At 35.8% G+C, this 72089-nt stretch overlaps 3 protein-coding genes across 3 annotated transcripts; 1 reads left to right on the forward strand and 2 right to left on the reverse strand.

Annotated features, from left to right (window-relative positions):
• Positions 1-18368: 18368 nt before the first annotated feature.
• On the forward strand, positions 18369-20762 carry LOC145634201 (uncharacterized). Its single transcript, XM_081685629.1, has 2 exons — positions 18369-20408; positions 20496-20762. The coding sequence occupies exons 1-2, from the start codon at positions 18369-18371 to the stop codon at positions 20760-20762; spliced, it is 2307 nt and encodes a 768-aa protein (XP_081541755.1).
• Positions 20763-25236: 4474 nt separating this feature from the next.
• LOC145557118 (serine hydroxymethyltransferase 7-like) lies at positions 25237-30132 on the reverse strand. The gene is made up of 4 exons (XM_081618497.1): positions 28660-30132; positions 27471-27873; positions 26059-26160; positions 25237-25962 (listed from the first exon to the last, which is right to left on the reverse strand). Exons 1-4 carry the CDS (start codon positions 29809-29811, stop codon positions 25739-25741), a joined length of 1881 nt encoding a protein of 626 aa, XP_081474623.1. The 5' UTR covers positions 29812-30132; the 3' UTR covers positions 25237-25738.
• Positions 30133-56499: 26367 nt separating this feature from the next.
• LOC145634241 (uncharacterized) lies at positions 56500-66714 on the reverse strand. Its single transcript, XM_081685665.1, has 3 exons — positions 66349-66714; positions 56814-56957; positions 56500-56691 (listed from the first exon to the last, which is right to left on the reverse strand). Exons 1-3 carry the CDS (start codon positions 66712-66714, stop codon positions 56500-56502), a joined length of 702 nt encoding a protein of 233 aa, XP_081541791.1.
• Positions 66715-72089: the final 5375 nt, after the last annotated feature.

Raw genomic sequence — 72089 nt, forward strand, 5'->3', positions numbered from 1 at the left:
ACACTACCAACCACCTCCACCCTTCACCTATGGCATACCCACTTCCTCGGTCGACTACAACGTCGACCCCAATGCCCCTTATGACTTTTCGGCTTTTAGGAGCCAATTAGACCGCATCGAGACGGGGCAAGGGAGAGTTGAGGGTATGATGCAAAACCTAGATTCTAGGTTAAGCACCTTAGATGGGCGGGTTGGTTACATAGAGAGGAACCTCGGGAGGGGCCTTTATCCCATGTATGATGATTATGCCCGTCGAGGGGCTATTCCTCCCGATTCACTTACTCCCGATTGGTTCCAATACCCCCAAGGAGGGTATTCTCACCCCGGTGCGTATGGTACTTATGTGGACTACTCTTCGGTCCACGAATATGGGGGTGATGCTCCTTTTGGGTGTATGGGTGGGAATATGGACCCTAACTACTTTGCAGGTGGTTCGGGTTATGGTGGTGCTGGACCAAGCCAAGGTGGTGCCGGTTCGAGTCATGGAGGAGGACATGAGAGGATGGATGATGATGAGGACTAGCTATGTTGGGCTAGTTTCCGAGCCAATGAGGACATTGTCTGATTCTGGCTTGGGGGAGATTTTTGTTTGGTATTTTTCTTTTCCTCTTTTCTTTTATTTTTGGTGTGTTTTATTAGTTTAGATTTCTTGCTTTCTAGGTTAGTTTTTATTGCTTTCTTATATATGAAAAATACAAAAAAAATTGAAAAATAAAAAATCCAAAAATACGTTCCAATGAATTATGAATCATACTTCCCTGTGCCCCATACTTAAGAAAAAATATTGTTTTGATTCTTGGTTATTGATAATGAGCATTGTGGATTTGTTGGTCATGATTTGAAGTTTAATTGCTTGGATTCCTAAACATGAGTCAATCTTGCCCAACTACTTGTGAATATAGTGCTTGACTAGTTGATTTGGTTAGGAAATGTGTGATAGTTCCATAATTCCTGGTATGTCATTGAATTTGAGTATTGATTTGCAACTATGAGTAGTGTTTCATGACATATTATTATGCACATGAGGAGGACGAAGGCGTTCATTCTTTTAAGTAGCCTTCAGAGTATTAGATACATTTGTTCCCTTCTTGTTACCCATGTTGTTGCTTGTGCCCTTTTATTGATTATTTAGCCACATTACAAGCCTATATGAGCCCCATTGGTTACTAGTCCCAAGCTTGGCTTGGGGGAGCTATTAGTTGGTGAGGTTAGGGAGTTGTGGTGTGCACATTATTTGCACAATGTGGGAATAAAAGAAGAGTGTTTGTTCTTTGATTTTTGATTGGAAAATATTGATATGTTGTGTTTCAAAGTTGAAATTTCCAATATGAGTTAAAAAGGAAAAAAAGAGCAAAAGAAAAATCTTAATGCTCAAATGTTCTATTTGAAGGTTGTTCAAGGAAAAAAAGAAAAGAAAAAAAAAACTCAAGTTTGAAAAGAAAAAAAATGAGTTCAAAGTTTGTATTTCACTCAAGTTCTATAATATCATATTTTTATGAGTGATTATTGTAAGTGTTGGGTTTGTTTATGATGATTAGAGTTGTATTTGGTGGTTTTTGTTGGAGTTGGTTATGTTGATGGAGATGTATGATCATCATTATTTTGATCATGGGTTTATTAGGATATGGCTCCCTTAATGCATAGCTTTTCTCTCACATAATCCCAAATTTATCCTACCTTTACCCTAGCCTTACATTACAAGCTTAAAAGACCTTCCGACCTTGTGCATAGAAGTTATGTAAATGTGAAAGTGTTGTTTATCAATGCAAGTTATGACTTGGCATATTTCGAGTCGACTAGTAGGATGGGCGTTCAATGTTTTTATACACACGAGAGTGTGAGTTGGGAGGGCATTGTTCACATTAAAGGGGTTGGGTTGGAGAGCGATCGAGTACATCCTTTACTCGCCACATAAATGAGAGTTGAGTGTGTGAGCACTAGTCTTGAATTCTATATGCTCTTGTGGTTTGCTCTACTTGACAATTGTTGGGGAGGAAGGGTGATTAGATGAATAAGATTGATTGATGTTGAAGCATGTTCATTAGATTTGCCTTGAATCGTTGGTTTTTGATTTAATGATTGGGGTGAAGTATGTTTTATATGTTCATTGATGAGCTCTTTGCTTAGGGACAAGCAAAGGTTTGGCTTGGGGGAGTTTGATATGTCCATTTTATATAGTGTTTTGCCCCCGTCCCTTGGTCGTTATTAGTAGTGTTTTTGGCTCTTTCGGGCCACTTTTATTACTAATTTGTGTGTTCTAGTGTTTTCGTAGTTTTAGTTGTATTTTACAGGAAATTGTACTCTTGGAGCATTTTCCCGGGCTTTATGAATCAACTACGAAAGTTAGAAGGACACGGCCACTTTTGGAGCCCAGGATCGTGAGAGCCGGTGATTAAGGGCTCAATAATTGGGATCCCGAGGCATTTGGACAAAGTATTCGAGACCCGAGAGGAAATCCGGATTGGGCCGAGAAATCTAGCCCAATCGAAGTCCAAGCCTCAAGGAGAAGCACTCGCCCGATCGGGCTACCTCTAGCACGATCGGGCGGGCAGGTCTATTAGGCTGATCGTGCTGAGGCGCGCCCGATCGTGAGAGCACCTAGCACAATCGGGCGAGGCTGCTGGGTAGGAACGCGAAGAAAAAGGCGCGCCCGATCGGGCGGCCCTTCGCCCGATCGGGCGCGTGTTTCTGGAAGGCCTGATTAAGTTTAGTTTTAATTCTTGTTTTAGGAAACGTTTAAATACGTTTTTGTACGGATTTATTAGATTACCTTCTTTCTTGGACTTTCTCTCTCTACTTAGTATTTTTCTCTCTCTTAAATTCTCTCTCAACTTTTGTTCTTAATTCTTCTTTTAATTCCAGATTTATTTTTGGTAACAATTTCTTCTCTTTTAATTTCAGCTATTTTATTTGTTTTCTTGATTATGCTTTTATTTAATTGCTTGACTAGTTTAGTCATGATGATTTGTGAGTAGTTTAATTTCTAGGGTTTATGGGGATCTAATAAATTATATGAAGGGGTAATTTTGTGTTTGTTAATTATCAATGCTTGGTTGATTTCCTATTGATTGTTTAAATGTCATGCAATTTGGTTTGGCCAGATTTAATTGTATGAGTTTATCAATATTAATTCGAGATTCGACAGATGAGAATTGATGTTTAGGCTTAGTTTCAATAGGCGGATTAATTTATAAATGGTTAAGTCGAGATTCGACAGATGAGATTTAATACCGGTAAATTAACTCTGTGATTATAATACGTAGCGAAAGCCCTTTATAATCTGATTAACCAATGCTTGATGATTGCTTGCTATGATTTGCCCTAGAATATTGTTTATTTCCTTCGACCTTATTCTCCTTAGTTTAGATTTTATTCATAATAATATTGGTTACTTAGATAATTTAGATTATATTAATTAATTAGGAGTAAAAAGACATGTTTCCCTGTGGAGTTAGACCCTACTTCCCTATCTACCTTAGTTAGAGGATTTAGGTAATTATTTTTTATTAGGGAATACGACTTTACCCTGTCATACCTCTTTCTAATAACAAAATACACACGTTAGTAACTTCAAGGAAAATATAAAACAAACATTTAAATTAAATAATTGAAAGAGAGATTTGGGACCAAACCCTCAGAAATTAAAACCTTTCACGTCTAGGGCGAAGGCAACTTCGAATATGGCTAGGTGTATCTAAGTCTTGCAAATGCGGAATTTTGTATTTGAGAAAAAGCTAGTTTAGAAAAGAGAGAGAGAGTAATCAAGAAAATCTTGATGAGAGTTGGTCCATGAAAACGGAGTTTTTAGAAAGCTATTTATAAAGAAAAATCAACCAAAAAGATAAAAAATCAAAACAGAGTTCTGACGCGTAAAACGAAATTAGCGTCAGACGCTGACATTAGCGCCAGGCGCTAACGCTAGCGCCAGGCGCCAAGCGTAGCGTCAGGTGCTAATGCTGGCGTTTGGCGCTGACTAAGATATTAAAGCGTTTTCTAGAATCAGATAGAAATTGACCGTACGGGAGGATAAAATCGTATTTTCCTCAAAAACATTCTTTTGTTCTGATTAAAACTCTAAAAAGTCAACAAAAGTCAATTTATCAATGCTAATTGAATTAGGAATGAAAAGAACCTTCTAGAAGAACCTAGAAGACTAATACCATTCCTATTGCATTAGGAATGATAAATCTATATTAGGCCCTCCTCTAGGTCATTGGGCCGCATATGAGGCTCAAACCGGGCCTAGTTCAGTAAATTGACCATAACTTCCTCAATATTCATCGGAATTGAGCTTATAATATATCGTCAGAAAGCTTTTTTCAAACCTTATCCAACTACACTATTATTGGACCCATATCATGGGCCAAAAAAACTGGATTAGATGTTTTCTTAAAATAGGTTTTCAAAAACAGAAAGAAGAGAAAAGAAATTAAAACTATCCGCAACACTAAACTTTCCACACTTTCACTTCATTCGATTATGATTCGACGTGAAAGGTACTCATCACTGGGTTTGGTTTTGGGGAGACAAATGGGTGTCTACACCTGCGGAGTTAGTTATGGGTTCCGTACCCATTTTTTCGCACCCGCGGGATATTCTTGGAGAGGGCGCGGCCGATCAGATTTTCTTCTTTGTCTATAAATACTCTTGTAATTCCTTTTGAAAGCTAACTTTTAGATAATATTTCATTTGCTTAGTTTTTAGAGAGAGAAATTCTTGGATTTTGATTTGTATTACAACATTGCTTCAATCAAGTTTGGATTTCTTCTTCATATCAATGAAAGTTTGTGAGATTTCTTTCCTTTGAATTTACTTTTATTGCAATGTCTTTAAATGCTTGAATGTTTGATTTGAATTTTGATTCAGGTTTGAGAATTTGTTGATTGATTGATTTTCCTTTTGATTAAGCTTGAAATGAGTATGATTGTGATTGAATTTGTTTTGTCTTTCAATTTCACCATGATTAGTGAGTAGATTAGTTGCTAGGGAGAAGGGGAAGCATGCTTGATTGATGATTTTTTCTAGTTGATGATCATTGATTGATTGAATTGTTGCAATTAAATTGGTTGACATAGTTGTGCATGTGATTAATTAGAATAGGAGTGATAAACCTATAAGATTAATCTAGATTGCATTGCAAATTTCAATGACATGAACCCTTGACTTGAGAATTGCTTTAATAGATTGAATTTGATTGTGATTTTCCTTGTTAGCCATTCATAGTGAACCATAGCTTGGATTATAAGAGATAGCTTTTGGATTCCTTTGATTGCAACTATTGTCTGTCCCTTGTAATGTTTGAATCAATTGAGCGATCTATCAATTAGCATAATCATTGAGCTTGCATGTGGAACCTATATCCCTAGTGTTTAGCTTATTGAATTTCTAGATTTGTCTATCTTCTTGATACCTTAGCTACCAACCACAACCATTTATATTCTTCGAATTAGCTTGACGTAGACTATAGCATCGTACCTACTCATTCCTTTGGGTTCAACCCTTGACTTACCACATACTTGTATTAGGTTGGTCGAGTGTTTACAAATTAGGTTTGGCTCTAGGGAGAGGTAGATAACGACCTACATTTTCCTCTTGTCAGTTTTTTTTTTTTAACACCCCTAGCTCTAAGGGCTCTGATTATTCTCTAAAAAATCAAAACCAAAAGAGTATTTTAATCAACCCTCTTATTTATCCATATTTCTTTCTTTCTATGTCCTCACCTTTTCTTTCTCTCTCCTCTCACCTATTGTTCAGTATATACATCATTAACTTCACGCCATAAATTTCAAAGAAATTAAGCTCAACTTTTAATCAATCATGGCATCTTTGTACTGTGCTTATATCACCATCATCTTCACACCATTAAAACACAAGGAAAGTAAGCTTGAATTCAGGTTGATAATTGCGTCTTCGAGCTCCAATCGGTGACGATTATGTTCGACGTCAACCAAGGGAGGATATAGAAATTTTTTATAGACCGGGCCAAAGTTATAAAGCATTTCAATTAACAAAGCCAAGGGATATGAGTTTAAGAAGCCCACACGAAAAAAAAAAGTGCAAACAAGGAGAATTGAACCGTTGACCTTCCAAATCTATGCAACAAGTAATTAACCAACTATGATACTAGTATATATGTACAAGATTTTATATTTATATAACATCAAAATCTGGGCATTGGGGGGGGGGGGGGCGAGTAGGCCCTCCCCTGGATCCGCCAATGTCGTCAACAACATCGCCGTTAACATCACTGTTATTAATTTTGCAACATCAATAAAAAATAAATCAAGCTCAAAATTCATACCAATTATGTCAGTTTTGAGCTCCACTCAACGACAATTATGGTCACGTGTACCGGTGTAATTAAAAGATCAGTAGGTTTTGTGTGTGGCTGGCCACACGGTGTGGCCAGCTAACATAAAAGTAACCCCTAATCAAGTAACCTCTATTGATGACCTAGTAACTAGTAACCCCTGACCAAGTAACCCCTCTGACCTACTTAGTAACTCTTGACCAAGTAACCCCTCCGACCTACCTAATAACCTCGAACCTAGTAACCCCTCTGACCTACCTAGTAACCCCTCCGACCTAGTAACCCCTGACCAAGTAACCCCTCCGACCTAGTAACCCCTCCGACCTACCTAGTAACCCCTGACCAAGTAACCCCTCCGACCTACCTAGTAACCTCTGACAAGTAACCCCTCTGACCTACCTAGTAACCCCTAACCAAGTAACCCCTCAAACCTAGTAACCCTTCCGACCTAGTAACCCCTGACCTAACCACCAATTCCACCACTAAAGCAGCACCAAATCACCAATTCCAACCACCACAACAATCAACCATCTCCCCTCTCACGCACTTCCAAAATCTATGAATTTGAATGGGTGCAAAATGACCCCAAAAATAAGTTGAAAAAGATAAAAACAAAATAAAAAGTCCTACCATATATATTTCCTTGATTTCTATCAAGTAGCTAGGAAATTGTGTTGAAAAAAAAGTAGCTAGAAATGACGACATTGATGGAATGACGGTTGACGAGGGAGTACGAGTAGTCCAAGTAGTCCAGCGAATCTCCGCCCCCATTCCTTCACTCTTAACTTCTTCTTCCTCCTCTCAACTCCATTGTTAAACCACAACTCCTCCTGCTCTTTTCCCCTACGCAACCAAACAACCAGCAACAACAATTTCGACTTCTAATCCACTGGCAATTAGTGTTTCAGCGACCAATAATAATGATTTCGGCCATTAATTGCAACAATTTGATAAGGAGCATATTCGATTTTCGCCTAATTGGAAAACCATATTTGTGGTGTAGAAGAAAAGAGGAGAGAGAAAATCCAATTGCTATCTCGGGAAGAAGGAAAGTGGTGTACTATATTTTTTTTTTTTTTTAAAAAATTAAAAATTAATTTGTGGCTGGCCACACGGTGTGGCCAGCCACATATGAAAGTTTGTGTTAAAAGATTTTGATGATCGAAAATGAGTTTAATGAGCTTGTATTATGTGATGATATAGTATGGTTTCCTCATCAACAACCGAAAAAAAAAAAAAAAAAAAAAAGGTGATGATAGTATGGAGCAATTTTTTGAGATTCTAATATAAGTTTGTTCATTTTCATTTATGCATTTTTTATTGCATGTGTTTTTGCTCATTTTAATTTAGTTTGCTTATTTTAGGGCCTGTTCTCATTGACTGAACTCAGCTGAACTGAACTGAGCTGAGCTGAACTGAATTGAACTGAAATGAATATTTTATAAGAGAAGGAAATTAGGAGCTGAACTGAACTGAACTGAATTGAACTGAACTTAATTTCAACGTAAGAGAACAGACCCTTAATATATGATTGCTCGTTTTAATATTTGTTTGCTCATTTGTAAAGGATATGATCAGTAGAACCACATGTATTAAATTGAGCTTGTCAACTATCTAGTTCAAAAATAGGCAAAAAAAATGTGCATAATATAAACTAGTATAAGGTCGATCTTTTATTTATGGTCCAACAATTGTTTACATCTTTAGATATAGTAAGTAAGTTTAAGGTTTCATATTAGTTTAAAAGTTTTAATATTGTTGTTCATTTGAGAAATGAACAAAGAATATAAAGATATATTGTTTGCTCCTTTAATAACTGAACAAAGAATGATTTCTCATTTATCAAATGAGCAAATATTATTTACCTATTTACCAAATGAACAAAAATTATAAAGTTGCTCATTTGATAAATGAGAAAAATAACAAAAAAAAAAAACGTGTATATATATATCTTTGTATATATATATCTTTATATATATATATATATATATATATATATATATATATATATATATATATATATATATATATATATATATATATATATATATTTTGCTCATTTGATGAATGAAGAAAGAATTGTTGCTCATTTGATGACTGAGCAAATAATTATTTGCTCATTTGATAAATGAACAAAAAATTATTACTCAATATGAGCCAAAAAAAATGTAAAATACAATTTTGTCATTACTATGTGAGCAATTTCAAACAGTTTGATCATGAGGTGTCCAATGGTTGAGATTTTTTCTCGTAAAGAGATTTGTTCTCGTAAATAATAGGGTTCTCACATATAGACCTATTCTCAGTGGATCCCTCCCATATATATATATATATATATATATATATATATATATATATATATATATATATATATATATATATATATATATATATATATATATATATACTCCCTCCGTACCCGATAGAACGATCCTTTTGGACTGATTTTGCGGGTATTAAGAAAGTGAAAGAGGTAGTAGTAAAAATACATTGAAAAGTGAAATTCACATAGGGTTTGCAAAAAAGTAAAGAGATAAATAAATAATAGTATATGAAAAAGCAAAATTTACATAGGGAATCTAACTTTGCATAAATATTATTGTAAATCGAACAGTATATTAATGCAAACTAGCCTTCTGTCCCGTGTAATGCACGGATTGTTTATAGGTATATAATATAATATTTAATTTTATAATATGTTTTTTATTGAAAAATGAATAGTTTATAAAAGATAAAAAGGGGTGAAAATTGAATGTAATTGTTATTGATATTAAGTTGGGGGAAAGTGAACCAAACATTCATTTATGTATTGAATTAAAGCTAGTGTATTTTTTTTTTAATACGAGAAAGGTTAAATGAGATGAGACGTGACATTGGTGAAAAATATAATTTACATGTGGCATGATGAGGATGATGGTTTGTGTTTTTAAATACTAAGTATAGATAGATGGGATGATCATTTAGAGACCATATCATATAAGTGATATAACTAATATATAAAGCTAAACTTTTAGCCAGACTACGAGAAAGTGACACTTGGCGTTTTAATATTTCTCCACGTGTCACGCCACATAGACTAATAATAGTATGAAACATAGGGTAAATATGTCGTATAGATTTAGATAGATTTTTAAGATAAAAAGTAAATTTAGAGTTTTATTTTCAATATAATTTGGATAGATTTTAGGATAAAATTATTGGTTTAGAGTTTTATTTTCGGTAAAATATCAATATTTTATATGTACAAATTTAATTATAGTCATATTAAAACAATTAAATTATAACCTTCATAATTATTATCTTAATAATTTATTATTTTTATATCATACTATTCGTGTTAAAGAGTACTTCAAATGAAAATAAATCCATTTATGATATACTTTAGTATTTATAAACCACAACCTTATGTTCGGTAGTACTAAAGTATTATTATTTTACAAGTATGATTATCAAATGTCAAGTGATTATTAATCCATGAGTAGAAAATTCGAATAACATAAAAAAATTTCATTCTCATATATATATTGTATATTTCTATAATATATATCCTACGTCAAAATATCCCAAATCAAAAGGGATATACACCTCTTAAATTTCAATGTTTGTATTAATGATGTGTTAAATTTTGGTATAATGTTAAAAAAAAATTATTTTAAAATTCAATTAACAAACCGGGAATTGACACTAAAATTAAAAATTCAAATAGACAATTTTCTTAAAAAAAATATTCCTAAAAGTCTAGGAGCCGAAGATTTACTTTCAAATCGAGGGCTTTGAATAAAGTTTACGAGTACTCAAATTATTAAACGTCATTGAACCGTACAATTAAATTACTCATCCGATTATGAACATTTAAAACAAATAATATTTCAAACGTGGATAGATTTAGACATTAGTGATAATGCCTTTGAGAAAATATTTTTTTTCTTACTAGTTTTGTGCCCCATGCGATGCTCGGGGTGTTTATTATTGAATTTTAAGATAAATTTTTAATCTATTTTTCAAATTTTAAAATATATTATTGATACAACATTAGTTGGGAATTGATGTGCTTTTATAACGATTTCCTATCTTAGCTAGTAGGCATGTAATGACTAATAATAATGTTGGTGAAAATGTTCGATTTAATACAATAAAAAATTAGCAAAGAATAAATTAAATAAAATAAATGTTCAAAGCCCATTGGGTTGACCCGAACCCAAAACTTTGAGCAATGGTTGAACATTTCTTGACTCGTAACATGAAGTGACCCAATCCAAGAAGACTCATAACCCGACCCTAATTGCCAGGTCTACATAGTGATAAAATTCTATTAGATTGTGAAGTATATTATATTAACTGATTAGTATATATTATAAATGGATATTTTACGCTTTGAACTACTTCCTTCTCTCCAAGAATTATTATCGTATAAAAAATAAATTATATGATAAATTTTGAGAATTATAATCTAATAATTTTTTTTGAATAAAATTATAATTCAATTTGTACATCTGAAATATTGGTAATTAAACGAAGATAAAACTCTAACAATTTAATCCTAAAATTCTATCCAAATAGAATTCTTAACTAATTTTTTTATCTTAATAAGTCTATTTAATTCTATCCAATGTGACGCGACACTTGGAGAAAAGTTGGAATGCCAACTATCGCTGCCTCGTGGCATGGCTACAAGTTTAGCTTTATATATTAGTTACTAATTTTGTGCCCCGTGCGATGCCCGGGTTTTTAATTTAATTTTTAATCTATATATCAAATTTTAAAATATATCATTGATACAAAATTAGTTAGGAATTAATGTGCTTTTGTGACGATTTGCTATCTAGTAGGCATGTAATGACTAATAATAATGTTGGTGGAAATGTTCGATTTAATACATTAAAAAAACAAAAAATTAGCAAAAAATAAATTAAATAAAATAAATGTTCAAAGCCCGCCGCATTGACCCAAACCCAAAACTTTGGGCAAGGGTTGAACATTTCTTGACTCGTAACCTGAAGTGACCCAATCCGATATGACTCATGACCCGACCCAAGTTTACATAGTAATAAAATTCTATTAGATTGTGAAGTATATTATTTTAACCGATTGTACATATTATAAATGTATGTTTTACGCTTTGAACTACTTACTTTGCTCCAAATAATATTATAATATAAAAAATAAATTTATTGTTATAAAATAAGGTGAAAATATAAGAGATATAGAGAGAATTAATCTGTGTGTTCTACTAGTATTTCATATAGTGGAGGTATAGATATATATAGATACAATACAATTGATAGGATTTGCTTGGAGAATAATAAACCCTAAAATCTAGAAAGTTCTGGAATGATACAAGGGTATAATGGACATCCACACATATATATTTCATAACACTCCCCCTTGGATGTCCATTATCTAAGAATGTGCCTCGTTAAAACCTTATTAGGAAAAACCCTGTGGGATAAAAACCTAATGAAGGAAAAAGAGTACAACATTTTTCGTAATACGCTTGGGATGCGGCCTCGTTAAAAACCTTACCAGGAAAACCCAATGTGGGACAAAACCATGGTTAAGGGAAAAAGAGTGCAGCGCGTATTTGCTCCCCCTGATGAATGCATAACGTATTAACATAAAATCTTCCAGTGCAATGAATCTCATGCGATATGGTTGAGTAACTTCTTCCATGTAGCAGAACACCATTTCTTGATGATTAATCCTTTCAAATTGAACTTGAATCTTCAAATCTTCAAATCTTCACATGGACTTATTGAGGCGTCTTCATTTCTTCATACTTGTGGAAATAATACAAGTATTTACCACTATTTCATTCGATAGTTTGTTTCGAATTATCATAACAATTAGATGTATGCCTTCATTTGGAGGTCATATATACTACAAAAATGATAATAATTGATCACATTATCCAAACATAATTGCATGGCAACACTTGATATCATCATATATATATTTCATTTTCCAGTATCATATGAATTAAGAAATTAAGCTAATTACATATTTTGCTCATGGCTCTTCTGGACCATAAGAATCTTATTCTCACTCAATGGTATCTCAACTCTATTCTTTAATTAGAAATTTCATGTTTTATATGAGAATTCGTCAATGAATACATAGACTTGTTGAATCTCACATACTCAAACTTCTGGTTGAGATATCGATGATGTAGTCATATTGACATTTCATGAGTTTTGATAATAATTTCAATATTCAATATATAAAATATGTAGGTTGTGTATTTAAATACGTCGTACATAAGTTTTTCAGGAACTCTTCTTACATGAACCATAACAAGCTATTATTAAAACGACGTCATCAATAATTTCATCACTAGTGTAAGCCCATTAGAATATAAATATTTCTTTGTAAGCTCCCATCAATGTTGTATGTACGTCTTACTGTACATTGGACATGCATTCATACATAACCACAATTATTATATTGAAACTAGCTAGTGCATAAATATGAGATATAGGAATCATGATAAGATATTGAACAAAATATACAATGAGTAATGCATCTAACAACTTCCTAAACATGCAATAAGCGATCCATTAACCTATGACTCATGCATGCACATAGGTATAAGACTCAAATTAATGCAAGACACTATACAGTGTGGATTTAAAAATCCATATTTTATTGGACTTCTGGTCCATGATAAACTTTTGATGATTATCATTATGTAAACATCATAATGGACATATGTTTTAGATCCCTTATCCAATAGTCCATTCTATCATGCATATGCATATTATTCATCGGTTCCATTGTGTACCGGTATCATAAAATTAATTTAATGTACATTTCGCATGCTACTTTATAATGATATCTGAATACATTTCTCAGTGTTGGTACCATCACAATATTTTCTTACATAATAGGCCATCTATTATAATAATTCAAATATCTATACCACATATCAAGGTATTTCTCACACTATGGTTTTAATATACTATTATTATACTTTAAAAGTATTAACTGCACTATCTTGCCATATATCGCATATTTATATTGGAACCGAACATACAAACTACACTTCAGGTGCAGTGATTTAAAGAAAATTGGCAAGATCTATCTTAATGTATGCACATAATATCATTATCACTATAATCAAAATATATCTCTATATTCCTTTAGATGGGTCATAACGGTATACAAATCAAATCATAGATGTGCAGCATATGTTGATACAAAAGTTGGCATGTAACTTTATAAATTATCATTAGAGGGATCAACTATTTATAGTATTATAACTTTGCCAACTTACTTCAATTCTTCCCCCTAAGTTGGTAAAATATCTCAAATGTTGGGGCAATTCTTCACCAACTTAGAATATAATTTCATGTGCATCAAATTTTATCTCGTAGGATAATCATATATATTCAACAAAGTTCTATCTCTTCTGGAGAATAATGAAATTTTGTTCTCTTCTAGAGATTAATATTAATAGGGGTAATAAATTGTGCAGTTGCTATTTTCTTATTTTATTCCTTATGTGCTGACATACAATAGCCCCAATCAAGAGAATTGTTATACAAATATAAATTTTCTTGTAATTTCACTAGGTGGTGATCTTCGGGATCACTAGAAACATTGATAATATGATACTAGTTACTTAAAATTTACACATATAACTTGTACGTGGTGAGCTTCTGGTCACCTAATATTTGTCAAAATATAAATTATTCTAGTGAACTTCTGGTCACCATTCATTCAGAAAAACCAATATATTATCTCTTGAACTTTTCTTTAACACAAACTATTAAAAATCACAATCTAAATATAGCTCAATCTCAATATTATGTCTTGCCATTCAATTTATTTCATATATTTAACATGAGAGAGTGTTAGCACATTATTTTTTTTCATATCAAATGAAACTTCAGGTTTTCATAACGGGAATTTATTAAACCCCGGATGACTTTATTATTAATTATCACATCCAATCACTTTTCCTTTAGTATTTAAATTATGGTCAGTTTTATAATATTGGTGATCACCTTATTAGAGATACTTTATGCATGGCCATGGATATGATGTGATATAAGTACACCAATGTGTTTCTTTCTACAATTGGCAAGACAATTAACGAATACTCATACTCCACTGGAGCATTGATTGTAATCTTAATACATGCTAACCTTGTTGGACAACATTTTATACTCTTTTGGAGTACTTTATATAATCATATCACATTTTAATGTATTAGAAATGATCTCTTCAGGAGATACATAAAATGTGTCACTTTCTCAAATTTGTCATTGTCAATTAGTGCTTATTTCCTCTTCTAAGGATTCTTATTGTTGTAATATTTTGCATTACCACACTTCAGGTGTGCTAGTTCAATAGTAACTGATCTTGTTCATCTAGGACATCAACTTAATATGACATTTATAGCTATTATATAGGTAATGACATTTATTCATATCCATCTTCAGGATGGTATCATGCTAAATATTTGATTATCATGTAGCCACCTCTATTAAATAAATTTATTGATGTTTAGACTAGTGTATGTACCAAACTGACCATTAACATATTTAATTATTCATGTGCAAGGATTACATAAAAATAGTAGAATAAACACTATCTCCTCCTAATGCATATGGGGTATAAAAATAGTCAAACAATCTTTAAATCTTACTCCTTTTAAGTCGTAAATTACTTTGCAATGCATGTATCAAACAAAGCAAAGTTATTCTTTTCCTCTTGCCCAATTATAAGAATCGTTATATTGAAAATTCTCAAAAGTATGTCATTCACAATTACTTAAACTTATAAATTTATTCTCATGCATGTGTTACAATTCTTATGAATTTATTCATGAATATTATATAATCAATAAAACACCATGCAAATGTGTTTGTTGTTATTCAATTATGTACTTTCTCATTTAGTTGTGGGAATGAGCTTTAATCAAAACATACCTTACATACAATTGGATTTAATTGCATATCAATCACCATGACAATATGTTTCCTTATTTAAGAGAAGTTAATACATCTAATCGAAATGTGAAAAATCGTATGCAATTATATAGTACTGGCTTGCAAGCGTCTAGTATTATACTACTGTCTTCCATATATAATTGGAAACCATATATATATATATATATATATATATATATATATATATATATATATATATATATATATATATATATATATATATATATATATATAATTGTCATAACAAACTATAATTCGTAAATTTCTTTCACATCTCAATTGAGCATGTGCTTGGTTTTGCTAAAAAGTCTTTACATGTGCCTAATTTGTTTTGTGTTTACAAATTGAAATTATTTAAAGTTGATTGGAAAAATGAATTTATTTTTTTGAATTCAAATTTAGGTTATTAATGTTAATTGAGAGCTTATCTCACTAAGAAAAGTGAGTCGTCTTTTGGTCTTCGTGTACTGTTGCATGCAAGGTCCCTCATTGGTTCACTTGCAAAGTCTACGCTGCTAGAAACCTAGGTAGTGTTGCATGCAAAGTGGAAAACCTTTCCAAATCCTTCTCTATTCAGAAAATCTTTGGTATTCTCCATCAATTTAGGTATGCTGCACCAATCCGTGGTGAGTATTTTCATTAAATTTCTTTTTGAGCCCCGGTTTGTTTCAGATTTGGTTTCGTGCTAGTTCTTCATTTATTACACCTGTCTAGCATGCATTGCTAGTCCCAAGTGGAAGGACTCCAAGTTTGGCTATAAATTCTTCTATAACGGTTGGTGTTACAAGCATCTTTCTCTTTCTCTCAGTCTCTTCTCCCTCGTTTATTTCTCTGAGTGTAAGTTCTTGTGTGTTAATAGCACTACTGTTATTCTCTGCCATGGAGAATAATAATCCTCAAAATAATGATAATGGAGGTGTGTTTCGTATGGGGGACCTTGTTCCCGCCCCTGAACACAACCCACCTCATGATTGGATCAATTATCATAGATGTGTGATTGGCATGTTTGTGGGCCATAACCCACCATCTATGGAGTATGTTCAGCACGTGGTTGACTCAAGGTGGGTAAGACGAAGTGTTATAATGGTTTTCAAAGTTGGCATTTATTTCCTGTTTGAGTGCAGGGAAGTTCTGGATATTCAGGGAATTATCCGACAGGATACGGCCATTTTCGATGGTCAAATTATGATCTTCCGGCGCTACCAACCTCTGGATATTCCACCTCAAATCGAGTTCTCTACAGCGCGGCTATGGGTAAGGGTTTATGGTCTCCTCTTTCCCTTTCTTACTTCTCATTGGGCTCGTCGTATTTTTGAGCGCATAGGTTATATTGACACTCTGGATCAAGTTAGTGATAGAGTTCCCCGCTTCTCGGAGCTCAGAGCTCGAATGGTTGTTGATCTGTCGCAGCCGCTGATTCCGGGATGTTTTATCCCGGTAAGTGATGAGAAGGTAATCTGGGTCTATTTCCGTTATGAGGGTGTGTTTAAATTTTGTAAGCAATGTGGAATGGTTGGCCATTCCACAAGGCGTTGTAACTTAACTTTTCAGGCAGCAAGACGCCGTCTCCTGCAGCAGATGTCGGCAAGGGAGCAAGAGGGGTTTAGGGTGTTATATGGGCCTACAGACCAGCCGTATTATACCAACCGGATAAGGGGACTTCCGGATAGGTATATCTTCCGAAACACCGTAGCGAATTTGCGGTTATTGGAAGAGCCAGAAGATCTGTATGCTGAGCTGCGCCACCAACGTGACAATGATATTACAAGTTCGCAATTTGACCAGTCATCTCCGTCGAATGATACGGAGGTATTCTACTCAGGGGCCGAGAGTGATGATGACTCGGACAACCACGGAGAGGTGGACTTTGCTCCGAATATTTCTCTCTCTCCGGGAAGGCGCTATGGGTTTCCTGCGGATCCATATGCGCAATTTTATACTTCTAATGATGGCTCAGGTTTTCAGGGGAATCGACAGGAAGCAGATCAAGCTGCTCCAATGGCCTTTTCAATTTCTCCGAGGATCAGCGAGGGTCAGCCGAGTAGGTGGCGGCCTCAGGCTGGTTTCTCTCAGACGAGTAGGGATTTGCTTGCGATAATGGAAGGGAATCTACCCCCTCCAGTTCAGCCCAGATTTATGAACTCCACTTTTGAAGTGGGAGAGTCATCGAACGCGGTTAATAGGCCCAGTCCAGCAACGGGAAGCCTGTTCCAAACGCTGGGAATTGCGGAATGGGCTTCTACGCCATTTCAGCAACTGAGCTCAACCTCTCAATCGGGTCTTTTACAGGATATCACCAATCAAGGCTTCCGTGCCCCCCTTGCGGCGGAAGTTCCACCGCCATCTCAGTGGCTGATTCCCTCTATGCCACCGCCAAGGGTAACTTGTATATCCCCGGACCCTTTTTCTGCTTTTCCTAATGGTCGGAATTTGCTTGAAGCAGGAAGGCGCTTAGTGCACTCCTTAACTCGAGGCAGGGTGGGTTCGCATGTTCATCCGAAGGAGATGCCGGATTTCTCGTTATTTTTTGAGGATGAACATCCCGATGCTCCGGCTGCCGAGTTCGATCCTCCGAACTCTCCGGCTTCTCAGGTTAACTCTTTAGTTGATGTTTCCCTGCTTGATCCTAATGCTGACTTGCAGCTTTGGCCGAGGAAGAGGGCACGTGAGGCAATTCACTATGATACCAGGTCTGTTGAAGATGGTTCTGTCAGGGAGAGCTCCTTTGCCCCGGATTAGGTTCAATGTAAGAAAAGGCAAACTTTCGAAAGGTGGTCCGACAAAGGGGGGTTTAGTTTGTGGCAAAGGGATAAATATGGGGGCTTTGTGTTCAAATCAAAGGCAATTTCAGACATCGACATGGCACGCCAATGGGGTGTGCAAATTCGCTCTCCGCGTTTACTTGATGTAGTTGGGAAGAAGAGAATGGCGGCTACTTCGTCCTCTTCTGAATCGGGGTTGCCGAAAAGAAGCAAGAGTGAAGAAGTTACCTCTTCCCTAAGAGATGACACGGTGGACATGGAAATTGAGGATCAGCAAGCTATGTTAGACTCGGGTGATGGAAAGAGTGGTGAGGTGGCTGCGCCGTTTCAGCCCCCGAGTGATAAATGAAAGCTCTCGCTTGGAATTGTAGGGGACTTAATGATCCACAATCCCCTACACATCCTTATTTAGTGTGGCTAGTCTCTACTAAGTATCCTACTTTCTTGTTCTTGATGGAAACAAAAATGTGTTTTAATGATGTAAAAGGTTTAGTTGATCCTCCGTTTTCCCCAAGTTTTTCTTATGGGGTTGACGCGGAAGGTTCTAGGGGTGGTCTTGCTTTGTTTAGTTGGTTTCTAGGTGATGTTTCTTGTGTTGTGTCTACTTCGAATTATATTTTTTGTAATGTTGTTGAAGCTAATGGAAGAAGTAGGAACCTTTTGTTTTTGTACGGTGAGCCTATTTTAGAAGATCGACCAAGAGTATGGGATGAGCTTCTTACCTTACTATCCCTTACTCCTAATTGCATGCTTATCGGTGATTTTAATCAAGTGGACTCACTACAAGATAAGCTAGGGGGGTCCTTATTTATTAGAGGCCTAAGTGATTTTATGGATTGGAGATTGGAAAGTGGTTTAATGGAGGTCCCATTTTCAGGTCCACGCTATACATGGTCGAACAAAAGACTTACAGGGGGCCTTATTTTGGAAAGGCTAGACAGAGCAATGTGCACAGAGCAATGGTTTTCTGAGTATCCGGACGGTCGGGTTTTCCACGAGCCTATTGTTGTCTCTGACCATGCCGCAATTCTTTATGATTCCAATCCTTGTACTATAAGGTCGAATCGACCGTATCAAATTGAGAGGTGGTGCTTGAGATTTAAGGCGATCCATAATATTACCACAAATATTTGGGCGGAAGGTTTGGCGGGTTCAAGCATGTTTATCTTGGCTTCTCATATCAAGGAATTCCGAAAGCAAACCCAGAAATGGTGCCTTGATAATAAGGCAAAATGGGGGGTGAATTTGAGGGCTGTTTCGAAGGAATTGAACCAACAGGGAGTTTCCATTACTTCAATTGAGGAGGGAGAGGAATATATTATGGGAATTAATAATATTATTCCCAAGTGTGCTCTCGATTTTAGCTACTGGCAGCAGCGTCTCAAAGAGAGGTGGGTGCGGGAAGGAGATATGGCTACTCCAATGTTATACAATAGGGTGAAGCAAAGGCAAAAACGGAGGGAAATTATAACTTTACGAAATGACGATGATGTTTGGGTTAGTGGTCATGATAATGTTGTTGATCTCATTCAAGGCTCTCTTAAAAAAGTTTTTGTCCCGGATCCCGACGAAAATGTGAATATCAATCATGAGATTGACCTCTTGTTCCGAGAAATGGATTTTCCTCAAATTGATTGCGAGCAATCGGCTGCCTTGATTAAACCTTTTTCCAGTCAAGAGATTAGAAAGGCCATGTTCTCTATTCATCACCTTAAGTCTCCGGGGCCAGACGGAGTTATAGCTGAGTTCTTCCATGTTCATTGGGATGTGGTGGGGGTGACGGTGGTGGACGCGGTTCAACATTTTTTCAGGACAGGTTTTCTGCTAAAGGAGTTCAACTCTTCTATCCTGGTGATGCTTCCTAAAATAGACAATCCAGAAATGGCAGCTCATTTTCGCCCGATCAGTTTATGCAATACAGTTTATAAATGTATTGCAAAGTGTCTTGTTAACCGGATGAAGAGGTCTCTTCCCCCCCTAATCACGGAGTTTCAACATGCTTTTATTCCGGGTAGATACATGGAGGATAATATCTTGCTTAGCCATGAGTTGTCACATTTTATTAACACTTCGCAGGTTAGAAGCTCGATGGCGGCCTTAAAGATTGATATGTCTAAGGCTTATGACAGGGTAAAATGGAATTTTATTCTCCGTATCCTATCGGCTTATGGGTTCCCTGATCAATGGGTGCAATGGATTGCTCAGTGTATTTCAACGGTGTCTTATTCTGCCCTGGTTAATGGAAAGATGACTGAGTCTTTCAAACCGAGCTGTGGGTTGAGGCAAGGGGATCCTTTATCACCATATTTGTTTCTGTTCTGTATGGACGTCCTCTCTCGGATGTTACTACTGGCTGAGGACATTAATCTCATCAAAGGAATCAGGGTCACTAGGAGGTCTCCTGCTATCTCCCACTTATTTTTTGCGGACGATGCTATGATTTTCTTCTAAGCTAATTCGCATTCTTGCCAGGCTATTGTGAGTATTTTGACTAGGTTTGAGATGGTCTCGGGGCAACAACTAAATCTTAATAAATCTTTTATTAAGTTTAGTCCTCGGACTTCTGTGCATGATAGACAGGTTTTCAAGGGAATCCTGCGTATGGAGGAACGGGATAATCTTGGCCATCACCTTGGGGTGCCAATTGATTTGCCAAAGAAAAAGGGGGAGGCTTTCCGATACTTGGTGGACAAGGTGTATGCAAAAGTGGCTAAGTGGAGCTTAGTTTGTCTCTCTTAATCGGCAAAGATTATCCTTATTAATTCGGTTCTCATTGGTATTTCCTCACATGTCATGAAGTGTTTTAAATTGCCTCTCTCGATTGCTAATTCTATAGACTCAATAATTGCAAGATTCTTTTGGGCCTCAAATGGTGAAAAAGGAATGCACTGGGTCAATAGGGAGACTATTCACCTCCCAAAGGGGATGGGAGGCCTGGGCATTAGGGCTATGGTCCATCTAAATGATGCCCTGCTCTTCAAGCAAGTTCAAAGGATGCACTGTAATCCTCAGCTTTTGCTTTCAAGGGTTTACTTAGGGGTTAGAGAAGGTTTTTCAGGGGGATCTAAGCCAAGTGTTTTTCTAAAGGCGTCTCCTTCTTGGGGTAGACGCGGTCTTCACAAGTCCTCTTCCAAATTCCAAGATGGGTTTGCTTTGAAAGTTGGCTCTGGGGAAACTGTCAAACTGGCCAGTATGAACTGGGTCAATGGGAAAGTCTCGATCCTCAGTTCTAACCATTCTATTCGGGGCGTCGGATCGGAGAAAGTACGGGAGATTTTACTTCATAACCCCACTAGATGGAATGTGCCTCTTGTGCGGGAGAAATTTGAAAGGAGCAGTGCGGAGGAAATCCTAGAACTTGAGCTTCCTGGTTCTAGGAAAGATGACTTTACCTACTGGGCCTTTCACAAATCAGGGATCTACACTACGAAAACAGGTTATGCTTTCCTACATGGTAGGAACCTCCCTTCAATACGGCATGATATAGACCCCCTGATGTTTCGAGTTTTATGGAGGCTCCATATTCCCCCGAAGTGGAGCTTGTTCATGTGGAAACTAGTCCTAAATGGTCTGGCTGTTAAGGCCAATCTTCACTGTCGAGGGATATCCACTGATACGGGCTGTGTGTTTTGTGGAGAAGAAGATGAGGATATCCAACATCTCTTTAGAGATTGCTCTACTGCTAAAATGGCCTGGGATAACTGTTCCCTAGGTAATCAACTTGAATTTGCTGAATCTACTCCGCTGCGACAATGGATTCAGAGATATATCCTGCTCTTTTATAGCGAGGATGGGGTTCGTAGTAGTCGAATTACTACCCTGATAATGACTCTGTGGACTATCTGGATCACAAGAAATGACAGAGTCTTTAGAGGGGAGGTTACTGACTATGCTGCTCTACAAAGGCATGCAGACTCGTCGGCTAGGCACCTGAAGATTTTCCAGAACAGACCCTTATCCAATGAGGGTGACAATCATCCCTCAAGAGGAGGTGGGGGGGCTCCCCCTCCTGGTTTTCTCCATACTTCCTTAGGACAGAGACTGCCTGCCATCGGTAATTCTCTAGGAGATTTGCAAGGAGTGAGGGTCTTCTTTGATGGCTCCTGGCAGAAGAGGACCAAGAATGCGGGCATAGGATGGGCCTTCTCTCTACATGGGGAGGAACCACAGGATGGAGGTGGAGGCTATGGTAAGGCGGCTTCGGCTCTTCATGCTGAGGCTATGGCTTGCTTGATGGCTCTCCAGTGGGCTATGGGCAAAGGTTTCACTCGCTTGATTCTATTCTCTGACTCTAAGGCCTTGGTTACAATGCTGGATAACTCTATTCCTGCAGATGTAAGTATCTTTTGCTCTGTCGGATATCCGTAAGTGGGCGTCTACTCGTGAGATCTGCTTGGTTTGGAAGGTAAGCAGGGATCAAGTTGCTCGGGCTCATAACTTGGCAAATGAATGTCGCGCTAATGGTTGTAATTTTACTACTTAAGTTCTTTGCGGTGTGCTGTTGTCAAAAAAAAAAAAAAAATAGACAAAATAAATGAAATTTCTCAAAATCACCGTACCTTTAGAGATATACTAGCATAATTTGGGGTAACCAAGACTAATCATTCATGTGGTCAATAAGGTTATGACATCTTCCAGGTATAAGTAATCTCACTAATTATACGGGCAATATAACAATCTTCAAAGAATTAGAAAATATTACAAATTAAAAATAGACTTAATGTATAACATATTTCAATGTCTAACAATGATAGTTGGTATTCACCCTATATATAATTCACAAAAGTACTATGAAGTATGAAGTATGTTAGTATTAAATTTTTTTACAAACAATAAGAAATAGTACTCCCCGGAATCTATTGTTTGATTTTATTCATCAAACTGGAATAAATTAATATATCTTAAGATTAAGACAAGTAATTCTGGATAATAAAAGTTGCCATGACAAACCTTAGGCCACAAGACAAGTGAACAATTAGGAAAATTAAACTAGAATATATCTTTTTACTCTTCAAATTTATCTCACCAAAACATACTACTTATCTTTCACAAGCAAGATCTTAGGCTTGTCGTTGACAAGTAAAACCATATTTATCATAAAATATATCTTCAATCCTAATTGGCAATATTTTATATACATCAAACCACAATGATAAAGACGGTATTGCATAGATTAACATAATGATTCAAGTTATTAATGTTAAGAATATACTCCGTACGTGTTATATATTCTATTGTATCATATTAATTGTAATTATCCTTAGTAATATGTTATCATACTGCTAGCTACTCCGTATTAGTTAGGTTTGCTTAGTAAAAAATTTATCCCACTTGTTAAGGGATTTAGTTAGGATAATATTCTGCCTAACTTCCTAGATTGTAATTTGTATGTATTAAAGTTCTGATAATACAATCTGCATAGAATTGATTTCCTTCAATTAATTTATTGTATTAGAAAATAAAAATAGAAATATAACCCTTAAAAGCCAAAATATATGTAAACCGAATAAAAACATTATTTCAAATATAATCATTATGCACCTTGCCAAAATATGCCGAATTCATCATACATCACCAAAATATTCCAAATATAGCCCAAATGAACCACCATTTACCCATCATAGTATGACGCACAACTAATTGCATACAAAAGATTATTAACACAAAATGAGGTTGTGTATTGTGGGCAATGTCTACTATTCTAGTTTATTAATAAATCAATCCATTTGCATATAAGCATCAAGGATTGGTTCACCGAAAAAAAAAATTGAAACTTGGAGAAAAGTGATTAAAATTTCGAAATTTCCAAACTAAACAATTATTTTAGTATTGATTGAGATTACAAGAGAATATCATAATCACAAGATGAGAGGGTGTAGGGTAAATGAGGAAAGGCAGAACAATATATAACACAACCAAATTAATAACATATCCACCGGTAACTCCGCTAGATAAATCAATACAAAATATGACGTCACACAAAATTTATAGTTGCAACAATATTGATGTTCTAATATGAAATATAGATAGTAATAGGAATCCACATGTCAGACTATTTAGTTGTATATAAATTTATCATCATGAATCTAGAATATAGATGTATGATTGTATTCATACCTTGTCGTTGAGATCTAAGTTAATCGGCCGCACAAAACTATGGTGCTTTAATTGCAATTGAAATCAATTTAGAGTTATGGTGAGATCTATGTCGACAATATGTGAATCTGATCAACTGGCTAGAGTTTGGTGCTGATAACGTGTTATAAAATAAGGTGAAAATATAAGAGATATAGAGAGAATTAATCTGTGTGTTCTACTAGTATTTCATATAGTGAAGGTATAGATATATATAGATACAATACAATTGATAGAATTTGCTTGGAGAATAATAAACCCTAAAATCTATAAAGTTCTGGAATGATACAAGGGTATAATGGACATCCACAAATATATATTTCATAACATTTATATAATAAAATTATAATTCAATTTGTACATCTAAAATATTGGTATTTTATTATCGAAAATAAAAGTCTAAACTAACAATTTTATCCTAAAATTCTATCCAAATAAAATTCTAAACTAACTTTTAATCTTATGCAATCTATTTAAATCAATCAAACGTGGCACGACACTTGGCAAAAGGTTGGAATGCCAAGTGTTGCTGCCTCGTGATCTGGCTAAAATTTTAGCTTTTATATATTAGTTATGATATGATAATTATTTTACAATTAGCCAATTACTGTAAGGGTTTTTTTTTTTTTTTTTTTTTTTGAAACCTTAGTGTAAGGGTTTTTGAAACATGAGGATCTATATTATGAAGGGAACCCGAAGCAACGCCCGGGGTACGTACTAGTTTAAATTATAAAAATCATTTTTTTGATGACCGAGGGAATATATAAGTATATAATTTCTCTCCCTCTCTACTCATCACATAAAACTCTTTTTTTACACTATTTATTTCTCTTTATCCATCTCCTCTTCTTAAACTCCTCGTCTTCCCTCTTTATTGCAATATTAGGAAGATGTAAGAAGTAAATGTTTACACCATAGCCACTTTCAGAAAATAAGATCAAAATGATTTTTTTTTTTTTTTTTTTTTTTTTTTTTGCCCCTTTTAGCACTTAATTAAAATCCGCACGAATCAATTTAAAAACAGTGTCTACATTCTTTCTGATTATACAAATTGTATAATAAAACAAAATTCGGGGCATTCAAACCTCAAATTACCAATTCCATTACTGTACCAAATACTAGTAGTATATAGATAAGCTAATCTTGACTGTACATAAATAACATGGTCAAACACAGTAAAGTATTCCAAAAAAAGAAGCAAAGCTCCTTGTTCATTCATAGACCTGCGAGGTAAAGTACTTAAAAAGTCCAACTTCAGAGAAGGCAGGAAATATTGCAAGTAGCCCAAAAAGAATGACGATCAAGAAGTGTAAGAAAAATCAGGGGTAACTTGTATGACCATGACTGAACGAACAATTCATTAAGTGCCAACCGAGATCAACAGCAACGTTGTCCAGAATCAGGAGCATGAGTAAACCATCCACTTTGTGAGTTTGGCATGAGAAAAGATGCCAGGAGAAAGATTGAGGTAATAAGGGTAAAAAAGAAGGGCAAACTATGCAAATGATGACTTGTAGTGATTCTAGAGATAAATCATGGGTGATGCAAATGACATCCTTCCACCATCCCTGCTGCTGCAACTATACATCAAATCCTGGCATTGCAAATTGCGAAGCAAAAGTTTCTACACGGGTTCGCAAGTCAATAACGTCTTTATTACTTTGCAAACCCTTTAAGAAGCATTTCTGTGCCTTCCCATGTTCTCTTCGCACTAAACATGTGATTTGAGCAGCTCGGATAAGAAAGTCAGCAATCACCTCAAAATCAGATTCCAAACAACCCCTTGTTGTCATTGCAGGTGTACCTGATGAAATAAACCCAGCAAACTGATTGTAAGGGTATATGTAATGATGAATACAGTAATTCTCATAATTATGCAACAATAATAGAAAACACTTACCAATCCTCACACCACCAGGTGTTATGGTACCGTTGTCACCAAACAAAGCAACTTTGTTCAGAGTAATATGACACATTTCACATACCTTCTCGAAATTCTTACCTGGTAACATGGAAAAAGTAAAAAGTGGTCATGGAAGATGTAAAGAGCAGCAAGCAAGAAGATAACATATGTGAACATTACAAGCTACTTGTCATAGCACAGCAAGTAGATGTAGGTCAGCAAAACCAAACTAATTACCCACAAAAATAAAGTTACAAAATTACAATGGCAAGGACCTTTGAACTCGCTTAAATACTTGCTAGCTATCACCATGTATGGATAAAATTTTCAAAGTGGTAACAGCAAAGTATACCCAGTGCATAATTTCACTATTAAGCTAGATTTCACATTGAGTAACATTATAACCAAAGGGCAGCTTTCTAAGAATTTCTACCCATCCTTGACCACTATATTACAGTGGCAACTAACAAGTAGTCACCTAAATAACACACATCCCAGGGGGGAGTAGTATTAAACAACTATTTACTGAATTTCTCCCTTTATTTTTCCTTCTGAAGAATCTAATATTCAAGTACACATTTAGGGGTGTAAAAAGTAAGGGGTTTAATAAGCCAAGCCATTAAGTATTTTTTATTCGATAAATTTTGGTATTTCTTAGGGTTGTTAGGTTCCTTCAATAAGAGAGGCCTAAGGGAAGCCCCGACAACTAGATGTGAAACAAGGAAGAGAGGCAGGCAGAGAAGAGAACGAAGAACGGAGACATGGATGCAAATTATTGGACCATGAGAAAAGGAGGAGAGGAAAGAGCAGAAGTGAATAACTGTTAAACTTTAAAGGGAGCACATGTACTGAGAATTAATCCTAAATTTTCACTTTTGATTTCTGATTACTCCAATTTTGGGTGAACCACAAGTGGCTTGAATTCCTGCAATTCCCCTTGCTTCCCATGCATCAGCATTCACTTTTTCAATTTATTTCAATGTTGCTGAAAGACAAGGAACCAGAAAATAAATTTAGCACCTCTTATCATAAGGTAGACGAGAAGAATCAAACTGTTTATGGTTGGTTAACTCACAGATGAAATTAAACACAATTGATGATTGTATTCACATAAATTCTGTCTGTCAACAAATTAATTCCCTGCTACTTAATGTTATTTAATTGTTTAACAACCAAGAAGCTTGATATACTCCTTATTTCTCACACTTCCTATTTAAATTAATCCCTTTAAGTTTGCCCCATACTATAAATGAACATACGAGACCACCCCTTCAATCTCACATGGCCCCACCAATTTTGTCTCTCCTCCATCATCAAAAATACAAAAAGTAACAAACACCACCGAGGAAAAACAGAGAGGGGAGGAGTATTATACAGAGCTTAATAAGAAGAGGAAAAAAAATGTATACCTGTCAATCCAAGGGGCCTTAGATCCCACAGGAGCAAGTGATTGTCTGTGCCGCCAGTTATTAGCCGACATTTTCTTCGCAATAATGCCGATGCCAATGCCTGAGCATTTTTCCTAACTTGTTGCATGTATGCTTTATACTCAGGGGTAGCAACCTGTTTCAAAGCTATAGCAAGAGCAGCTATGTGGTTGTTGTGCGGGCCACCCTGTAAAACAGGGAAGACAGCAAAATTTATCTTATCTTCAAAATCATACTGCTCACTGTCTTCAGACGGATTCATCAAGCTTCTGTTCCTTTGTTTTTTGCCCTTCCTAAAAAATATTATACCTCCTCTAGGACCTCGCAAACTCTTATGAGTTGTGGAGGTAACAATATCACAATATTCAAAAGGACTGACACATTCCTGCAAACATTAAGAAAAACAAAAGTTTAATTTCAAGGACTCATAAAGAAGACAGTAATTAGAAGCAACAACATTCAATCTACAGCCTTCATGCAAGCAAATTAGATAACATACACGATACAAGGCTAGCAAACAAACTTAAAATCAAACACATTCAACAACCTACACATGCTTATAAGTGATACAACAATCTAACACCATACAAAATCTGCCAGTTCCAGGGTCATAGAGGTCAAACAGTCCTTTCCCTATATAGCTGTATCATCTTTATTCATAGCAAACAAATAATAAAGGTATTAAATTTAGTCTAAGCATGTCCATTCATGAGTCATTCCACTGTGACAAAAGATGGATGCCTCTAAATGATGATTCTGCATTCAGCCTCAGCAAATATAAAGAGATAAAACAAAACAGGAAAAAGATTAAGTCCCCATCCCCATAAAAGAAGTATATTCTACAAGTTTATCAATTAACCATGAGCCGAAACACTGCAATAACTATAATTCTCAAACAAACATTCTACAGGTTTTATACAAAAGAATCATTCAACTCTAATTTCAGAAGTAAAACTACACAACACACAGTATGCAACAGCTGAGTATCATTAGACGCCAAAAATCAGATAATACATGATACACAATCATCAGAATTGCAAACGCAATGTTACTAACTCCACCAATATTCATCAGATTATCCCAACTTGAAAGGCAAGATGATAAAATGTAAACAGATATTGTAACACAGGCATAAAACTAATTAATTTAAACAAAAAGCAAGAACCCCAACCTTAGCTGCAATAAGACCACTAATTTGAGCCATGTCACACATCAAAATAGCACCACACTTATCAGCAACCTGCCTCAACCTAGCATAATCCCACTCACGAGGATAAGAACTACCACCACAAATCAGTATCTTGGGACGAAAATCGAGCGCCCTTTCCTCGAGCTTATCATAATCAACATACCCAGTAAGGGGATTGACCTTGTAAGGCAAGCTTTCAAAGAAAATTGAGGCCCCAGAAACCTTCCTGCCATTGGGTGTATAACAACCATGACTAGTATTTCCTCCTGAAAGGGTGTCCAATCCCATAATTCGATCCCCGGGCAACAAAATCCCGGTGTAAACTGCGAAATTCGCTGAAGTACACGAATATGGCTGCACATTAACACCCCAATTCTCTGAACTAAGATCGAAAGCCGCCAATGCTCGGTCACAACAGAGAAGTTCAATCTCATCAATGTACTGATTTCCACCATAGTATCTCTGCCCAGGCATTCCTTCCGAATACTTATTTGTTAAAGAGCTTCCTAATGCCTCCATCACAGCTCTACAAACGAAATTCTCCGAAGCAATCAATTCGATTCCTTTGCATTGCCTCAACTTCTCTTTATCCATAATATCGAAAATCTCGGGATCAGCCGATCGCAACGGCTGGTTCCCCCATGCCCTGACTGCACCCTTGCGCGCCTCCATACTCGAATCGAAGAAAACCCGTTTAGCCGAAGCTGTAGACGACGAAGACACAGAATCCTCCCTATCACGGCGACGTTTCAAGCACATAGAGTGCCCTAGAATGCGAAACTCCTCCACCTCTTCATCGTCTTCGCCACGATTTTCTTCCTCTCTCTCCTCAGTATCCTCCACATCTTTTTTAGGCTCTAAAACAGCGATTCTCTCTCTCTCCTCAGAAAACCCATTCTCGATCTTCCTGCAATTCTGCGGTGTTTGAGATTCCAGCAATTGCAGAGGAATCGATGAAATTGGAATCGACGACTCGCGCAACCTCGAATCAATCTGAAACGAAATGGAATCGTCGTTGATTGAAACTCGATTAGGGTTCGAATTATTCGAATTCGCAGTCGTTGTCGAAGCAGGAACAGACGAATGGGAGTGAAACCCGAGAGAGAGATTCGATTGAGAGTGAGACAAATCCATAATCAAGCACAATTTGTAAACAATACAACAATTCCCAGAAAAATCAATCAAACAATCAAATTAAACAGCCAAACCAAAATCAACAACTACTACAACAAGAACAATAACAACAACAATTAATAAGATTTAAGGAAATGGAAGATGAATTGGAAAAAGGGATTGAAGATAGAAATGATGAAATTCCCATGGGAAATTAAATTAAATTAAAATAGCAGAATCGAAACCCTAAGAAAGTGAGAATTGAGAGAAGAGTGAAGAAAGGGTTTGGTTTATAGAAAATGGAAAAAGGGAAATGGGGATGAGACGAGAGAGATTGGGTTCATAGAACGGGGTAGATGCTGGTAAGACGTGAAGGGAGGATGTATCTAGACGTTTTTTCTTATTCCTTTCGTGTTTTTGCTAATTTTTGGTAATGTATATGTTTGCTAATGATATAAAGCCAAATTTCATTCTTTTAAGCTCTTATTACAACAACAACAAAAATAATAATAATAATCAATAAGTAATAAATAATAATCAATAAATAATATTAATAATAATAATAATAATAATAATAATAATCAATAATCAATAAATAATAATAATAATCATCAATAAATAATAATAATAATCATAATAATAATAATAATAATAATAATAATAATCAATAAATAATAATAATAATAATCATCAATAATTAATAATAATAATAATAATAATAATATGTACATTTGTATATACACATATGTATAGTAATAAATAATCAATAAATAATCAAAGATCACTAATCCGTAGTTAAAAATCACTAATTAATAAGTTCAGTTCAGTTCAGTTCAGTTCAGTTATGTTCAGTTCAGTTCAGCTCAGCTCAGTTCAGTTCAGTTCAGTTTAGTTTAGTTCAGTTCAGTTCAGTTCAGTTCAGCTGAGTTCAGTCAATCGGAACAGGCCCTACGTATTGGTAATGTATTTTTTTTTTGGAAAAATGGAAACTAAAAATCCAACATTTGCGCGGTCTGACAATAAAAATTCAACGATACATTAATCTCAAAAAAATCCAACCTTTGCACCCCACCTTCTCCAATAGATCCAAATTACTTGTTACCTGATAAACAGGTAAACCTTTTTGTTTCTCTCTCATCTCTCCTCAAAATCTGAAAGTACCAAGTACCAACCCCACTCCTATTTCAACACGCACCGTTGCCGCCGCCACCTCTTACCCCACCCAACCCATTCCTAGAACCGAAGCCACCAACCCCACCTAAGCTTGAGGTGCGACTTGCGATGGACGACGGATGAAGATGGCGATTTGAGTTCGCTTGGACTGCAATTTCAGGTGGTGCGAACTCAGGTGGTGCGATTTTGGTTGGAGGTGGTGCGATTTTGGGGGTTAAGCAAGACTGGTTGCCGCTGCAATTGTGAGAACTGTTGTTGGTGGTGGTGGGTGGTAGGCTAGACGGGCTAGGCAAAACCACCCCCTCCCCCGCATCAATTTCAACCACCGCGGCGGCAAAGTAAGGCCGTTGATCAACACACTGTTGCGGGTTTGATTTTCGCCGGAATATTTTCACCTAACTGCAACAGCCCCGTTTCTCTTGCGGGTTTGATTTTCGCCGGAAAATTCGCGTCGATTATGTATCTAACTGTTGAATTTGGGCGGGCATTGCCAATGAATTCGTACAGGGTAAGGGGGAAAGGGGATAGGGGTGGTCGACCGGCGTTTGGGGATTGTGATTGTTGGCGGCGAATCGGTGATTGTGAGTAGCGTGTGTATCGGTGAGAGGAGTGGTGTGGGTTTTCCGCTGGTGAGGGGTGGTCAGGGAAGGAGTTGGGGGGCTAGCTGGGTTTCCTGATTTTTTTTTTTTTTAATATAATTTTTTTTTGTTTTTTAATTATTAATAATAAAATTAACATATTAATAGCTAACACGTGGCATATAACTTACAAAAACCGGTCATCAACAGATAATGGATCTTTAGATGAAGGTGGGGTATAAAGGTTGGATTTTTCTGAGATTAAACGAAGGTTGGATTTTTAATTTTTATTTTTCCTTTTTTATTTTGATAATATTTTGTATTTTTGGTTTTTTTTTATTACTCGTATTAGTTGACATCATTGTTAGGCCCTGTTCTCTTCACCTTAAAAAAATAAAATTAAGTAAAAATAATTTCATTTCAGTAAAAATAAGTTCATTTCAGCAAAAATAATTTCAGTTCACTAAAAATAAGTTCAGTTCAGTATAAATAATTTAAGTTCAGTAAAAATCAATAACTTCAAAGAAGAAATATAACATGGAATCAGTAAAATTAATTTCAGTTCAGCAAAAATAACTTCAGTTCAGTAAAATTAATTTCAATTCAGTAAAAATAATTTAATCTCAGCAAAAATAATTTCATTTCAGTAAAAATAATTTCAGTTCAGCAAAAACAAGGTGAAGAGAACGGGGCCTTAGACTAGGGACGTGTAACATTTTTTTTACGTATATATTTTTTGACATGAGCTTTATACGCAACTTTACTATGTAGTAGGTCACACCGTGTGACAGGGGCTACCTAACTTATTTTGTGAGGGGTTACTCGATTTATTCGGTCAGGGGTTACACGAGTTATTCGATCGGGGGTTACTTGAGGGGTTCGGGCAGGGGTTTCTCGAGGGTTCACTCGGTTAAGGGTTACATGAGGAGTTGCTCGATCATGGATTACTCGAGTTACTTGATCAAGGGTTAATCGAGTTACTCAGTTAGGTTACTCGAGGGGAATAATTCAATAAAAATCTACCAAAAAATAATGAACACATAAGTTGTTTATATATATATATATATATATATATATATATATATATATATATATATATATATTTGAAATCGCACGTGATAGTAATCCTATATGGTAAAGGAATAAATTTTTGTTTGTAACCCCAATTACGAGAGGAGAAAATCTTATTCATAAGTTACAACCACCATACCATGCTTACGTTCGTAATGTAAGATAAACAAGTTTTTTATATATTCTTTTTTACTGCATCTGTTTAAGTTAAAGAAAATATTTTGTTAAGATAAATGGATATAACTTCGATATCTTTAGATGACCGGATTTGGCTTGACAAGCCTTTTACTGATCAAGAAATCAAGAGTGCCATGTTCAATATGCACAAGTCTAAGTCCCCTGGGCCTGATGGGTTCACTGCTGATTTTTTTCATTTATTCTGGAATGATGTAGGGCAATTGGTGACTGATAGTGTCCACCAATTTTTGAAATCAGGTCATATGCTGAAAGAGTGGAATCAATCTCTTCTAGTTCTAATTCCTAAGGTCAAGGTCCCGGAAGCAGCTAATCAATTCAGGCCAATCAGTTTATGCAACACAGTGTATAAATGTATTCCAAAATGCTCGGTCAACAGGATTAAGGTAATTCTTCCTAAACTGATATCTGAGAATCAGCATGCTTTTATTCCAGGGAGGTACATGGAGGACAATGTTCTTTTAAGCCATGAGCTTATGCATTTGATAAACTCAAAAAAGGGTTCAAACTACACTGCAATTAAGATTGATATGTCAAAAGCATACGACAGAGTAGACTGGGTTTTCCTCCTGAAGGTTTTGCAGGCTTATGGGTTTTCTAGCCACTGGATCAGAATGATTTCGCAATGTGTCTCAACAGTAAGTTTCAAGGCGGTTATTAATAAGAAGACATCTGAGCACTTCTCTCCTAACTGTGGTCTTTGGCAAGGGGATCCTTTATCCCCGTATCTCTTTATTTTCTGCATGGATATCCTCTCAAGAATGTTGACCTTAGCAGAGGATATAAATCTTTTAAAAGGGCTAAAAGTCTCAAGAAGATCCCCTTCGATTTCGCATCTTTTCTTTGCAGATGATGCTATGCTCTTCTTTAAAGCAACGGAAGATTCCTGTAATTGCATCAGAGACATCCTTCAAAGGTTTGGTAGTGCTTCGGGTCAACAATTAAATCTTCAAAAATCCTTTGTCAAATTTTCTCCAGGTCTAGAGATTAATGCTCGAATTTCTCTAAAAAGAATTCTGTCAATGTCAGAGACTGATAATTTGGGGATTCATCTAGGCGCTCCAATTGATATTCAGGGGAAGAAGAGCTCCTCTTTTCAATTTCTAGTTGACAAGGTGTCAGAAAAGGTGGTCTCTTGGGCCTCTTTGCGGATTTCTCAAGCAGCAAAACTAATTTTAATAAATACTGTCTTGGTTAGTATCTCGGCTCATGTCATGAAATGCCTGAAATTACCACAAGGTGTAGTAAACAAAATTGACTCTCTAATTACAAGGTTTTGGTGGTCCAATAATGGTAATAAGGGAATGCACTAGGTGAGGAAATCAACTATTCAACTCCCAAAAGTATGGGAGGACTAGGGATTAGAGGTACGTCAACTCTTAATGAGGCCCTCCTGTTTAAGCAGGCAACAAGGATGCATCTGAATCCACAACTGTTGATTTCAAGAGTACATAGAGGGTTTCAACCTTGTGGGGTCTGTAATTTATCCAGGCCTTATGAGAGAGTAGGATGCCCATCGATGGGAAGGTCAAGTTTGCAAAAAGTGACCAGCTCTTTTAAGGAAGGTTTTGTCTGGAAAGTGGGCAATGGGGAAAGCATAAAGGCTATTAGTATGCCTTGGGTCAATGGAGAAATCCCAATTGCAAACTCAAACCAAACACTCGGAGTGTCGTTAGGTTGGAAGGTAAGTGATTTTATTGACAAAGACTCGGCTACTTGGAAGGTGGGAAAAGTTAGGGAATGCTTCGATTGGAATAGTGCGAGATCAATTCTGGCAATGGAACTTCCGTGCACTATGGAGGATGATTTCCTTTACTGGAAATACCATCCGTCAGGTAGATTCACTGTTAAAACAGGTTACTACTTCCTGGCTAAAAACCAGGGGACAGAGCATCTGAATCTTTCTGTAGAGGAGCAGGGATTTGTTAAGCTCATTTGGAGGATGAATATCCAACCAAAATGGAAGGTCTTTATGTGGAAGCTTTTTCATGATGGAATTGCGGTTAAAAGCAACTTAGCCAAAAGAGGTTTACAAGTCGAGGAGACTTGTGAATTTTATGGGGAGGATGAGGAAGATAGCCAACATCTTTTTAGGCTATGTAATCTAGCAAAGGAGGTCTGGGAGAATGACTCCCTGACAATTTGCTCTGACTCTTCTGGGTTCAATTCATTAAGAATGTAGATCCAGCACTATATCCTGCTGTTTAATAGCGAGGATGGTAAGTACAGTTCCCGTAGTACTAAGTTTATTTCCACCTTATGGGGTCTATGGAAGACTAGGAATGCACAAAGCTTTAATGGTGCCAATGGAGGAGCAAACCTAGTCTCGGGTCTTGTCAACTTGGCAATGCAAGAGCATGAAACTTTCTGCCAAAGTGAGGGGGATAGAAATAATAATATGGATAGGTTGAGGGAAGACCCTTACTTACCTCTGGGTTTCAATGCTATGCAATTGGGAAAAGAACGAAGTGGTTTCGATAAATTCATTGTGGGAGTGGATGGCTCGTGGGATAAGAGAACAACAAGAGCAGGAATTGGTTGGGTAGTCATGGGGAGAGACCCTAGTAATGAGGTAAGCGAAGGGGGAAAACATGGAGTGGCGACCTCATCCCTACATTGTGAGGCATGGGCTTGTTTAGAAGCAATGAAATGGGCTAGAGCAAAAGGTAAGCAAGGGATTCTCATCCTATCGGACTCCATTATGCATATTAATAATCTCCAAGACCAATTAGGTAAGGATATTTTGACCTCTTGGATGACAAAAGAAATTAGGGAAGTGGGTGCATTGTTTCAAAGGTGCACAATTCTTAAAGTCCAAAGGGACCAAGTACAAAGGGAAAATGACATTGCAAGAAAATGTCGTACTTTCCTCTCAAATTATTTGTAATTTTTATCTGTGGTTTGCTATTGTCAACAAAAAAAAAAAAAAAAAAAAAGAGTTAAAAAAATAATTTTTCCCCCTTGTTCCCATGTGACTCCGCCAGTGGTAGTAATAGTAATAGTAAAGTTAAAACATATTAAGGGGGAACGAGAGGGGGAGAGGAGGTGGGTAAGCTAGGAGATGGATCATGGGAAGGACAAGATGACTTTATATCATTAGATGCGGTGGGAAATCTATGTATGATGACAAGGTGCATATAGGTTGGGGAGAGGGAGAGTGAAGTGGTAGGCTAGGAGATGGAAAGATGTATGTAACATCCTAATAATTGCTTTAGTTTTGACATCAAAGCTAATATGTGTGGCTAGTCAAATTATATGACAAGTAAATACATAAGATTTGATACAATATAACAACCCAAACGTAAAAAGCACTCAACTTTCAACGAAGTCTACAGATTCCTGAGGGCGTAATTTTATAAGATTATTCAAATTCAAGATTAGATATTAGAAAATTTAAATTAAAATAAATAAATAAATAAATAAATTAACCCCCCCCCTTTATTTTTTTACTCTTTTAATCCATTAGAGACATTAGGATTCATTCACCTTAATTATCGTTGTGATTGAAAATGAGCAGATATTTTTTCACTTTCTTTGTTATTGTTTATTATTGTTTTTCCAATCCAATTGTTGTATGCTTTTCATTTTTTTTCCTCAACCCTGAATTGTTGCCCCCCCCCCCCCACCTCTACCCTTTATTGTGGTGTTCTCTTTTTTCTCTCTTCAATACTTATAAGTCTATAGCTACACAAAAATCAATCATAATGAAGAACAGACTAGGAATTGCAAGACAATTAAAATGCAGGGGCGGGGATTAAAATGTGATGAGAGCAAGGCCATCGTTGTCAAACTTTTTGCTGTTTTTTTAGGGCATGTTGACATTTACTAAATTGAGCTGAACTGAACTGAACTGAACTGATTGGAGCCGAACTAAACTGAACTGAACTGATTGGAGATGAACAAAACTGAGCTGAGCTGAGCTGAAATGTATATTTTATGAGAGAGGGAAATTAGGAGCTGAACTGAACTGGACTGATTAGAGCTGAGCTGAACTGAATTGAACTAATTGGAGCTGAACTGAACTGAACTGAATTGAACTGAAATTAAGAAAATGTGAACATACCCTTAAACCTTCAACTATGGATCCTTTACAAGTTTGGAAAGAAAAAAAAAAGTATATGAGGTCCTTACTCTATATTATATGCTTTAATTATAAGGGTTATTACGAATCTTGTGATCATAAACTTTTGGGAAATTCTCAACGGTGACCCCTAACTTCTGCTACGTACCATTGGTGACCCTCTTGAAAATTTATTATACAAAATTATCTTAGTTAAAAATTTCATCTCACTCATAACCTTATTTCATTAAATAGTTAATTAAAAATAACTATGGTTAAATTTATATTTAAAAAAATTAAAAATAAAATAATTCACCCAACCACCAAAACCCAGTGTAATACCTTGTATTTTTGAAACGTATTTCTAATTAATTAATTAATTAGTATTCTCTTAAAAAGGGTATTTTATTAATTTATTATACTATTTGAATTTTGGTGCCAAAAGTATATTAAAAACTCAATTATTATTTTTGGATTTTGGATAAGATTTATTATCCATTTATTTTATTTTAAAAACCGGATTATTTATATATATTTCGGATATTTTAATTAAACAAAATTATATTTTCTTATTTAATTTAAAAGGGCCGAATTTCCCTAATTAATTAGCTAAAATATTTGGATTTTTTAAGTAGAAAATCTAATTTTTCTTAGTTAAATTAATTAATGAATAATTGGTATTTTCCTAATTAATTATTTTACACAATTATTTTTAATCCTTAAATCTAGCAAAATAATGTCCTAAATTCTACATAAGGGGTCCAAAAATTTTGGAGCTATGGAAGCTCAAAATATTCGGCCACCTTGGTTGATTTCAGGGTGATTTATTTTGGTAATTTGTATTCTTAATTATTTCCCTTAAATCTATAATTTTCCTTAATTTTTATTTCCCATCTACTAAATATTTGATCATCTTATTTTCCTACCTTATTTCATCTTTGATTATTCCCCAAGTAATCTCTTTTTCCATATTGTTTTCATGACAAACACACTTTCCAAAATTCTATTATTCTTAATCACCTTAATATCAAAAATTTACATATTTCTCTATTCACTTCTCCAAGTAATTCCTTAATTCTTTTTACCATAATTCTTCCTACATTCTCCTACCATAATTCTCTCATTCATGAGCCTATAAATACCACTTCATACCTCTCATTTTATTCACACCAAAAACCTTATTCTCTTCTTCTCTCTTCTTCTTTTCCCTAAACCTTTTCATACTTTTCTTCTCCTCTTTTTACACAAATCATCCCATTTATCTTTGAAGCCAGTATTTAGCACTTCTGGTCAGTTTTTGGGGTATTGACGTTTCACAGAATATTGTTCCTCTCGAAAGCTCCTTGAGGTTAGGTTCAAAAACACCTAATTTAGAGTTATATTGAAGGAGTTATGACCTCTACAAGTTTTGCCTATTCTTTCCAACGAAAATTCAATTCTCTTTAATCTTATTCCTTTATCTTCTTCATGGTTAGTTTTCTAAAATACAAATACCTATTTCAAAGCTATAATTTTATTTGAAATAAAAGAGTTTTATAGTCCATGCACACTAGATTTGAGTTTATGTTGTGATAACGTTATGGTTATGTTATTTGCAAGGTGTATTCGTAATTGAATTTTGAAAGTGCGAAGTATTGATTGATATTCAGAATTAAGGTTCTTGAAGTTCTTTTTGTGTGGTTTTGCTAGCAAGGATCAAGGTACGTTTAGGTGGCTAGATACCTTTGAAGTGATTGGTATGAATAACGTGTTTTATATGATTTGATTGGTGATTGAATTAAATTGATTTGAATTATGATTTCGAAATAAATTATGTTTGGAGTATTGATTTTAATATTTTTTTTAATAAAATTATTTTGAATGATTGATTTTTAAATCATGTTTTTAATGGTTTGAATTACTTATCATGTTTAAATAAAGGATTTGATTTTAAAGATTTTGTCAAATCAAATAAAAGGTTTTTCAAGGAAGAGTTGTTGATTTTGAAAAGCTATTAATTAATATGAGATTTTATTCTCAAATATTTATTTACAAGGTTTGATTTTGAAAGCATGTGGAATTAATAAAAATGATTTCGAATTATATTGGAACTATTGAATATTAAAAGGATTTATTGAACCATTGAATTACTATTATTATTATTAATGCTTTATAAGCATGTTGGTAATCCTGACGTGGGGTGAACTAGGTCGTTGGACTAATCCTCCCTAAGCCAAAAAAAATTTATAAACACTTAACTAACCTAAATACAAGTATAGAGGTAACTCAAGGGTCGAACCCAAAGGAACGGTAATGTCTAAGTGCTTTCAATTACGTGCCTAATCTAGGTCGAAGTCTAAGGATAAAAGGTGACACTAACAACTACTTAAAAGAAGAAACCAAACAAAAAGGAATCAATATAATGAAACACTAGGGTTTAGGATCCACATATAAAAGCAATGACCATAGCAAATTGGGATAGGAAGTTGACTAAGTCGAGTGATGCGAGGGAAAACCAATCATGCAACCAAAAGAGCATATCAAGCTATTTTCCTAGAGGTCTAACTAGCGTCAACTACGATAAACTCTAGCTAGGAACGTCACAATACACCTCAATCGTTAAATGCAAGCCACAAATCAATGGTCTGTATTAATGTGAACCTACAATGCAATCTAGTGTGAATAACTAGGGTGATCAAGCCTAAATCAAACACACACATGCACATAATCAATCAACCAATTTAATCACATCATCAACTCCATCAGTTATCCCCCAATTTACATCAATCATCACATCATATAAGCTTCATCATCACCCTAGCAAGCAAACTACTCTAGCAACATCATCAAATCAACAAACAACTATAGAAAACAAGAATCAACACTCAAAGAAGAACAATTACTCTAATCAAAGATCAAAGATCAAAATCCAATCAAAACAAATCAAACAAACATTATAGGGAATATTTCAAGCGTTATCCCAAGCTTGAACCCCACTGTGATCATACACTAAAGTACGGTGGCGTCCAAAGGGAAAGAAGATAGAGCAAAAGAGTTGCTAACAAGTTTTAGGAACTTGTAAACCGTTCACGAGGTGAAGGTTACACCCCTTAACGATTCAAGAGATCGTCAACTCCAATAGGTTTTGAACCATGACTGGTAGTTCGGGGATGAAGGTACAAATCCAACCTAAAACAGATTGAACCTGCCCTAATAATAGGCCTCTACTTTATTCTGATCGTATTCATGTGCGCTTTCTGACTAACATGCAATCAATAGGATTAAACCTAAACCTGTTTATCTATGTTGGTTTTTTTTATTAATGCACAAATAAATCTATTATTGGTGATCACTTGAATTATAATCAAATTAACCCTAAACAAGATTATTAATTATCTTATTAAGCGTGATTACAAGTACAAATTCCCTTTAAACATGCATAAAAGGCGTGATCAAGCAATAACAATAAAAATCAAGCAACATAATAATAATCATCAAAATAATAATTATAATAACCATAATAATAATAATAATTAAAATAATCATGATCATAAATTATAACAATTATAATCTTAATTAACATAATCATGTTAAAGCATAATAATAATAGCAAGATCCTAGGCATGATACTAACAAGATTAATAACAAACCCTAGCATGTCACTAAGCAATAAAAATCAAAGCTTTAACCCTAACATGATACTAACAATCATAAATATTAGGAAGAACATAGGAAGCATCATACTTTTAATCATACTTAATATTAAAGTTACCCTAGACATGATACTAGGAATCATAATAACAACCTAAGCATGATTTCTATATAATAACATCAATAAAAACCATTAAAGTACTTACTTGGATGCCTCGTACCTCTTTCTAAAAAAATACACACATTAGTAACTTCAAGGAAAATAATAAAATCAAACAAATAAATTAAATAATTGAAAGAGATTTGGGACCAAACCCTTAGAAATTAAAACCTTTCACGTTTAGGGTGAAGACAACTTCGAATATGGCTAGGTGTGTCTAAGTCTTGCGAATGCGGAATTTTGTATTTGTGAAAAGGCTAGTTTAGAAAAGAGAGAGAGAGAGTAATCAAGAAAATCTTGATGAGAGTTGGTGAATGAAAACGGAGTTTTTAGGAAGCTATTTATAGATAAATTCAGCCAAAAAGATAAAAAATCAAAACAGAGTTCTGACGCGTAAAATCGAGGTTGGCGCTAGACGCTGACGCTAGCGCCAGACGCTAATGCTGGCGTTTGGCGCTGACTAAAATATTGACGCATGTTCTAAAATCAGATAGAAATTGCCGTACAGGAGGATAAAATCGTATTTTCCTCAAAAACATTCTTTTATTCTGCTTAAAACTCTAAAAAGTCAACAAAAGTCACTCTATCAATGCTAATTGAATTAGGAATGAAAAGAACCTTCTAGAATAATCTAGAAGACTAAAACCATTCCTAATTGCATTAGGAATGATAAATCTATATTAAGCCCTCCTCTAGATCATTGGGCCGCATATAAGGCTCAATCCGGGCCCAGTTCAGTAATTTGGCCATAACTTCCTCAATATTCATCGGAATTGGGCTTATAATATATCGTTGGAAAGCTCTTTTCAAGCCCTATCCAACTACACTATTATTGGATCCATATCATGGACCAACCAAATTTGATTGGTTGTTTTCTTAAAATAGGTTTTTAGAAACAGAGAGAAGAGAAAAGAAATTAAAACTATCCGCAACACTAAATTTTCCACACTTTCACTTCATTCGATTATGATTCGACGTGAAACGTACTCATCACTGGGTTTGGTTTTGGGGAGACACAAATGGGTGTCTACAGAAGCCCCCACTTTGACTGAGTTTGGAGAAACGTAAGTTTTGAAAACAAAAGTCAAATTATCGATAGGGACGGAGAATGATTCAGAACGTTCTGCGATCCTAAATCATCCTTGTAACGTCGATACCTGCAAAACTAGCGTTAGTTAAACAGATAAAAGAGTTAAGAAACGCGTATCTTACACCGTCGAGCACACGTCTCTAGAGGTAACCGATTTGCTGCTGGATTGCTGTATTTTTGTATTTTTGACGACCTCCTGCAAGCTAGAGAATGCCGCCTGAAGACCGCTACGCTTGTAACTGCCTCCAATTCCTCTATGATAGACTTCTGAAAGCTAGAGAACCCCATCGAAGACTGCTTCGCTTGAAACGACCTTCTAGCACTTTGACCATCTTCCGCAAGCCAGGGAACACGATCGAAGACAACTTCGCTTGAAATCACCTCCAGTTGTTTGTGACAACTCTCTGCAAACTAGGGAACGCTGCCGAAGATATCCTCGCTTGAAGCTATCCTCATTTGTTGCGATAATATTCCAAAGAAAATTACCGAAGACCTACGCTTAGCTTGTCGATCTTTAAAAAGCTCGCTTGAACTTTGCTTCCGTTATGCCTGTACGTCGGCGCTTTTGCTGCTTGTGAACCATTATGTCGGTGCTTTTGCTGTGATGACAATCCTCTTTTCTTTGGGAGTAGTTGCCAACACAACTCTCTTGTATGATGTATGACAATCCGATTTAGGGAAAGTTGTCAATGCTTCATAACAATCCATCCTTGGAAATGTTGCCACGATGAAGCGACAAGCTGTATCTCGGAAAATTTGCCAAAATCCAATTTTTGGGAAAAGTTGCCAATGCTTCGTAACAATCTGTCATAAGAATTTTGCTACGATCGACAATCCACATCTTGGAATATAATTCTTGAAAGCAATCCACCTTGGAAATTTGCCAATGCTATGCGACAATCCTTTTGGGAAAATATTGCCACAATTGACAATCCGTGTCTTGGAACATTTGCCAAAAAAGAGTCGATCGACAATCCACTTCGGGAAAATTTGCCACTTGCTGAAATGAATTACAATCCACGTTGAGGAACCTTTGCCGATATTTATGATGAGTAGAGACCTACGACAATCCTTTGGGAAATTTTTCCATAGGGAACAGGGTGTATGAAAATCCATTCTCGGAACGATGACAATCCGAACTTGGAAAAAATTGCCAAATAGAGAAGGAGTAGACAATCCACGCTTGGAAACTTTGCCAGAGATGACAATCCAACCTTGGAAAAATTGTCATTGAAGTAGCTGCACGACAATCCATTTTTGGAAATATTGTCAGTTGGGGATGACAATCCAATTTTTGGAAAAATTGTCGTTTAAGAAGAACGCGCGACAATCCATATTTGGAAATATTGTCGTTTAAGAAGAATGCGCGACAATCCGTATTTGGAAATATTGTCGTTTAAGTGCTTGTTTTTAAACAGATACGTTGGTGCTTGTAATGAGCCAGTGTTTTAGGCGCTTAAGCTAAGTGAGACGATTTTTTTTGTCAGGTTAATCACTTACTACGATTGTAATCGAGCCGACTACTAATCATTTCAATTTGCTTATAGGGGCTAACTGGAATACCAAGGAACCCGAAATTGCTGTATGAAGTCAAAATAACCGTTCTGAGAGGCTTCAAGCTCTGTCGCTGCTGCAATATCTCTGGCGTCAAGAACTGGCTCTGTCGCCAGACGCTGGGATCTAAAGCTAGGCGCTTAACTTTGTTGCTAGACGCCAGATGTTGTTGTCTGGCGTCGGAGTCGGGTCTTCCCTACTCTGCTCTTGCTGCCGCTGTTGCGTGGTTTTGCTCCGAACTTTGAGCTTGGTCGTTTCCTTTCAACCAAATCCGCTCAAATCTTTTGTAAATTAAAGCTCTTCATCTCTAATTTACTGATCCATGTAACTCCTCTTATCTTGGAGGAATCTCCTGTATCATATTCGCGGTTTTTCGAAAGAAATCCGAGAATGTCCTCGCTTGCTGGGATGCACCTGCATTTATATCTTTGACTATAGGACTTTGCTTATCTTTTTTAGGGTTGACCTAAGACTTAGTGTTGCTTGACTCATTGACTTGTCGTGACTCAAGGTATGAACTTGACTCGCTGTAATTGACTCGAGGTTGACTCGACTCGAAGTGAAATGACACGTGTGACTCATGACCCATGTCTGCATTGTATTATGATTGTGCGACTCGAAAATGAAAAAAAAACAAAAATTTTGCATGATTTTTGTGGAGGGTACCGACTTTCTCCCGAAAAAGAAAGACGCGAAAAAAGAATCGAAGTTTAGTTTTTGAAGGTGCATGTTGAATGAGCTTAATCCGTTAGCATTATCTCTCACAGTACAAGGATTGTAACATCTTAGACTATCCTAGTTGACTCGATAATGAAAGTATTTAGGTATATTAGGCACGAAGGCTAAGAACTTCATACTTCGATGCAATGATGATTATGATTGATGAGTGATTTTGATATGACAATACATGCTTCAACGTTGTGTTAAGATTTCATGACAAAGGGTTCCTAGGGGAAAGTATATTTGGGCATGTATCTGTGCGGTGTGTGAAAGTGATACTAAAGTTAGGCTGCAAGGGCTAAGTGTGTGGAAAGATATTATTTTTAGAAGAGTCAAATGATGGTGACTCTTAGGCTAGGTAAGCTAATGATGTAGGGATCAAGCCCCCAAGTCTAGCTCTAAGTATATAGGGATGAGCACAGGAGATCCTTTGATATGATCATGATGTGTGAATGTAAATATGAATGCAATTTTTTATTACGGCCGCACCTCAATGTGAGGTTGCCTACGTATCCGTTAGGAATTAGGCCGAACGTAGCTCTAGCCGAACCTCGCACAAGTGTGTGTATACCTCAAAAAGGTCTTTTTAAGGGTTGTAACGTGGTTAGGCTAAAGGTTATAGAAGAAGGGGTTAAAGGCTCAAGACCCTCGATAAGCCCCCAAGGTGTGCAACCTTGCTTTTGAATCTTTATAATTTTATGCTTGAGTTTCTACTCTGTTTTAGCTCTCTTTTTTTTTGCTTTTGCATTTTTTTTAGGAAATTTTAGAAAATAATACCACAAAAAAACACAAATTTTGATTATAACACCACAAAATTTAAAATTTTGCTTATAACACCACAAAAAAACTCACAAATTTGATTTCACCACCACTTAACGGATTCTTGGATGAAATCTGTTAGTGGGACCATAATTTGACACGTGTCAATAGCCTATAGGTTTAAAAAATTGAATTAATAAAAAGAAAAAAAATAATAAAAAAAAAGAAAATCCCTAACACAGCTAGCTCCACCACCGGCGCCACCTTACCTCAGCCGCCGACACCGTAACCAAGGTCGTCGGCACCCATTTGCCTCCACCAAAACCGGCGAAACCACCCACGCTGCCATATTTTGCCTTCCCCCTCTTCGAAAACCACCCACGTCGCCGAAATTCTCACCCGCACCAACCCAAAAACCACCGGCTTCGACGAAATCAACTCCCACATAAACCGAAAACCACCCACGTCGCCGAAATCCTCTCCCACACCATCATCGTCGCCGATTATCCTCTCTCTTACCCAAAACCGTCGTCGAAAACCACCCTCACCTGAACCCTAACCCGTTTCCAGATTTCGAAGTAAATCGGAGTTGGGGGTGAGGCCAAGCTGGGTACGGCGTTTAAGGGTTAGGGAGGTGCGTCGTTCAGGTGGTCGGGGGTCGAGGGTGGTCAACTGGGCGAACCAGTAGCGGCGGTGGGCAGGAGAAACCGACGCCGGTGGTGAGTACGGTGGTTGGGTTTGGATTTTAGGGTTTTTCATTTTTTTTTTTTTTATTTTTCTTTTTTTTAATCCAATATATATCTGACACGTGTACTTTGTGGGGCTCACTAACGGTTTTTTGGATGGTGTTAGAAAGTGGTGGTGAAATCAAATTTGTGAGTTTTTTTGTGGTGTTATAAGCAAAATTTTAAATTTTGTGGTGTTATAATCAAAATTTGTGTTTTTTTGTGGTGTTATTTTCTAAAATTTCCTTTTTTTTATAAGTGCGGGCAATCCCGATCATGCGGTCTATCACTCACTTGGCATTTATTTTTCTATTTTTGCTATTTTAATCTTTTGAAGTCACTCAAGATTTTTATGAAATTGAAAACTACATAGGTTGCACACTATCCCATCCCAAGGTTAGGTAGATATGGGTTGAAAAATGAAAGGTCTATCGTTAGACGAGGCTCAAAGTGGTTTATCAAAAAAGGATTGCATATTTGAAATGTGAAAGGTGATATGATGTGGCTACAAGGGGTGCCTCAAATCATTGGTATACCTTGTGCTTAGCTTGACAATGATTTTTTTTTTGTTTTTTTTAATGCAATGTAATGAAATAATCATGTGCAAGGAAATAAATACTCATTTTATTAAAAGGGAAAAAGAAAGATTCTACAAAATTCATCTAAGGAAAAAAAAGGTGTCTATGCTAGAATTATTGGGGAAAGGGTAAATAAAAAAGAAATAGAAAAAGAGGTCACGAAATCTTGTCGTTGAAGCTCGCCTCTTGTCTTGTGTCGTTTGCTTCATCATCACCCAGTCTTCTCGTTAGCTAGAGGCAATGGGATCTTATTTGATTCTATGAGATCTTGAATGAGATTTTGAAACCTGTAGCATTCATCAGTAGTATGACCCCGTCCTCGATGGTACTTGCAATAAGAGTTGGGATTCCATCTCGAAGATCGATTTTCTGGCATTGGATCCTCGGTAGGGCCAATAGGTTTGATTAATCCTCGATCGTAGAGACGGTCGAAAGCAGCATCGTAGGTCATTCCAATGGGTGTGAACTCTCTCCTGGGTTTCCTTTTAGATCCTTGATTGTCCATGGCTAAGACACCATTATGGTCAAAGGTACTAACATTATTACTAGAGTGGGCGTTTTCGGAAGAAGAAGGATTGTCGTTCTTCTTTCCTTTCTAGCCACCGTGGTTACTATTGTTAGTAGCTTTTTGCTTTGCACGGTCATCTTCGATTTCAATTCCGATGTCATAAACGGCTTTGAAAGTATTCAAATTATGTTGATATTTTACATGCTTCGAATACTTCTCTTGGAGATTCTTGATAAACATCCTCACAGATTCTTTTTTGGTGGGCACCTCAATCATCTTAGCGGAAGTTTCCCTCCATTTATTAAAGAAAGAAGTAAAGCCTTCATTCTCTTTTTGTCTTAGCATCTCAAGTTGTCTACAATCGGTTTCAACTTGAATATTGCACTTATACCTATCTATGAAAGCGTTTGTTATCGACTCCCAAGTAGAGGTTTTCACTTTGTCAAGGGAAAAGAGCCATTGTTGACAAACGGTCTCAAGGGATAAAGAAAAAAAAGAATGAAAGACTTTCTTATCAATTCCCTTAATGTTCATTATGGTTTCAAAAACTCTTAGATGAAAGTAAGGGTTATCTGTTGCCTTGAATTTTGGGATGTCGTTGGCATTGAACTTATGCGGAAGAAGTTCCTTTTCCAGCGAGACCTCTTGTGAACTAATGCCCTGAAATTTATAGTCACTAGATAGCTTGCTCAAGCTTTCTTGCATGAGGTTCATTTGTCGTTGCTTCACAGGGTCATCAATTTTGAGGGTTAAAGCCTTTAATACATGAGTCACGTCATTCAAGTGAATCCTAAGTTCATTGACCTCTTCTTGAGTTGCCATTATCTTTTTAGCCTTCCTTTTTTGATGAATCGGTTTATCAAAAAGTAAGACTTGAATAAAGAGGTTATCCTTGATTAATCGCCCTTCTCTCCTCGACCAAGTACTGTGGAAAAGGAATTTGGGGATATTCATTGTTAATTGTTTGACTCAAACTTTATTCAACATGCAATGGATAGAAGAAGGTAGAAAAATGAGGGTGGTGATATGGAGAAAGCATGTAGATGGAGAGATGTGGAAAATTAGGAATAGAATGTACCCCCAACTCAAATGACGGAAAAAATCGACTCATGCATGAACCTAAGACATGGTCATGGTGACATATACTCAAAGTGTGTGCTAAGACTAGTGATTGTAATGAGTGTAGGTGACATGTTAAGACTCGTGTCATGACCATGTGGCTAGACTATGTGACTAGACTCAATTAATGACTTAACAAGGTATAATTAACAGAATTAATTAGCAAACTGTTTAATTAGACACAAAGTGATGACTCGAGTGATATACCGAACTGTCGCCAAAACGACAGGACTGGCACCGCACTGTGCAGTGTAGCGCCAGAGGACAGAGCTGTCGCCAGACGCTACACTCCACAAAGTGGCGCTGCAGTCCAAATCTCGATGCCAGTGCTGGAACGTTGATCTGGAACTGCTTTCGGTATTATTACTCTACAGGTTATGCCTAAAGTCGTACTAAGTCAACTTTGATTAGATTATTAGACTCTAATTACCAAAATTAATTAATTAAGCAAAGTCTTTTTAGCCATTAAGAAGTTTAGTTTGTTCTTAACGCAAGTCAAACAAACGGTTAGGAAAAATCACATAGAGTATGCACAACAAATAATGCGCAATTAGTCAAGTAGGCACAATATGATGCAATGAGTTTGCAACCTAACCATGGCTCTAGTTCTCTAAATTTTGGGGTATGGGTTAGTCAAAGAGGGTCTATGGTTAATTGTCCGGATGCACCGCGCGGAAGCCTAACCGTGAAGGGTTGGCGCGAGTGGATGGGACACCGCGAATTTAGAAAAACTCGCTTCCATGGTTTGGTGAATTCAACATTCTCGGATGTACCCTTTGTTGCTCAGAGCGTTCAATCAGGTAGATGGAGCATGAATTCCCAGAGGGTTATGTCCATATGTAGAACACATATGAGTTTCAGAAAAGTGAGAAAAACTCAATCAGGAAGTAGGATCGAGCAAACAATGCTAAAAACTGGTCAAAATTAGAACGCATATTTCTGGCTCGGTATTGGAAGAATTTGGCGCCAGCAATCAGAGATTGGCGCCAACTTTTGGCTTTAGTGCCTAGAGACAGAGCTGTCGTCTGGCGCTAAAGTCAAAATGCTGGCGCTAACTTCTGTTCGCTGACGCTAATTCCTACATGCCTCAGCAGCTTTCTGTGCTCGATAAAATTTTCCAGTTTCGCGCAGTGTTATTTCGGTCCTAGTTGTGAAAGATATTCCTCAAATTTCCTACGTGTAAAAATCCTATGTTTTAACTCATTACGGACGGTCTTTCCAATGAGATCTTTTTTATGCATATGACAATAATGTTAATCAAAATTACGCACATTAAATACTTAGAATTTTTCGAGTCTCATCCAGTCAATCTAAATCATTGCCGAAATAAATTTCAGGAATTAAAAGAGAATTCCTCCCCAGTGGACTCGCCAAAAACTGTGGGGAATATTTCAAGCGTTATCCCAAGCTTGAACCCCACTGTGATCATACACTAAAGTACGGTGGCGTCCAAAGGGAAAGAAGATAGAGCAAAAGAGTCGCCAACAAGTTTTAGGAACTTGTAAACCGTTCACGAGGTGAAGGTTACACCCCTTAACGATCCAAGAGATCGTCAACTCCAATAGGTCTTGAACCATGACTAGTAGTTCGGGGATGAAGGTAAAAATCCAACCTAAAAGAGATTGAACCTGCCCTAATAATAGGCCTCTACTTTATTTTGATCGTATTCATGTGCGCTTTCTGATTAACGTGCAATCAATAGGATTAAACCTAAACCTGTTTATCTTTGTTGGTTTTTTTTTATTAATGCACAAATAAATCTATTATTGGTGATCACTTGAATTATAATCAAATTAACCCTAAACAAGATTATTAATTATCTTATTAAGCGTGATTACAAGTACAAATTCCCTTTAAACATGCATAAAAAGCGTGATCAAGCAATAACAATAAAAATCAAGAAACATAATAATAATCATCAAAATGATAATTGTAACCATAATAATAATAATTAAAATAATCATGATCATAAATTATAACAATTATAATCTTAATTGACATAATCATGTTAAAGCATAATAATAATAGCAAGATCCTAGGCATGATACTAACAAGATTAATAACAAACCCTAGCATGTCACTAAGCAATAAAAATCAAAGCTTTAACCCTAACATGATACTAACAATCATAAATATTAGGAAGAACACAGGAAGCATCATCCTTTTAATCATACTTGATATTAAAGTTACCCTAGACATGATACTAGGAATCATAATAACAACCTAAGCATGATTTCTATATAATAACATCAATAAAAACCATTAAAGTACTTACTTGGATGTCTCGTACCTTTTTCTAATAACAAAATACACACATTAGTAACATCAAGGAAAATAATAAAATCAAACAATTACACTAAATAATTGAAAGAGATTTGGGACCAAACCCTTAGAAATTAAAATCTTGATGAGAGTTGGTGAATGAAAACGGAGTTTTTGGAAGCTATTTATAGAGAAAATCAGCCAAAAAGATAAAAAATAAAAAAAGAGTTCTGACGCGTAAAATCGAGGTTGGCGCCAGACGCTGACATTAGCGCCAGGCGCCAAGCTTAGCGCCAGACGCTAATGCTGGCGTTTGGCGCTGACTAAAATATTGACGCGTTTTCTAAAGTCAGATTGAAATTGCCGTACAGGAGGATTAAATCGTATTTTCCTCAAAAACATTCTTTTATTCTGATTAAAACTCTAAAAAGTCAACAAAAGTCAATTTATCAATGCTAATTGAATTAGGAATGAAAAGAACCTTCTAGAAGAACCTAGAAGACTAAAACCATTCCTAATTGCATTAGGAATGATAAATCTATATTAGGCCATCCTTTAGATAATTGGGCCGCATATAAGGCTCAAACCGGGCCCAGTTCAGTAATTTGGCCATAACTTCCTCAATATTCATCGGAATTGGGCTTATAATATATCGTTGGAAAGCTCTTTTCAAGCTCTATCCAACTACACTACTATTGGGCCCATATCATGGACCAACCAAACTGGATTTTCTGTTTTCTTAAAATAGGTTTTCAAAAACAGAGAGAAGAGAAAAGAAATTAAATCCATCCGCAACACTAAACTTTCCACACTTATACTTCATTCGATTATGATTCGACGTGAAAGGTACTCATCACTGGGTTTGGTTTTGGGGAGACACAAATGGGTGTATACAAACATGAATATTAAACAAAACAATAAATGAGATAGAGTTTAGAAATGCTCATTGATAATAGAGAAGATCTCCAATACAATTGTCACCATTGAATCTTCAATCTCTCAATCACCATTGAAATTCCTCACTTTCTCTCTCTAAAATATACTCCTAAAATTAACCCTAAAACTAGAGAGAAAAGCTCTCAACTAAGCTAAGAATATGAACAAAATCTAATATGAAAGTTATTCTAAACTTGCCCTAAAAATCGGGTTACAAAGATATTTATAGAGGCGCGAAAACACCAAAAACCGAGCAACAAATTCCCAGGGAGGCGCGCCCGCGCAGTAGGGGAGGTGTGCCCGCGCCGCCCAGTGGTGCGCCCGCGCCACCTTGTGGTGCGCCCGCACCCGAGCTCTGCGCGCCCGCGCTTCTCTGGGTTTCTTCGAAATTCTCGCGGCTTCGTGCGTTCGCTAAGGTCGCACGACTATGATGATGATGAACACTAGGAGTGGCAGTAGCTTAAGCTCTAGATTAGTGGGTACACCACTTCTTAATGGTAGCACGACATGAGAGCGCAAGAGCCAAGACTTGGAATTTCCACTTCCTTGCATCTTGAGCTTTCCAAATGTCGTGAGCTTGCTCCAAAGGCTTTATCCACCTTAGTAGATCACCAATATCAAGACCCGAACCTCGTACAATACATACAACGGAAATAGAGAAAATAAAGGAGAAAAGGCTAGAAAACCAACGAAATGCACAAAAGCTACAAAATAAGAGTGGAAAGGTAAAACTAAGCAACAAAGCATAAAACTAAGCATTTATTGAGCAAGAAACATTTATTGAGCAAGAAATCTATGAAAAGAGGATGAAATCATTCTAAATACTCATCAAATGGGTGCCATTTATGACACCCATCAAATCCCACTATGCGGATTTGGTTTATTGATAAGGCCTTGAACTTTGTATGACCAGGTATTTCCTCAAGAATAGCCTTGTAATATAAAGAGACTTGGGAGGTGTGCACATTTGGGTGACGAATTGGATTAAAATGAATTGGTTCTTAATAAAGGAATTGGTTTTATTAGCTATTATTTTGAATATTGAATCATTGGAATCGGTTTTGGAATAATGAGTTTGAAATTATTGGATTAATTATTAGAATTGATTTTAAAAGCATGTTTGCAAATAAATTGAGTTTACATTATCTTGCACTTATCGTACTTAGCATAATTTGCTAATCCGTATTTCTTATTTGTTTTGGTTTTCCCTTTTTATCGTAATGGTAAGCAGTGTTGACTATTTTCAGGTGGAGTCATTAATGAGCATATGGGAGTCCCGGCATTTGCTTCACCTAGTTTAGGAATGTTGATCTTGTCTTTATTTTGAGTACTCATAACAATGTTACTATTTTTATAACTAATATAAAAGAAAGTTGAGTTTCCGTTGCAAGTTTTGTTATCGAGTTAAGTATTTTGAGTAGCCTTGTGTAATCACGCGGCGGCAATACGCTTAAGTCTATCTCTATAGTATAATTATACGTATTATACTGGTATTTCCGTAGAGGGAGATTTGGGGTGTTACACCCAGCCACCCCCACTTGCCAGCCACCATCTCCTTTTCCGGTGAGACCACCCCGATCACTCCCAGACCGCCAAACCCAAATCACGACCACCCTAGATCTCCGATGAACTTAGAACCCCGATCACCCTGATCACTCCCAGGCAGCCGAACCCAAACAACGACCACCTTTGATAGAAGTGAACTCCCTTAAAAGGGATATTGATGACTTAACTGGGCAAAGAAGGTGTCTGCTAAATGAGGTGGATACTTTGAAAGTCAAATGCAAGGCTTTAAGTGGGGACATGAAGAAGATGATCAGTAGCATTGGCAATTCTGAGAGCAAGTTGATGGTTGTTGGAGTTGTTATGTTGTCCTTAATTTTAGTTTTAGGTTGTGTTGTATTAAGTAAATTGGTTTAAGGGAGGTGTACTTATTGTAGTGGTTAATGATTGTAATGTTAAACTAAGTATTTTGGTAATGCAATAAACAAGTAGTTGTGGTTTAATTATCGTGTGTTCTTTTGGCTATTTTGGTTATTATTTCCTTCATGGTAATGGACAAAAATGGAGCTTACTTTGAAATGTTGCAAGCAAACTTAGCTTGAACCAACTGTCAATTGCATTGCATTGAAATTTCATCCATAGTTTGTTTGTCACAAAATACAACCCAACAAAAAAAAAGTACCACAACCTAACACAAATTTCATACATGACAGTGGTGAATTTCAAAATAAAACTTGTTTTTTCACAAAGTACCACAACCTACAACCTAACACTTGTCATTAATTGTTTGCACTTTGGATCTTGTACTTCATAGAACTAGGAATAGGGGTGGAATCCGCAGTAGTGGTTGATGCTTCGCTTGGTTGGGTAAGTGGTTGGTGCTGACTCTGGTGCTGTTGTGGCTCCTGCTACTAACTCTGGTGCTGTTGTTGGTCCTGTTGATGACTCTGCTGCTGTTGTTGTAACACCCCCCAAATCTCCCTCTACGGAAATAGCAGTATAATACGTATAATTATATCGTAGAGATAGACTTGGGCGTATTACCGCCGCGTGATTACGCAAGGCTACCCAAAATACTTAACTCAACAACAAAACTTACAGCGGAAACTCAACTTTCTTTTATTAATACTTATAAAAATAGTAACATTGTTATGAGTGCTCAAAAATAAAGACAAGACCAACATTCCTAAACTAGGTGAAGCAAATCCTTGGACTCCCATATGCTCATTCATGACTCCACCTGAAAATAGTCAACACTGCTTACCATTATGGTAAACACGGCGAACCAAAACAAATAAGAAATACGGATTAGCAAAATATGCTAAGTACGATAAGTGCAAGATAGTGTAAACTCAATTTATTTGCAAACATGCTTTTAAAACCAATCCCAATAAATTCAAAACTCATTACTCCAAAACCGATTCCAATGATTCAATATTCAAAATAATAGTTAATAAAACCAATTCCTTTATTAAGAACCAATTCCTTTTAATCCAATTCCTCACCCAAGTGTGCACACCCCCCAAGCTAGTCTCCCTATATTACAAGGCTATTCTTGAGGAAAGACCTGGTCATACAAAGTCCAAGGCCTTATCAATAAACCAAATCCGCATAGTGGGATTACTAACATGCTTATAAAGCAGTAATAATAATAATTCAATGGTTCAATAAATACTTTTAATATCCAATAGTTCCCAATATTATTTAAACACGATAAGTAATCCAAACCATTCAAAACATGATTTAAAAATCAATCATTAAATTACTTTTATTAAAATAAATACCTTTAAACATAATTTATTTCAAAATCAATTTAATTCAATCACCAATCAGATCATGTAAAACATGTTATTCAAACCAATTACTTTCAAAGGTATTTAGCCACCTAAACGTACCTTGATCCTTGCTAGAAAAACCACACAAAAAGAACCTTAAGAACCTTGATTGAACACACCCTATAAATAAATATAACCTTAATCAATATAAGTCTAACAAATAATCACAAATAATTAAATTAAAACCTCCCAACTATATGTACATGAACCTTTCAACATAAACATTTTAAAAAATCCGATTTTATATAATTAAAACTACTCATAATAATTATTTATAAATCCCCCATAATAATAATAATAATAATAATAATAATAATAATAATAATAATAATAATAATAATAATAATAATAATAATAATAATAATAATAATAATAATAATAATAATAATAATAATAATAATAATAATAATAATAATAATAATAATAGTTGAATAAGAGAAGAGAATAAGAAAAGATAAGAAACCAAGGAAAAGAGAAGAATTGGATTTGCATTTGAAAGAATAGGCAGAACTTGCAGAGGCTATAACTCCTTCGATATAACTTCGATTGGGTGATTCTTGAGCCTAACCTCAAGGATATTTTGATATGAACAATATTCTGTGAAACGTCAACACCTCAAAACTGACTAGAAGTGCCCGAAAATTGGCTTCAAAGATAAACGGGATGATTTGTGTAAAAAGAGGAGAAGAAAAGTAGAGAATTGGTGTGAATAAGTGGGAAGAATTAAGGGTCTATTTATAGTGTTGAGGGTGTAGAAAGGATAGAACTTAAGGTGGAATGATATTAGAATAAAAACATGATAAGTTTAAGTTTGTTGAATGAATTTGAGTAACATTTGGTCTAGATTAGTTGGTTGGTTAAAAGATAAGAAAAATTAAATGGATACACATATGGTTGGGAGAAGGAAGATAGGAACAAAATGAGATAGATAATTAGGGGTTAAGTTTAATAATTATTAAAAAACTAAGGTGATAAAATCACTCTTAAAAACATGATAAGGTCACGTTCACAAAAATTTCTGCTTTTTTTTAATTTTTTTTTTATAATAAAAACAAAAATCAAAATAAATTAATTGAATAAAAAAATATTTTAGATAATATCAAAATTAGTTAAATACATAATGTATATTAGATATTTCTCTTGAAATAGTTAGTATAATAAAGTATGGACCGACCTTAAAAAAGGATAATTAAACCTATATTATTAATTTAGAAATATGAAAATAATTAATTATTCAAATGATTAAATACTTATATTTGACGCCAAAATTCAAATATTATTTTGGCTCCAAATAATGAATTTACTAAAATACCCTTTTTATAAAATAATTCTTAATTAATTAATTAGAAAATACGTATGAAAATATGGGGTATTACAATTGTTGCTTCCTGTACTGCTCTTGTGGGAATTTCTTGTTCCCAATGCTGTTAGGTCCAGCAGTAGCATCAAGTGCACTCTCTTGTATTTAAAAAAAAAAAATTACACAAAACTGTAGTTAGTTGTGCACAATACAGAAACACACAACCATGGCTTGAACAAAAACAATTCAAAGCTTTTACAAGTACCTTTTGGAATGCTCTGGCTTCTTTCTTCTTTCTTTGCTTCACCCACTGAGTGTCTGACTGGGGTCTCCCTCCTTCTTTCTTTGGTAAAGACACAGCAATTGGAGTTACTGTAAGGTTTTTGCAACTTTTGGCATAGTGTCCTAGCTGCCCACAGTTTCTGCAAGTGCTTCTTCTCTTGAGAGGCTACTGCACTTGTTGGCTTTGAGCACCTTCTTCTCCTTGTTCCATTTTTCTTTTCTTGGATTTTGGTCTTCCTGGCTGGATTCTGATGGCAGTGGTGCTCTGAGCTTCACTTTCTCCCAATGGTGTGGGCTTGGCATTGGTTGAACTTCATACCTATATGCCAACATATATGTGTCCACAGAGTATGCACTGTCCACATAGTCTTCAGGGTCTTCCCTTTTGTCCATGATACATGCATATGTCTGGACACAAGGGATACATGTAAGCTCCTAGTGATAGAAGGTGCATGTACCTTTGCTAAGGTCAACTGTAACTAGATCAGAGTTCAGCTCAACCTCATATGCATCATCCCTAGACACTTGAACAATACAATGCCTTGCAACAGGCTCAATTCTTTGAAATGTTTTCTTCACATAAGGAGTGACTTTCCCTTCCATTTTCTGATAACATTCCCACTTGTCATGGTTCCTTTTCATCATATACCTCCTTAGCCACTCCATTTGTGTCAAATAGGCTTATCCCTAGCTTCTTTTATAACAGCATTAAAGGTCTCACAGACATTGTTGAGAATCATATTTGACTTTGGGAATGAGCTAATGGCATGTCTTGACCAGTGTTTTGGTGGGATGTCAGCAAGGTACTCATAGGCCTCTTCAGATAGAAACTTAATTGACTCCCTGGCAACTTCAAAATCAAACTAAAAATGGGGAAAAAATACAAGTAAATACATATCAAAGAACCTAGTCTATGGATAGTACAAGTAACTCAAAGCATGTGAACACATATTGTAACTATTAGGTACTTAGTTGAGTGGCTTACCAAGGTAGTTGCTCTGGCTTCTGACCAAAATAACTCCTTAAATGTAGAGCCACTGAACTGCAGTATGAAGCTAGCCCATATATTCCTAACACAGAACCTAGTGTCTGCATTTGGCACAACTTCATGCAATGCCTCTAGCAATCCCTGTTCACAAAGAAAAAATGAGCAACACCAGTCATTTAAGTAGTCCATGTGCAGAATAGAAATGAAATAAAACATATACATTGTTGTAGGCGTCGCTTGAAGTGCGCCTACGTTAAAAGCATGTTGTTAATATGCTTGCACTCATAGGAAGTGGGAATTGACATAATTCGATTAAGAACAAGGAAAGTAGGGAGCCGCCAACAAGTTTTTTAAGGAACTTATAAACCGTTCACGGATCATTTAAGGCAACCACGATTAAGGGACAACGAAGGCAACAATGATTGACCCGTGAAAGTTACACCCCATTCATAATCCATGAGATTACTAACTCCATATGGTTCGGAACCACGAAAGGAGGATCGGGGATGATGGTACAAAGTGAGTCATGGAGTCACATTCGCCCGTATTGGCCTCTACTCAATTCTTATAGTGAAAAGTGATTCCTGCGATCTCAAAGGCATACAAACAAAATATTCAATTTGCTCCAAACTATTATTAAGCTAAATTGGTTTAATATTAATGCAACATATAATTCTAAAATATTGTGATCACTTGATTTAATAACAAGATTAAAAAGGAACCTAAATCGGTTGTCCAAATTATCTTATTAGGCGTGATTTTCAATTACATATTCCCTTTAACATGCAATATGGTGATCATAATAAATATAATAGAATAAACATTAATATTGGAATCAATTTAACAAAAAATTGTTAATCAAATCAAATAAAAAAATAACCTAATCATGATGCTAGCAATATTAAAATTAAAAAAAAGAGTAATTAAATTAACTAATTACTCACATCCCACGCGTTCCTTTAAATTGCTACATCATGAATAAATTGTTAGTAACTTTAATAAAAATATAAATCAAATTGAAAATTAAATTAAAGTAGATTTGATTTGGTCCAAACCCTCAGTCAATTATACCTTTCACGCCTTGGTTTAAGTATAGAACTTTGGGTATTGTATGAACTCCTTGGAGTGCTTAATTAGGGGAAGTATTTTGAGAAAATAGGATGGCAAGAATTTAGGCTAAAGAGAGAGAAGAGAATTATTTTATGACCTCTATTTATATAGAAAAAAAGGGGAGATATTACCTCTATTTATAGAGAAAAAACAAGGTCAAAGAATCAAGAAAAGATAACAATTCGAATCGGATAAAACTCTTGCGATAGACAGCAGTTTTTGCGTTTTTTGTTTTTATCATATCTTTTAATACAGAAATCGGAATAAGATTAATAAGATATCGTTGGAAAGCTCTTGAAGTATAATTTCTAAACCATTTCGAATAAGATTAAAATATTTTGTAGAATAAAAGATATGGCCGAAATAGTGAGACGGTGTCAGTTTTGGATAGAGTTTGACATTTTATTCATATTTTTTTCGTTATAGCTCGGAATTGATATTATAAAATATCATTGGAAAGATAATTTCAAGGGCTATCCAACCGTATAAAATTTGGATAAAAACTATGAGGCACGAAAATAATATCTGTCTATCTTTGAACATCTTTCAATTCGGATAGAAATAGGATTTTCAAAAAGAAAAGTTTTATTCAATTTCAAACTCTTTAATCTTATCTTTTCAAAAAGGATAATTAAGATCTTTTAGAAACTTATAGAAGCTTCTAATTAATTCTAATTGGTTTAGGATTGGGATTAATGCTTTTGGACCCTCCATATGATCATTGGGTCGTAGGTAAGGTGGGCTTAGGTTCAGTTTGGGCTCAACTTAATATTTTGGCCATAACTTATTCGTTATAACTCGGATTTGGGCTTATAATATATCGTTGGAAAGATCTTTTCAAGCCCCATCCAATTATTTAATCATTGGACCCAGATTATGGACCAAAATAAACTGGATTAAAATTTTTTATAAAAAGGATACGAAATGAATGATTTTAAAGGACACGAAATGAATTATTTTGGGTTTAAAGGCACGAAAAGAGGAAAATAAGTTATGATTTGGGGAAATGAGATAGAATTTGGGTTGGTTTATGAAATGAAAATATGGATTTAAGCACTCTAAAAATTAAATACTCAACCCGACCAATAATGGCGGTGAAAGGTTGTTCATCATCGGGTTTGGTTTTGGGGAGACATTTTTAGGTGTCTACAGAAGCCCCCACTTTGATTGATTTTGTAGAAACGTCAGTTTCGAAAACGATAGTCAAAGTAGTTGATAGGGACGGAGAATTATTTAAGACGTTCTGCGATCCTAAATTACTCTGTATACGCCGATACCTACAAAAAATGTTAATTCCACAGATAAAAGAGTAAAGGGATAGAATGCTTATGTAACACCAGTGTATCGGTGACAAATGAGTTTGGAATTTTCCTATGCTTGAAGGAATCCACCGGATGGCGTTTATTGAAATGCTTTCCATGCTTGAGGAAAGCCGACATATGAGTTTGGTAGCTTTCTAAGTCTGAAGAAACCTACCGGATGACACTTTCCATGCTTGAGGAAAGTCGACAGATGATGAGATTGCAAGTCTCTGTGTATCGAGAACCTTGCGTCATGAAATGATGGTGGTTCGATTGTCCCCGAAGGTGGGCTGTAGTTAGTTCGCTTGTCCCCGAACGTGGGCTGTAAATGGTCCGCTTGTCCCCGGACGTGGGCTGTAGATGGTCCGCTTGTCCCCGGACGTGGGCTGTAGATGGTCCGCTTGTCCCCGGACGTGGGATATAGATGGTCCGCTTGTCCCCGGACGTGGGTTGTAGTTGGTTCGCTTATCCCCGAACGTGGGCTGTAGATGGTCCGCTTGTCCCCGGACGTGGGCTGTAGTTGGTCCGCTTGTCCCCGGACGTGGGCTGTAGATGGTCCGCTTGTCCCCGGACGTGGGCTGTAGATAAAACCTGCAAAATAAAATTTGCCAAGGGACTCGTATATACTGTGATTGACTTGACCAACTAACTTGACCAAGTTTGACTTGACATGGCATGACATGTGTATGACTTGTGATTGTGTGTGTCCTGAGTGAGTGTGTGCACTAACACAAGCAATTAAAAATGCAAAAGCAAAAGACTTGACCAAGTTTGACTTGACATGACATGACATGTGTATGACTTGTGATTGTGTGTGTCTTGAGTGAGTGTGTGCACTGACACAAGCAATTAAAAATGCAAAAGCAAAAATTTTCCGTCATTTTTGTCATGAGTGGAGTGGAGGGTACTGACTTTCTCCCGAAAAAGAAAGACGTGAAAATTGAACTTCTATTTTTGAACTTCCCTCGATGAGAAGATTTTGAAAAAGTTTTTGAACTTCTCCAAAAGAAAAGGAAAGAAGTTTTGAACTTCCTCGTTGAGAAAGACAAAATGAATCACATAGATTGAATTGCTTTTCTTGAAAGTAATGTATGCATGATGCATGTCCTTAGGTCAGGAGGCTAAGGACAATTACATCATGTGACACGATGAACGAACTTAGGTTTATGGAGCAAAGCATCATATATGGTGTAAAGAAACAATCTTGAACGTCACTTAGGTTTGGAAGCTAAGCACGTATACAGATAAAGTGATTATTGCATAATGAACGTTGCTTAGGTCAAGGAGCTAAGCACGATATGCTTTGTATGATTAAAAATGTTGCTCAGCACATTATGCGATGCGTGAAACAATGAATATTGCTCAGGTCAGGAAGCTAAGCAAGTATACAACGTTTCTTCTAATGAATGTTGTCTTGAAAGATGATGAAGCATGTACAGTAGGGAAACAAGATTTCACGATAAAGGGTTCCTAAGGGAAAGATGATATGGCTATGTATGTGTGAGTAAAGTGTGTGAATGTGATACTAAGGTTGGCTGCAAGGGTTATGGTGATGGAAATAGATGTGAGAAGAGTCAAAGATGATGACTCTTCAGGCTGGGTAGGCTAAATGATGTGGGTTCAAGCCCCCAAGTCTAGCTCTAAATGGGTAGGGGTAAGCATTGGATATTCTTTGACTCAATCAAGCATGGGTATGAATATAAATGTGAATATGAATGGAATGTGGATATGAATGTGAATGTGGATATGAATGTGATTGTGGCCGCACCTCGATGTGAGGTTTCCTACGTATCCGTTAGGAATCAGGTCAACGTAGCTCTAACCGAACTTTGCACAAGTGTGTGTACACCTCAAAGAGGTCTTTCAAGGGTAGTAATGTGGTTAAGCTTAAGGTTTAAGGAAGAAAGGGGTAAAAGGCTCAAGACCCGAGAGAAGCCCCCAAGATATGAAATTATGTATTAGACTTTGCAAGTTTTATTTTTCATATATATATATATATATATATATATATTTGTTTTGAATTTCTTTTTTTATTTTTCTTTCATTCTTTTGAATCAATGTAGGCAATCTCAGATCATGCGGTCCATCACTCACTTAGCATTCATGTTTCTCAGGCACGGTACCAAGCACTCGATGAGAGACGCAATTTGAGACGTGTTCATATCAAAGACATTGGAACACTTGCCTTTAGACATTGTGTTTATTGTTGCTTTGCTACTTCTTCTTTTTTTTACTTGCTTTTTGAATGTTATACAATTACACATCTTCAATCCCAGGGTTAAGTGAATGTGGATTGAGGAAATGAAGGCTAAACGTTAGACGAGGCTCAAAATGGCTGATGAATAAATGGAATGTGATTGAACGGTTAATAGGGAATGACAGGGTTGCAAAGGTGCCTAAAATCATTGGTGTACCTTGTGTTTAGTTCGGTAATTTTTTTTTTTTTTTTTTTTTTTTTTTTTTTTTTTTGCTAATCACATGATCGAATGTAAGAAAGAGATGCTCATTTATGAAACATGGCATATAGACATAAGGATAAGGAGAACCTATGCTAGACTTATTAGGGGATAAAGGATGAAACGAAAAAAGAAAAAAATGAAATCTTGTATAGAGACTTGTCTTGTGCTTCGTCTTCATGGTTGCTTATGAATTATTTGTTACTGCCAGAGGAACAAGAATTTTGTTATTGCTGATGCTTTGATTGGAAGAAAAGAAGGAAGGAATGACGTTCCCCTTATTCTTCCAACTCTTAACTAGTGATTCTTGAACTCGAGTACTGTGTAAGGATGAACTCACTTAATGCATTCACTCAATAATCGAATTGGAAAGGAAGAGTGTATGAAACAATTTTGAAAACTGATGGGAAAAATTGTACTCATTCCTATTACGATGGAAAACGACGCATGCATGATCCTAATATACGATCATAAACAATATAGTGCATTACTCGAAGACAAAGTGTGTGCAACGACTCAACATGTGTGATTAGGTGAGTTTATTAAGACTCGTGGTATGATTGCATGGCTAGACATGAGGATGCTGTGAAAAACAAAAGACCCAATGACCAAATAGCACGGAAGACTAAAAGACAAACTAACTTGATTAATTTTGTCCAATTTTAATGTTTATGCTATTTACTAGGTGAAAACGATCCATTGGCAATCATTAGTCATAAATAAGATCAACCACAATCAAAGACAAAGAACACATGTTAAGGTTAGCACAAAAAATCACAAGAAATTAGAAAGAGGACTAGAATTCTAGAAGAGTTAGGACTCATGGGTATAAAAAAATCTATAATCCTATGTTATACGAGTTGACACGGATTAAAGGAGTTGGCTAATACAAGCTTGACATGATTTTTTTTTTTTTTTAAAAATAAAATAAAAAAGGTAACGCTAAAAAGACACCTAAACTGGACATGTTGTAGTATATCGGTTATAACTTTTGATCTGTGACTCTGATTAGGACGAAACAAGCTCCAAATGAAAGATAAAAATCGGGGATACAGATCCATAGACTGTAAGGCACGTAACTCTTCTAGAACTCCGGCTATGACCAAAACAAGTTGAATCTTGTGCAGTATACGAGAATAAAAATCCGGGTGACTTAAAAATTAAAAAAAATCTATGACTCGACTCTAAAATAAATAAATAAATAAATAAAAAGGGTTTAATAAAAAAAATAATTAAAAAAAATCAATAAAAAATGCACATATAAGCACATCGTCACGAATGATGCAATGAATTTCGCAACCTAGAGTCAAGATCTATGTTCCACTATGGTCAAGCTTTTGGGTGTCAAAGGGTACCATGGTTAAGAGTTTGGACGCGTTAGTAAGGCAGCCTCCCTTGAGGGTGTATGCCAACGGCCGGCTCCGCGAGTTCGTGATGAAATCGAACTCGACTCCAAGGTTTGGGTGGATTTAAAAACTCGGATGAACCCTTATTGCCATGAGCGTTTTCGGGTTGATAGAGCATAAATCCCCCGGGCTAGCCACATACGTAGAACACGTACTATTGTGGCAAAATAGGTAACCTAAAAAAAAAATCATATGAATATGTGACAATGCCAATTAAATCGCAGGAATACAATTCAAGAATCTTTCAAGTCTCATCCACTCATCTTAATTAAATACCGATCACTCAAATCGATAAATAACTAAGAATCCTCCCAGTGGAGTCGCCAAATTGTAGGCGTCGCTCGAAGTGCGCCTACGTTAAAAGCATGTTGTGAATATTCTTGGCACTCATAGGAAGTGGGAATTGACATAATACGATTAGGAATAAGGAAAGTAGGGAGCCGCCAACAAGTTTTTTAAGGAACTTGTAAACCGTTCACGGATCATTTAAGGCAACCACGATTAAGGGACAACGAAGGCAACAACGATTGACCCGTGAAGGTTACACCCCATTCATAATCCATGAGATTACTAACTCCATATGTTTCGGAACCACGAAAGGAGGATCGGGGATGATGGTACGAAGTGAGTCATGGAGTCACATTTGCCCGTATTGGCCTCTACTCGATTCTTATAGTGAAAAGTGATTCCTGCGATCTCAAAGGCATACAAACAAAATATTCAATTTGCTCCAAACTATTATTAAGCTAAATTGGTTTAATATTAATGCAACATATAATTCTAAAATATTGTGATCACTTGATTTAATAACAAGATTAAAAAGGAACCTAAACCGGTTGTCCAAATTATCTTATTAGGCGTGATTTTCAATTACGTATTCCCTTTAACATGCAATATGGTGATCATAATAAATATAATAGAATAAACATTAATATTGGAAGCAATTTAACAAAAAATTGTTAATCAAATCAAATAATAAAATAACCTAATCATGATGCTAGCAATATTAAAATTAAAAAAAAGAGTAATTAAATTAATTAATTACTCACATCCCGCGCGTTCCTTTAAATTGCTACATCATGAATAAATTGCTAGTAACTTCAATAAAAATATAAATCAAATTGAAAATTAAATTAAAGTAGAGTTGATTTGGTCCAAACCCTCAGTCAATTATACCTTTCACGCCTTGGTTTAAGTATAGAACTTTGGGTATTGTATGAACTCCTTGGAGTGCTTAATTAGGGGAAGTATTTTGAGAAAATAGGATGGCTAGTATTTAGGCTAAAGAGGGAGAAGAGAATTATTTTATGACCTCTATTTATATAGAAAAAAGGGGAGATATGACCTCTATTTATAGAGAAACAAGAAGGTCGAAGAATCAAGAAAAGATAAGAATTCGAATCGGATAAAACTCTTGCGATAGACAGCAGTTTTTGCGGTTTTTGTTTTTATCATATCTTTTGATACAGAAATCGGAATAAGATGAATAAGATATCGTTGGAAAGCTCTTGAAGTACACAAAAGTTTAAAAAAAGCGGGTTTACAATAACTTAATGAACGGCGATGGCGTGCGAAAGTTTACATACGCATGATTCTATTTTTTTCTCTCCTCATGGGTTTCTATTTGATTTTTTTTCCTGCTCTTCATCTCTTTCCTCTGCACTTCTTCTCTCTCCTTTGCACTTCTTCTTTGTTCTTTAATTTCCTTCTTTTTTTTCGATTATATCTTGATTTTGTAACAAAATTTTCCTGTTTTTATCAATGATTCATCTTCTATAGCTAATTTCAAGGTATGTATGTTCATTTAATTTTTCACCCACTACAAAAGCCACCACTGCCGCGAGCTTGAGCCTCGTAAACAGTGATCTGACTGTTGTTGAGTGTTTGGCCGTTCATTCCTTCGATTGCGGCATCAAGCTCTTCGTTCCTTGCTTCCGAAGGTAATGATGGTGACGATGCTTGTATGGTAATTGGAAGCAGTAGCAAAAAATTTGGAATCAAAGTAAAATAATACTTGTCTTACTTTTGAAAAAAACAAAAAAAAAAACAGTGAGATTTTGATACTTTGTTTAGTAATTTGCATACGTAGCTTAATTACTTTTGTGATAAAAAGGGTCACTTTTGTAAAAAAAAAGGGGTCGATTTTGTGAAAATATGGGTCACTTTTGTAATAAAAAAGGGTCACTTTTGTAAAAAAAAAAATGGTCACTTTTGTGAAAATATGGGTCACTTTTGTAAAGAAAAGGGTCACTTTTCGCAAAAATGTTCGATGTACAATAAAATTATTGTAAACCGGGGGCATGCAAAAGTTTTTGCTTGAAGTATACTTTCTAACCCAGTTGGAATCAGATTAAAATATTTTGTAGAATAAAAGATATGGCCGAAATAGTGAGACGGTGTCAGTTTTGGATAGAGTTTGACATTTTATTCATATCTTTTCCGTTATAGCTCGGAATTGATATTATAATATATCATTGGAAAGATAATTTCAAGGGCTATCCAACCAAATAAAATTTGGATAAAAACTATGAGGCACGAAAATAATATCTGTCTATCTTTGAACGTCTTTCAATTCGGATAGAAATAGGATTTTCAAAAAGAAAAGTTTTATTCAATTTCAAACTCTTTAATCTTATCTTTTCAAAAAGGATAATTAAGATCTTTTAGAAACTTATAGAAGCTTCTAATTAATTCTAATTGGTTTAGGATTGGGATTAATGCTTTTGGACCCTCCATATGATCATTGGGTCGTAGGTAAGGTGGGCTTAGGTTCGGTTTGTGCTCAACTTAATATTTTGGCCATAACTTATTCGTTATAACTCGGATTTGGGCTTATAATATATCTTTGGAAAGCTCTTTTCAAGCCCCATCCAACTATTCAATCATTGGACCCATATTATGGACCAAAATAAACTGGATTAAAATTTTTTATAAAAAGGATACGAAATGAATGATTTTAAAGGACACGAAATGAATTATTTTGGGTTTAAAGGCACGAAAAGAGGAAAATAAGTTATGATTTGGGGAAATGAGATAGAAGTTGGGTTGGTTTATGAAATGGAAATATGGATTTAAGCACTCCAAAAATTAAATACTCAACCCGACCAATAATGGCGGTGAAAGGTTGTTCATCATCGGGTTTGGTTTTGGGGAGACATTTTTAGGTGTCTACAATTGTCAAAGTAGGGTTACCTTTTGTCTATAAGACATAAAATTATACCCAAGTCCTCCATCTTCATCTTTAAGGGTATGCATTAACCTCAATGAAGAAAATCCATGTTTCTTTGTTCTCTATTTCAACAGTAGCCCAGGCAATAGGGTAAATGTTGTTATTGTCATCCTTACCAACTACTACTAGGATCTGTCCTAGGTATGGACCCTTCATATGAGTGCCATCAAGCCCAATTAATGGTCTACAACCAGATAAAAACCCTTTGGCTAAAGGTGCAAGACACATGTACATTCTCAAAAATAATGGAGGCTTAGGCTTCTCTACTCCATCAACCACTACACAGCAACCAGAACCAGGGCTATGCTTAATAATAGCCTTCCCAAAGTCCCAAACTCTAGCATACTGTTCTGATGCTGAGCCATAAATCATTAGTTTAGCCCTTTCCCTTTCCATCTAAGCTTTATTGTAGGTAATTTTAATCCCAAGGTCCCCTAAAACTCTCCTTCTAAAAGCTTTAATTTTCCACACAGGATCTGTTCTAAACTATTCAATGTACTTCTCAGCTAAGTACTCAGCATTTAAGTTGTGATTGCTCCTAACTCTTAGACAATTATGCTTCAAATTCAAGCTCTTAATTTGCTAAAAATCTTGGTTTACATACCTCCTAACAACCACCCTAAAGTGACATCTCCTACCCCCAACACATGTACAACTAGGAAGTCTACATTTTTTTTGCATTTCATTTACACTAACACCTCTTCCTACATTGTACAATAATCTTGCTACTGTCATTATGCAAATACCAATATTCATACCTGTTTTCAATGGCATGAACTCTGAGAGCTTTCCTCACCACTGTGTTGTTAATGAACTTCTGGTATTTCACCAATTGAATTGGCCTGTTGAAGTCAGTTGAAGCATGGAACCAAGGACTGTTATCATGCTCATCATTAGAAGCTCTAGGACTATCCAACTCCTCAGAATCTTAAGTGTACTCTCTTTGCAGAGTTACCTATTTTTGTAGCAGCTCACTTTGCAAAAACACTTGCTCTTCATGCTTATCTTGCACATCCTTCAAACTTGCATTCACCTATTCTAAAATTTGCCTCCCACTGTCCTCCAATTGTCTAGCCTCTTCTGATCTCTCATCTTCACCCTCCTCTTCCCCTACTTCCCAATCTATTTTAGTGTCATCAGAACCAGAAGAATCAGATCCAGATCCTGATTTAAGCTCAAGCTTTCTCTTTGTCTTCTTCTTGCACTCCCCCTTTAATCTTCTTTTTCCCTGAGTTTTTCCCTTCAGTTTCTTCCCCCTAGAAGTAGAAGGACCTTCCTGCTCACCTTGCTTCCCCTTCCTATTTGCACTCTCTATTATAACCATATCTGCAACCTTATCTGCTTCTTTATCACCCTCTACCACCCCCTTGTCTTTTTGTTGTTTTAACCTAGGGCTTCTTCTAATCTCACTGGGCTTGGCAACTGTGTTTTGACTACTTTGGGTAGGCTCAACAGCAATGGGTTCTACACTAACAGCCCTACACTCTTCTTGGCTAGTACAGTAAAGTACAACAAAGCCATCCTTACTTTTTGTCTCTAAAAAGCCCTTAACTTCCTCATCATTCACAATTTCCCTTTTGCCATTTGACCAAAGCTTTCATTTTTTTTATACCATATATTCCACACACTAGGCACATGCAAATCTAGCTTAACAAACCCCCAAATGAAATACTCTCTGAGCAAGTGCACTGTTTTCACTCACTTTACAGCCATGCCTCCAAAACTCCCATCCTCCATCATACATAACCAGATTCCTTCCCTTTAATTTTTTTTTTTCACAAACCCACCACCTAATCTAACCTTAACATCCACATATTCCTCATTATCAGGGACCTGTTCATATAATGAAGGCATTACTGACTAATTTAAGGTTAAATTCAAGAGTTTAGCAAACCCAACACAATTGTTTATTCAATTCAACACATGTGAGTCAGAATCAAACAATTCCCCCAATTAAATAGCAATTACAGTTCCAATTGCAATAATAAACAAACATGAAGATAATCCATTAAACATTGAACCCTAAGTTTGCACATAATTGCAAATATACCATCAACAACAAACAATTACAAAATTAAATTGTAAAGGGTCCCAATTGCTTACCTCAGGTGTCGCCATTGACATCACCATTTGACAGGAGCTTGACCAACGCGCTTTTGGTCCCCAGAAAACACACCAAGATGGCGAATTCAACAGCAAATGCAAGTACAAATAGGGTCCCAATTTGCAGAAAAAAAATTAGGGTTCTGATTCAACCCTTAAGGGGTAGTTGCAATGTTGACAGAGAATTAATGGAAGAAAGAGGGGAAAGATTGATGTTTTTGCATGAATTAATTGAAGAAATTGATGAGGGAAGATGTTTTTTTTGAGTTTAATGTTTGAGTCAGAAGGTTAGGTCGAGGGAAATGAAAAAAAAGGAGGGAAATTAATAATGTGGGGCCCTCAATCGGATTTTCCACCGGAATTCCAAAAAAAGGTGGTAATCTGTAATGTTTTTTAATTTAATGGGTGATTTTTTAAAATAAAATTTTTAATGGGTGGTAATTTCAAAATAGGACCCTTTTATGGGTGGTAATTTACAAATTTTCCTAAGTTTTATACTTTGTTTGGATAGCAAAGAAGGAAGGAAAGGAAGGGGAGGGGAAAATGAGGAAGGGAAGGGAAAAGAAAGGAAGGGGGAGGTGAGCTCCATTTTTCCTCTAGATCTCTCCAATTTTAGAGGGATTATGCTTATTAAAAAGAAAGGGAAAATAGATCTCTCCCTCTCATTCCCCTTCCTTCCCCCCAATCCTTTGCCCAAACAAGAGAATTTGTCCCCCTCCCTTTCTCTTCTCTTCTTATCCTTCTATTTCTTTTTATCCAAATAAAGTGTCAGTCAAATTTGCATAATTTTTAGGAGAGGGAAAGAGAGATAAAAGAATGTGTATGAATCTATAGTTTTTGTTAATTTATTCTAGGTCAACCAAATAGGCAGGCTTTCATTATTAGATTGATGTAGTTGATGTTAAATTTGCATTGAAGTTCATAAAAATATTTACTTTTTTTGTAATACCTTTTTTATTATAATATTGTTCACTAAATTAACTCTAAGCATTTTCTTTTTAACTTTGTAATACATTTCATTTACTTTAAGATTTCTATGCATTTCATTTACCTTTTTTTATTTTATTTTATATATAATAGAATTGGGTATTTGAATTTAATATTTGTCCTTAGTTATATATATTCATCTCAAATTTATGTTGCAATCATTTTATAAATAAGTTATTTCACACCTCATTTATTTATAATTTATGTTACAAGTATGCAAATAATCTTCGTTTACTTTTAACAATTTTTTGTTTACTTTTAATGATATTTCATTTACTGTTCATGTAATAGATATTTAAAAACACATACATTTTTATTTAATAAAAATATACACCACATGACATTAAGTGGACTAAAATACACACGTTACATAAAAATTATTGTCATAATTTCGAATAAAAATATCTATTACTTTAATAGTTAATCTTTTACTTTAAAAGATATTTCTTTTACTCTTTAAAAGTTTTTGTTTACTTTTTAACTTATATGCAAATATATTAACAGACATTTTTTTTTGTTAGACATTAACTTTGAACCAACACATTTTGCAATATTAGAATACTCAATAAAGATATACATTACTTTAATACAAACTATTGGGTGCGAACGTTTGAAGGAATTATGTCTTTGATAACTGCAATTACTAGATATATTAAGGATCACTATTATGGAGATAATTAGTTCATTCTATAGGGTCGTCATTGTCTGGTGCTAAATATGGCAAATGATCTTTGGGTTAGTTAAATAGTTCAAAACCCAATAGAATGGATTCTATGAAATCACACAACAAGGATATTGGGTTAAACAAGTAAGAGGCCCATTATTAATTGGCCTCATGAGGATATAACAAGCTATGTAAGGAGTAGGGTTAGTGTAGTTAGAAGTGGGCTAGGAGTTTGGGCTTCACATGGACTCTAATTATATATGTGATATATAAATAGAGGGGAATGATATTGGTGCTTTTCTTTACTTGTTGAGTCTATTTCACTTTAATTGAAAAATACAAAAAAATTTTGTTTCTTTAGGCTACATTTGTATTCGCGTTACTAATATTTTCATTGAGTTTTCCATGTATAGAGCTCATGATCTATCCATTGTGGCTTTTGATCCGGAAATCGAAAGGACACTCTCAAGGAGAAGAATTTCTAGTCGATCCTTGGAGTTTAGTTCCTCAAGCGAAGAAGGATTTGAAGAAGAAGAACTAGGCATGGGAGAACACCCAAGAATTGCTTTGAAAGAATTGGGAATTCCCAGTGCATACAAGTTTGAGAGTGGAATTGCTCCACCTACAACATCAGCAAATGATTTCAAAATAAGGCCGGCTATGATCACATTGATCGAGAGGAGATAATATAGCGGAGCTAAGAATGAGAGTCCATTGAACCATCTCAAAGAGTTCGAAAAGTATTGTAATACTATAAAAGTAAACGGAGTTTCTCAAGAGTTTATCCGGCTGAAGTTGTTTCCCTTTTCTCTCATAGGCCGAGCCTTGGAGTGGTTGGACAAGGAGGTAAAGCCAAACTCCCTAAGAACATGGGACGAAGTCACCAAGGAATTCTTGTTCCGATTTTACCCACAAAAGAAAACGGCGGAGGCTAGAGCTTTGATTCAAGGGTTCAAGCAAAGGCCTAATGAAAGCCTTTACGAAGCATGGGAGAGGTATAAAGAGTACCAAAGGGAGTTTCCCCACCACGGAATTCCAACCTATCAAGTCATTCAAATTTTCTACGGTGGCCTAAGTCCCCAAGGCAAATCATGCCTTGATGGGGGAGCCGGAGGTCCCATTATGAATAGGACGGAGGAAGAAGTGGTGGACATCATTGAGGATGTGGTGAAGTACTATAGAGATTGTCAAGATGGTGAGAGGGATTTAACTAGCAAGAGTAGCTCTTCGGTGTACTCTATAGACCATCTAAATGCGATCAACAACTTGGGAAAAGAAATGACCGCAATCAAGGCTAAATTGGAAAGCTCTACTTCTTCTCAAGCTTTGAATATTCCCTCCCAATTTAAGGGGAGAGGTACACTTTCTAACTCTCAATCCCCTCCCTCCTCAAATAATATGCCTAGTGGTTGCTTGTTTTGTGATGCATGTGGATCTTATGATCATGACTCTTGTAACTGCCCTCATGCTTCTCCGGAATGTGGTGATGGTTTTGATAACAATGAGAGTGAGCATGTGAACTATGTGTCAAATAATAATGTGCAAAGGTATGATAATCAAAGGGGTCAATGAAATAGGAATTACCAAAACCAAGGTAATTTTGACAACTATAACCAAGGTGGTGGTTACAGAAACCAAGGGAACCAATGTTCTCGTGGTAACTATAACAACCAAGGTTATAGTAGTCAAAATCAAAACCAAAATTATGGTAATCAAAACCAAATTTATGGAAATCATAACCAAGGTAGTGGCAACCATAATCAAGGTTATGGTCAAAATCAAAATAGGGGTAATTGGAACAATCAAGGTAGGGGCAATTTTCAAAATAATTCTCAAAGGGGTCCCCCACCCGGATTTGTTCCAAAGACTCAAGGTGAAAATTCCTATTCACATCCTTCTTCTTCTAGGACTAATTTAGAAGAAATAATTGAAAATCAAACCAAGTTGTTGAACACATACATGGCTGTTAGTGACAAGAAATTTAATGAGATGATGACCCATAACAAAATGCTCGAAA

This window comes from Chenopodium album, chromosome 1, assembly GCF_948465745.1.
Source record: "Chenopodium album chromosome 1, dcCheAlbu1.1, whole genome shotgun sequence".
Classification (NCBI taxonomy): domain Eukaryota; kingdom Viridiplantae; phylum Streptophyta; class Magnoliopsida; order Caryophyllales; family Amaranthaceae; genus Chenopodium; species Chenopodium album.

Excerpts from the sequence above, each read along its gene's own strand:
- LOC145634201 (XM_081685629.1), top strand. The coding sequence starts at position 18,369 with ATGAAAGCTCTCGCTTGGAATTGTAGGGGACTTAATGATCCACAATCC. Across the intron at positions 20,409-20,495 it reads ATCTCATCAAAGGAATCAGG|GCTATTGTGAGTATTTTGAC; the intron begins GTCACTAGGAGG and ends CATTCTTGCCAG.
- LOC145557118 (XM_081618497.1), bottom strand. The coding sequence starts at position 29,811 with ATGGATTTGTCTCACTCTCAATCGAATCTCTCTCTCGGGTTTCACTCC. Across the intron at positions 26,161-27,470 it reads AAGGCCCCTTGGATTGACAG|GTAAGAATTTCGAGAAGGTA; the intron begins GTATACATTTTT and ends CCATGTTACCAG. Across the intron at positions 25,963-26,058 it reads ACCTGGTGGTGTGAGGATTG|GTACACCTGCAATGACAACA; the intron begins GTAAGTGTTTTC and ends TTATTTCATCAG.
- LOC145634241 (XM_081685665.1), bottom strand. The coding sequence starts at position 66,714 with ATGGAAAGGGAAAGGGCTAAACTAATGATTTATGGCTCAGCATCAGAA. Across the intron at positions 56,958-66,348 it reads CATGGATTTTCTTCATTGAG|GGATTGCTAGAGGCATTGCA; the intron begins GTTAATGCATAC and ends CTTTGTGAACAG. Across the intron at positions 56,692-56,813 it reads AAGCCAGAGCAACTACCTTG|TTTGATTTTGAAGTTGCCAG; the intron begins GTAAGCCACTCA and ends CCCCATTTTTAG.